Source organism: Callithrix jacchus, chromosome 10, assembly GCF_049354715.1.
Source record: "Callithrix jacchus isolate 240 chromosome 10, calJac240_pri, whole genome shotgun sequence".
Lineage (NCBI taxonomy): Eukaryota > Metazoa > Chordata > Mammalia > Primates > Cebidae > Callithrix > Callithrix jacchus.
The window spans coordinates 130189314-130259522 of NC_133511.1; the positions used below are offsets into that span (position 1 = coordinate 130189314).

Genomic DNA, 70209 nt, shown 5'->3' on the forward strand with positions numbered 1-70209 from the left:
TGCTGGCTCTCGCCCACGGTGGCCGCTTTCCTTGTGTGCCTGTGGTTTTCTGCTGTGAGCTCATGTTTGCCTGCTGTGGGCGGGAAGCTCAGGCCCTGCCGCTCTGGGTCCTATCCATTCAGGATCACTTTAAGTAACTTGCTCAGCTCGTGGTTTTCTGGACCACAAAATCCATGCCAATGTGTGCCTCCCACCTGGGTAACGGTGGGCCTGAAGTTGTCGCTTCTCAGGGGAGATGGTTTTATCACCCATCTCAGCCTTGAGAACATGTTTCCCTGCTGTCTCCTTCTCCGAGCTCCCACCACACCCACTGCGCAGAACAGAGACTCGTCTTCGGCGTCGCACGCTCCCCCGTAGCTCCTAAAACCAAAGCCTCTGAGTGTGTGTGCACCCTGCGCTACACTCCCGTAACTCGGGACTCGGCAAAAGCAGTGAATGGGTCAAATTCCATGCAACATGGTGGATGAATCCCAGGAACACAGCCCAGGGTCACGAGGGGGCGTAGCCTACGACAGCGCTTTATGAGGTTCGGGAACAGGCAAAACTGATGTTTGACGGGAAAATGCAAGCTCGTGTTACTCTTGGTGGGGAGTGAGTGGCGACTAGAGATGGGTGTTTCTAGGGCGCCAGAATGTTCTATTTCTCCTTCTGAGGGCCAGTTCTAGGAGGGTGCTCGGCTTTTGTGGAGATATATTGAGTTCTACATGGATGCCTACTTTTCTATAGTTTTATTTTAATACAATGTGGCAACAGGAGCAAGTGACCCTCTTCTCTGCGGGGGGCACCTCTATTCTGCAGCCGGTGCTGGCTGAGGAATAGAGGTGCCCCCTGACGAGACTCTTCACTCTGAAATATGACAGAGCGTATTTCTTCTGTCAACTGTGATGGTCCCTCCTCCAAGTGATAAAGCCTGTGTGTCCTCTTTCCCCTTTTGCTCTGACTGCTAGGGAGCTCATATTAAAGGTCGAGGTCTCTGGTTGTCATTTTTCTGGACCTTCTTTGGGTGGTTTCATTGCTGGTGAACTTTCACTCTAACTTAATCCACACTTTTTGGGTGAGCCAGCCGTCACCCGAGAAAATCAGGGTAGTATCAGGCCTTGGTGACAAAGTGACATTGGTTGAGATTCTGGCTCTGTGGCTTTTACTTCTGTAACTGGGATAGAGGATGCAGAGCACCAAACTCAGGGCCCGGCGCATGATACAGACTCCGTGAGTATCAGTGCGATGATTATTTTTGAATCACAATGCGTCCATGGGCACACTGGAAGCACTGGATTCCACTTGAGTGGAGTGGTCAGAAGGGAGAGCTCCTGACCAAGGATGGTCTCCAGGGCCACCTAGCCACCGATGGCCTGGGGCTCAGGGGCTGAGGGCAGACACGGTTAGGAAGACTGCAAGGCAGCCATGCTGGAGCCTCAGGAAAAGGTGACACTGCCCGGTGAAGGTCCTCTGGGGCCCTGCCCTGCACTGCCCCCGCCGCTACGTTTGCTGTCAGAACCATGGGAGGGGGAACTGGGATAAGAGGTTTCTTTCTGGTGACGCTCCTGAGTGTGGCTCCTGAGAGGAGCGTGGTCTGTGGCAAATGTTCCACTGTGGTTACGAGCAGCATTTGCAGTCATACAGAGAGGTTAGAGTCGCACCTGTGCCACCTGCTTCCAGGGCCATGCCAGGTGTGTGCCGGCTCTGCACCTCAGTCATGGCTGCTAGGGAAGGCAAGGAAAATGAGACCTACCTTGTGGGTCCCTGGGGGGGTAGGCTGGCTCCACCCAGGGCCTGAGCTGCAGGCGAGGGGTTCGGAGTCCCTGTCGGTTGCGAGGACCTGGGAGGCAGGAGGTGCTCAGCAAACACACACTCAGTGACTGGCAATGAATGGGCTGACTCTATGGGCAGATTTCACTAGAGCTGCAGGAAAGACACCCAGTGGTAGGCTGCGTTTTCTATTTTGAGATTTGTTCCTTCAGGACCTAGTTTATTCCGTTTTTAGCATGAAGAAACAGTGGCTAGGTGCAGTGGCTCATGCCTGTAATCCCAGCACTTTGGGAGGCCAAGGTGGGTGGATCACAAGGTCAAGAGATCGAGACCATCCTGGCCAACATGGTGAAACCCCGTCTCTACTAAAAATATGAAAATTAGCCAGCTGTGATGGCAGACACATGTAATCCCAGCTATGTGGGAGGCTGAGGCAGGAGAATCGCTTGAACCTGGGAAATGGAGTTTACGGTGAGCTGAGATCACGCCACTGCACTCTAGCCCTGGCGTGATCTCAAAGAAATGAAAAATAAAATGAAGCGATGTTGAATTTTATCAAAAGCCTTTTGTGCATGTATCGGAATGATCATGTGGTTTTTGTCTTTAGTTCTGTTTATGTAATGAATCACATTTATTGATTTGAGTAGGTTGAACCAACCTTGCATGCTAGGGGTAAGGCCTACTTGATTGTGTTAAATAAGCTTTTTGATGTGTGGCTGGATTTATAAATTGTTCTATCATAAAGACAAATCGACACATATGGTTATTACAGCCCTATTCACAATAGCAAAAACAAGGAATCAACCTAAATGCCCATCAGTTGTAGACTGGATAAAGAAAATGTGTTACTTATATGCCACGGAATACTACGCAGCCACAAAGAAGAATGAGATCATGCCATTTGCAGGGACATGCTTGGAGATGGAGGCCATTATCCTTAGCAAACTAACTCAGGAACAGAAAGCCAAATACTGGACATTGTCACAAGTGGGAGTGAAATGATGAGACCACATGGAGGCACAGAAGGGAGCAAACACACGGGGGCCCACCTGCGGGTGGACAGTGAGGGGAAGGAGAGGATCAGGAAAAATAACTAGTGGGTACTTGGTTTCGTTCCTGGGCAATGAAATAATCTGTATAACAAACCCCCGTGACACAAGTTTACCTGTGTAACAAACCTGCACATGCTCCCCCGAACCTAAGATAAAAGTTAAAAAAAGAAAGCTTCAGTGAAAGCGGTGACAGCAAGGCTCATGGGTGGGAAATACGTTTATTTAAAGGGTCTCAGGTCCTGCCGGACCTTAACTGAGAGAGAAACCTCGAGAGTGGCCACCTCCCAGGGAGGAAGGTTTGGAGCCTTTTGGGGTTGGGGGCAGATCTCCACTGCCTCCCGGACCTGCAGCTTCTCTAGAGAAGGAGGACAGGGGATATCATGGACAGGGAGGGCCCTGTCCCAGCAAGGCCTGGCAAGGGGCTTGTCGGAGGAGATTGCAGGGCTCTGGGAACTGGGAAGGTGCTGAGCACCAGAAGAGCTCTCATGAAGAATGACTGGAAAGGGAGTCAGGACAGGCCAAGACCCCGAAGTCATCACCTGCCCCCACAGCCGGAACTGCAGCCCCCGCAGCTGGAGCCACAGCAGCCCATGGTTCTGGTGGGTTACAGTGGAGCAGGTAGAGCAGCAGGTGAGAGGGAGGAGCCGGTGTGCAGCCCCCTGAGCCTGGACCCTTTTTATCCCTGCCCAGGGTCAGGAGTGATGCTGGACACACAGTCATTTCCTGGTTCCTGTTTGTGCCACTTCCTTAGGGAAACTGTTTGCTTAATCTTAAAATAAGCTCAGCAGTGTCGTAGGTTTGCACTTTTTCTTTAGTTTGTGATTTTCCTCACATGTCCTCTGAAAAATGGCAAGGCCCCTGTCCTTCTATGTCAGTGAGGGTAACGGACACGGGGACTTTGCTTGGCCGCCGCGCTCGTCTTGGCTACCGGCATTCATTTCCCGAGGCTGCTGTTAAAAAATGGCCACAAAGTTGGACCTTAAAATGCAGACATTGGTGCCTCACAGTTCAGGCCGACAGAAGTTCAAGATCAAGTTCTTTGCTGGCCACGCGCTCTGAAGGTTTTAGGGGAGGATTCTTCCTGCGTCTTCTGGCTTCTGGGGGCATCACTCGTCTCTGCCTCTGTCCTCAAGAGGGCTTCTCCATTGCCTATCTGTGTCTCACCTCCTCCCTTCCTTTCTCTTACAGGGACACCAGACACTGGATCAGGACCCACCCTCATCCAGGACGACCTCATCTTAAGTAACCTGATGACATCTGCAAAGACTCTGTTTCCAAATAAGGTCACATTCAGAGTTTCCCGCTGGAGGAGAGGACTGAGGGGGTCCTATTCAACCCACTCCTATGCTTATGCTGATGCCAATTGATGCTGCCTTGACTCCGCAAATCCCAGGGAACGTTTACAGAAGGCACAGAGAAAACATGCATGGAGACACCCTAGGGCAGGTGAGCCAATCCTGGGCCATCACCCATGGGCAGAACACGATGGAACCCAGGATCTCATAAGACCCAGGATCAGGAAAGGACTCAGGATCAGGGAAGGCTCAGGAAAGGACTGAAAAACAGGGCAGGACTCAGGATAAAGACAGGACCCAGGATCAAAACAAGACCCAGGATTAAAATAGTACTCAGTATCAGGGCAGGACCCAGGATCAGGGTAGGACTCAGGATCAGGGCAGAACCCAGGATCTGGGCAGGACTCGGGATCAGGGCAAGTCTCAGGATCAGGGCAGGACCCAGGATCAGGATAGGACTCGGGATCAGGGCAGAACCCAGGATCTGGGTAGGACTCGGGATCAGGGCAAGTCTCAGGATCAGGGCAGAACCTGGGATCAAGATAAGACCCAGGATCAGAAGAGGACTCAAGATCAGAATAGGACTCAGGATCAGGGCAGGATCAGGACAGGACCCAGGATCAAGATAGGACTCAGAGTCAGGACAGGACCCAGGATCAAGATAGGACTCAGAGTCAGGACAGGACTCAGGATCAGGGCAGGACTCAGGATCAACACAGGACTCAGGATTCGGAAAGATCTCGGAATGAGGACAGGACCCAGGATCAGGACAAGTCTCAGGATTAGGACAGAACTCAGGATTAGGACAGAATTCAGGACCAAGGAAAGTCTCAAGATACCTGGGATCCTGGCTTCTTGGTTGGAAAATGGGGGCCTGAGTGCAGACCCAGGGATAGTGGCCAAAGAGTCATTTCCCTGGGGCCTGGCTGACTCCAGGCTCAGTGGTTTAGGGCACAGAGACTGTCAGTCAGCACCCTACAAGGCACCGAGGCCGCACTCCAATGGGTGGGCAGAGTTGGAGAAACAAGGGCAGCGCTGCTCAGAAGCTCAGGAACCCCCTCTCTGAGACCTTTGGGCTTCGCTGACAGAGGAGGACACAGGGATGGAAACTCTGAGAAAGCCACAGCTGTGGGAGGGTCCCGGTGCCCTACCCCGCACATAGGATGATGGCCACCCCAGGCGGCTGGTAGAAGGAGCTGAGGGAATGCAGGTGGAATCCTAGCAGAAGCCAGGGAGCCAGGGGACCCAAGGATGTGTCCTTGGAGGTTGGTCTCCTGGGCAGGGCAGAGCACCAGCCTGGAGGTATTTCGCACACCCCCGGGACACTTGGCAACCATGGCGGTGTGGGCTTGGGATGGGCTCCCAAATTTTCAGCGCCCAAAGCAATGAGACAACCCAGGCCGAGCATGGCTAAGGAATTTAAGACCATCACGCTGAGGCCCTTCTCATTTGCATGGCCCCTGCATCTACAACCCTCACAGCCGTCCCCTGGGCCCAGATGTCCTCGGGAATGAGGACCATCACGCTGAGGCCCTTCTCATTTGCATGGCCCCTGTGCCCAGATGTCCTCGGGAATGAGAGCACTCTTGTGAAACACGTGGTTTTGTTTGGAGGAGCATTTTCAGTTCTGCAACGGGGGGGTGCACGGCCTTGCTCTGCTGGCCATTGTCCTGCTTCAGCTCTGGGTCTGAACGTGGCTCTAGGTGGCTCCGGGGTCACTGCATCCACACCCAGGGACACTCACCTGGGCCGCCTCCAAATCCTGCCCAGCCGTGGGGCCAAATCCAAGTGCCGGGAGGACAACTGCCTGGGGCCACACCCACCCGCCACCCCGCCAGTCGTGTGGCATCTGGCGGTCCACAGCCTCCCTGGCCCTCAGTATCTTCATCTATACAATGGGAGGAGTGGTGACCACTTTGCAGAGCTGCTGGAGACCAGAGGCCATGAAAATGAAGTTGCCGGCCGCCGCGGACTCTCTGCTGGCCCACGGTCTGTTTTGCTCTGCGGCTCTCACTCTCCCCCTTTAGTCCCTGAATGCAGTGCCCCCTCTTCTCTGGCCAGTGGGGCCCAAGGCTGCAGGGAGCCGGGCTGGAAGACAGCAGTGGGTGGGGACGCCGCTGCGGGCCGCAGAAACGCAGCTCAGCAGTCCTTGAGCGCCCCCTGGGGGCCGCGAGCTCCAGCCGGCGGCCGAGGGAGGGCGGGGAGGCGCCTGCTGGGCTCTGCAGGGGTCAGAGGCAGGGCCTTGGGGGTTCTGAGCATTGGACTTTCCAGGAGGGCACCGGCTGGCACAGAGGAGGCGTCGCCCTCGGGGTGTGGCTCAGAGCAGCCCTGGTGCCACGACCACACCCAACCCCTGGCCCAAAGTGAGCCCAGGGCATGGGGAGACCTTCCCTTCTGTCCCTTTTCCCTGCCTGTTGAACCTCACAGAGCAGGAACATGGTAGGGGGTGTGACAAGGGTAGGGTCCTGGGGTCGGCTCACCTGCTCCTTGCCCGTGCCAGCTGGCCTGGGCCTCCCTCTGTCTCTGCCACATCTCTGGCCTGTACCCCCCACAGACTCCACGCTCAGCACTGGCCCTGGTGCCCAGGCTCTGGGTGGTGGCAGCCCCTCAATCAGGCCCATGGGGGTGGGGCAGCTCCTGCCTCTGCTGTCTCTGGGTGGCCTCCTTGTCCCTGTCCCCACAGTGGCAGCTCTGCTTTTCTCTGCACCGGAGTCCCTGTCCCCATCCACCAGAGGGTTCCTGTGTCCGGGGAAGGGTATCTGTCCCTTGTCATGACCTTCTGCAAGTTACTACATGTGTGCTCCGAGCCTCCCTTCCTCTCCTGTACAATTGCAATGGGAACAACAGGGCCGTCCCCATTTCTGGGGGACACTAGACTGCAGGCCCCGCGTCCTGGGCTGGCCCAGATGCGCCATCTGGTGGCCGGCGAGTGGGAAGCAAAGGCTTCTCCCAAAAACACTCCCCTGGCCCTGGGGTCCGCAGGGGTCGGCCTGGCTCTCCAGGGGCCGGTCCTAGCTGGTCCAGTGCCCAGGGACAGAGCCCCAAAGCAACTTGTGCATTCCTTCCAATCACAATGACTCTGGTACCTTTGAAAAACAAAAATTAAAAAAAATTAAATAACACATCCTTCAGGTTCTGTTTCTGTGGACTCTTTCCGGGACTCAGGGCGGGTGCCCAGCCTGCCCGTGCACACGGTTGGAGCAACGCAGCCAGACGCCAGGCTGGGCTCAGCCGGCTCTCTAGGGAAGGTGCCTGCAGCCAGCCCTGGTTTCTGGTTTATAAAGCTCGGCTTCTATGTCCCGGCATGCGCTGATGCTGTTTCAAATAACCCCCACCCTTCCCTCTCTGGTAGCAGATAGTAAGTAGCTCTGACCCTCTGCGGACAGGACGTGGGCTCACACCTCCAAGCCATCTCCTTCCTGCTCCTCAGCCCTGGAGGGGGAAGGGGGCACGTGGGAAAGTTGAAGGCTGCCAGCTCAGGGCTGGCACAGCCAGGGGCACCCAAGGGAAGAGGGGGAGGAGGGACATTCGAGAGCCGGGCTCCTGGGACCTGAGGGTCTGTGGCTTCCTGGGGAGCTGTGCCTGGCCAAAATCTCAACCTGCACCATCGCTCTAGCCCCTGCCCCTCCCCAGGGTGAGGGGCGGCCTACGGCTTTCCACCTGCCCACGGGGCCTTGGCTGCCTGGGGCCCAGAAGCTTTGACCGGTGGCTCCGCTTAGTTCCAAGAGGAATTTCCCTCTGCCTCCACCTGAACATGCAGGTGCACCCCAAATCTGCTTCCACGCCCCAGCTTCCAGCAGCTTAGGGTCAAGGGCCGGAATCAGACAGTTTTCAAGGTGCTTAATGACTTCTGAGGCAGGGCCCTTAACAGGCCGAGAGGCAGCATCCACGGATGGGAAGGCGATGTTTCCAAATGGAGTGAACTGCCTGAGCCTCTGGGCCTCAGCTTCCACTTCCTAGCAAGCGGAATGGAATAAGCATTCCCTTTTCTCCTGGGCCGCTGGGAGACTCTGCCATTGTGAAGGCAAAATGCCTGGCACCAAGTGGGTCTTCTGTGACTGTGGCTCTTGCCGTAGGCTCACAGCTGTGGCCGCGGCTTCCTGGGCCCCTGTCCCTCTGCGAAGGTCTCTGTCACCCTCCACCGGGCTCTCAGACAGCATCTTCTGTCTGGGTCTGGGTCTGGCCACACCATCCCGGAGCTCTCCTTCAAAGCACCCCAGCTGGGTGCAGAAGTGAACCCGCAGAAACCCCCATCCACCCCCGACATGAAGCCACCCCGGGAGCTGGCAGGTTCCAGACTCCTCCGTGAGGTCCGTCCCAGGCGTGGAGCTGGCAGGTAGCTGGAGGGTATCAAGCCCTCTGGATCCCACCTACACAGGGGTTCCCCGGAAATGCCCATCCCTCCCACTCCATATCCCACCCGACCTCCTGAGGCCGTGGCTGCAGGGCCTCTGGGGGCTGAGACCCTAGCAGTGACATGGACCATGGGCCTGGCCTCAGCAACAGCGTCCCTCTTGTTCCCCGCAGCATGGCTCTGCTGTTCGTCTCCTCTTTGCAGCCACCATTTATGTAGCGCCAACTGTGTACAGAGGGGTGGCAGAGGGGAAGAAGAAGAGGCAGTGGTCCTGCCCCGGGGGTGCGGGGCCAGCTGCGCGGGCTGCACAGCGTGAGGAGGGGTCCGAGGCTGGCCTGGGGGCCTGCGCATGTGCTCGGGGGACGTGCCTGGCCAGGGACATGGAACTGGGCCAGAGCTGACTTTGCTCTGGGAACGGGAAGACTGTGTGACTTGGCTCGTTCCTTTCATCTATTCACATTGAAGAATAATCCTTCAATCCAGCCCTTATCTAATCAGCAGAAGAGCCACGGAGACAACCCAACTGCTCTCTCATCCTTCCCACATCCCGTAATCCCGGAGCAGCCCAGAGTCTCAGGGGAAGGGCTGGGATCAGAGCTGAGGGTCCTGCAGGGTGCGGCCCAGGGCAGAGCCCTTGCCGGGAAGGAGCCGTGTCCAGGGAGGGAAAGGCGACAAGGACAGAGCACAGCCGGGCCCCGAGGAGCCAGGAGTCCTCCAGGGGGTCGGGGAGTCGAGGTGGGCAACACGAAGCTGGCTTCAGAGCAGCCTCGAGGCCCAGGCATCCTCAGCAGCGGCCAGGAAAATTCAACCAGGCCCCGCTCAGAGCTGCTGCGGGAGTGGGGGCTCCACAAACCTGAGCCCCAAAAATGTTTCTCCAGGATCCCCTGCCAGCCCACAGCCTGAACACAGACCCTGGGATGCTTCACAGGCCCACCCACTCCCACAGCCCTGTCACACTCCCCACTGCCCTGTCACACTCCCCACTGCCCTGTCACACTCCCCACGGCCCTGTCACAATCCCCACGGCCCTGTCACCCTCCCACAGCCCTGTCACACTCCTCCTCATGGCACTGTCACACTCCCCATGGCCCTGTCACAATCCCCACGGCCCTGTCACACTCCCCACGGCCCCTGTCACACTCCCCACGGCCCTGTCACACTCCCCACGGCCCTGTCATAATCCCCACGGCCCCTGTCACACTCCCCACAGCCCTGTCACAATCCCCACGGCCCCTGTCACACTCCCCACGGTCCTGTCACACTCCCCACGGCCCTGTCACAATCCCCACGGCCCCTGTCACACTCCCCACGGTCCTGTCACAATCCCCACGGCCCCTGTCACACTCCCCACGGCCCTGTCACAATCCCCACGGCCCTGTCACCCTCCCACAGCCCTGTCACACTCCTCCTCATGGCACTGTCACACTCTCCATGGCCCTGTCACAGTCCCCACGGCCCTGTCACCCTCCCCACGGTCCTGTCACAATCCCCACGGCCCTGTCACACTCCCCACGGCCCTGTCACAATCCCCACGGCCCTGTCACCTTCCCCACGGTCCTGTCACACTCCCCACGGCCCTGTCACCCTCCCCACGGCCCTGTCACACTCCCCACGGTCCTGTCACAATCCCCATGGCCCTGTCACACTCCCCACGGTCCTGTCACACTCCCCACGACCCCTGTCACACTCCCCATGGCCCTGTCACCCTCCCCACAGCCCACGGCCTCTAGCTGCACTTGGAAGCTGAGGAACCCACTGTTTCCCCTAAGGAATGTTGCTCCGGCCAGGGCTCACCCCTCTAGGTCAGGGCTCAGGGACTCCCGGGTCAGAGACCAGGGACCTTGTCACTCACAGCGTGAACAGCACCATCCTTTGCCCCCTAGTCCCACCGCAGGGGTGGGGGGACCTCATCACGGCGGGCCCAGGTGACACCACACAGCCAGCAATTATTCACCCGGCAGCAAACACTGTGGCCGGCGACAAACATTGCAGCCCTCGGCAAACAAGAAGCAGGCGGCAAACTGTGCGGTCAGCAGAGACCCTTCCCCTCCCCGGGGACCAGGCAGGGCAGGGCCGGCACCCCGGGTGGCCTGCACCCACTGGGCTGCCTGTGACCAGCCACAGAACCCACTTAGCATTGACACCCACAGCCGGGACGGGCAGCGTGCTGGGCCCCTGGCTACCCACCTCTCCCGACACCACCCAAGGCTGCCAGGCCGCAACTTGAAGGCAGCTGCCCCAGGAAATCCCCAGCCTCGCCCACACCTGGCCCCAGGCTGGCCCTGCCTGTCAAGGGGTTGTGGGACCTTGCAAGTCTGCAGGCGGCAGCGGTGGGCACACACCAGGTGTGTGGTGTCACCTGGGCACACTCCTCCTCACAGCCCTGTCACACCCTCGGTTGGGGGTCCGAGGTTCACTCCTGCTCGCCGGCATGGCCAGCAACAGCTGGCAGGGGACAGAGAGGGGGTGGGGAGTCCCACCTGGCTGTGTCTGTCTCACCCCATGGACTCCAGGCTCCAACTGACCTCACCATTCCGTGGTTTGGGTTTCATTCTTAAAACCTTCCTCTAAAGAAAGACCTTTGCTTCCTGGATGCACCGGGCTGGGTTTTTCCAGCATTCGTGGGCACCCGGCCTGGCACGTGCTGCTTGGCCAAGGGACTTCCCAGGCCACTCTCTGTGAGCCGGGCAGGATGGGCAAACTCACTCTCCGAGACAGCCAGGAGGTTTCCTCTTCCAAGCATAAGAAGGAGCTGGAGGGCTCGAGCGGCCAGGAAGAGAACATTCAGAATCCCACCCTTTCCCTCCTCAGCAGGGACCCCAGGCTCTGCTGTCCTGCCCCCACCCACACTTCAGAGAAGAAAGGACACCTGCCTTCCCCTGCGACTTCACACCCCAAAGCACAGGGAGCAGGGGAGACACTCAGCATGAGTCCTTTCATAATGAAAGGAAAACAAACTTTTAATATAGCAGGAAACACATTAATGGCCACATAGATCCAAGCTGGGAAAACACCTGTTCAGCGTAATGACAGAGCAGGGGCTCAGCAACAGCAGAACACGTTCCAACTGAGGATGCGCTAAACCTCACAGAATGCGGCCAAATACACTGAGGAGCACAGGTGTGAACAGTGGTCAACGGTCCAAGTAAAGGACACGCAAGGGACTTAGAAGATAGGGGCCCTTTCCCTGGCACAGCGGCAGTGCCGCAGAAACCGCCGCACGGTCAGGCTTTGCTGGACGAGTGCCGGGCAGTGCGGGTTGGAGGGAGGGAGGGGTCAGCCTGTCCAGGAGCAGCCCAGCAAAGTGCCCGAGAGCCATAAACTGCGCCTGTGCCTCGCAACCGCGGCCCACGGGTGCAGCTTAGCCACAGAGGCGCTGGCAGAGGGGAGGCTGAGAGCCGCGCGGGAGGAAGATTCCTCAGAGCAAGCACAAGGCGCAGCCTAAACGCGGTTCATGCCATGAAAATCCTTGACTCGAAGCGTCCCTGGTCCTGAGGAATCTGCGGGTCAGCTGCCCTGGCTGCACCAGGAATGTGCTGTAAGGGACAGCGTCGCTGCCCACGTGGGAACACAGGGTGGTGAGAAACAAAAGCAGAGCAGGTGGCCCTGGGGCTCCGGTCCCCTGCAGGCCATGGCTCATCTCTGCACAATGAATATGGCTTATTTTTGTTTTAAAAAGTCTACTGATGTTTTAGGGGGAGCACAGACAGAGCAGAAAACCCTGAACACCAACGCCTTCCACAAGGCAGACATTTCATTTCTGTCCCCTTTCTGGAAGGGCCGCACACAGAGTCTGTGAGCCTACGGTGGAGGTCCCCCATGTCACCGGGAGTCCACGGCCCTCAGTGTCTGCGCTCCCTGAGACTAAGGTGAGGAATCATGCCTTATGGTTGACGAGGGCTGCTGGGGCACCTGCCATCTCATCTGCATTCTGGAAGGCACAGAGGAAAACACAGCCTGCTGTAACCAGCTCAGTGTGCTCCTTCCAGAAACAGGTGAGCACGAAATGCCACCGTTCCACTCCTAGGTCTACCCCCAAAAGAAATCAGAGCAGGGACTCAAATGCTGGCACACCGTGGCTATGGTCTGGACGTAGTGGGTCCGTTCCCACCAAAACTTGTTGAAACGTGCCCCCCAGTGTGGTGGTGTTGGCGGATGGGGCCTGGGGGGAGGGAGGCGTGTGGGCGTGGGAGTGACTCCCTCCTGAGTGCCTGGTGCCGGGAGTCAGTCTCCCCTGTGATAGGGATGAGTTCCCATGAGAATGGGTTTGTTCCCATGAGTGGGGCTGGTTCCAAAGCCAAGACATCCCTGAGCTTTGCCCCCCTTCCCGCGTCTGCTGCCCCTCTGACCTCCTCCAGCAGAAGCCGGGGCCATGCCATTGAACTTCTCAGCCTGCGGAGCCGTGAGCTTTATGAATCACTCCGTCTCGAGGGTCTTTTGTGGACACGCGAAGTGGACTCAGACCCCCATGCTCACAGCAGGGCAGACACAATAGCCCGAGGTGGACAGGGCCCAGCAGTGAGGGGCGTGCAGCGGGGCAGACACACACAGCGGGGTCTCCCCGAGCCTGCACAGGGAGTGCCGCTCTGACGCGTGCCCCAGCGCCAGCAGCCCTCACAGGCACATGCGGGTGAAGCCACGGTCACGCAGGACAAAGGCCGTGACGACGCCGCAGATGGAGGCCCCTAGAGGAGTCAGATTGGAGAGAAAGGCGGCAGAATGGTGTCAGCAGGGCCGTGAGCGGGGCAGATGGGAGTGAGTGATGAGTCGGGACAGAGCTCCAGGTTTGCCTGATGAACCAGTGCTGGAGCTGCACGATGGGGGCAGCGGCACAGCAACGTGAATCTTCTCAGTGCCACGAGCTGGGCCCTCAGCATGGCTCAGACGGGAAACCTCAGGCACCGTATTCTACCCCAGGGAGGAGGGAAGGAGAAACGGAGGGAAGGCGGGAGGACGGAAGGAAGGAAGGAAGGAAGGAAGGAAGGAAGGAAGGAAGGAAGGAAGGAAGGAGGGAGGGAGGGAGGGAGGGAGGGAGGGAGGGAGGGAGGGAGGGAAGGGAGGAAGGGAGGAAGGGAGGAAGGGAGGAAGGGAGGAAGGGAGGAAGGAAGGAAGGAAGGAAGGAAGGAAGGAAGGAAGGAAGGAAGGAAGGAAAGAGGGAAGGAAGGAGGGAAGGAAGGAGGGAAGGAAGGAGGGAAGGAGGGAGGGAGGGAGGGAGGGAAGGAAGGAAGGAGGGAGGGAGGGAGGGAAGGAAGGAAGGAAGGAAGGAAGGAAGGAAGGAAGGAAGGAAGGAAGGAGGGAGGGAGGGAGGGAGGGAGGGAGGGAGGGAGGGAGGGAAGGAAGGAAGGAGGGAAGGAAGGAAGGAGGGAGGTAAGGAAGGAGGGAAGGAAGCAAGTCCAGCCTGCTAGGCTGACTGACAGCGTGCCCCCAGTCCTCCAGTTCTGCCCACGGCAGGCATGTGTCCTTGGCTAGCTGGAAGTGAGTCTGGAAGTGACTCTTTCGGGGCAACCTCCTTCGTCCTGTGATTCGGGACGGGGTGAAAGTCAGGACAGGGTGGTGGCTGTTGGTGTCTCTGGTTGGGGTTCCTCATGGGGGCTGGGGAGGGGACAGCAGATGGTGTGTGGAGGGCGAAGGCCTCATTCTCCGGAGGGGAGCGATGGGCTGGGAAGCCATTCTGTGTCTTTGCTGCTGGGCTGAGGAGCTGGATGGCATCCTGGGGGCCATGGGAGCTGCTGGGGAGTTCGGTCCTGGAGGGAAGAGGCTGAATGTGCGTGTCTGGAGTCACCGTGGAGGGCACAGCTAGAGGGAGCAGCAGGTGTCCAGGGAGAAGACGCGAGGGCCGGGATGAGAGGGCATCACGGCTGAACTTAGAGGCGTCTAATGTACGGGGCTGCTTGATGGGCCGCTCTCAGGTGGGATTTGGGGGCTGTGACAGGGGTCGGTGCCCGTATGACTACGGGGCCTGTGGCCTGGATGCCCAGGCAGGTGACGATGAGATTCAGAAAGCAGATCTCATGGGGCTCCCGGCAGCTGAGTCTCAGGCCAGCTCTGCAGTGAGTGTGGTGCCCAGGCCTGGAACACTCTGGCACCGTCTGGACGCCATGCTGGGTGAGCCCTGGAGCAATGGGTTTGAAACAGAGGTCAGAGGTCACTGCCATGTGGAGGAGGCTCCTGGAGAGTGGGTGACAGAGGCCCAGGTGTCAGGCTTGGTGGGAGGCTTTGCAGGGCTGAGCGGAGGGGGAGGAAGGGCAGGGAGTGTGGCTGCCCTTCCAGAGGGCGGAGGGGGAGGCTGGGACTGGACGAAGCTGCTTGCAGGAGACACCCGAGGAACCTGGGAGGGCTGCGGGCGCTCCTGGGAGCAGGAGGAGTGGGGCCTGTCCTGGGCAGACCAGGCTCTCAGGCCTGTGTGGCCCCAGCTCCCTGAGCCCAGAGGGAGGCCAGGGCGGGAAGGCCCGGACCAGAGAGGATGCAGCCCCCAGGTCAGAACCTCCCAAGGAGGCAGAAGGCCAGGCAGCTGAGGATGGGACCGTTCTCTGCATCTGCAGGGAGGACGGAGGAGGCCATGGCAGCAAAGGGACAGGGCGGAGGGGAGGCCGGCCCAGGGAGGAGTTGGTGGCCATGGACGCCCGTTCCGTGTCCTGGAGGAGGACGCCCTGAGCTCTGTCAGCCTGGGAAGCCTGGTCAGCACCTGGAGGCTGAGGGTGGGCCCGGGAGGTCTGGGAAGGACGTCAGTGTCTCCACAGAGAGCAGCAGGGTCTCAGCCCATGGCAGCTACAGCCCCCGTGGCTGGGGCCGCAGCCTCCGGAGCCGACACAGCAGCTCAAGGTTCTGGGGGGTGGAAGGCGGCGGCTGTCAGAGGGGCAATGCAGAGGGTTGCTGGGGTGAAGCCCACGTGCCAGGAGCAGCTGTCCCTGCAGTGGCTCTGCCCTCCTGGACGCCCTGTCTGTGGCCCCCACGCCTCCCCTTCTTCCCTGGCACAGGACTGGGCCTTGCCTTGCCACTGGCACCTGGCTACTTGGGGCCCTGTGGGCCTCTCGGTGTGGGGACGATCACAGCTTCCCGTGCCCACGCCCAGCCTCTGCTTCCAGAACACACTAGAGGGTCCCAACGTCCTGATGGGTCCACTGTGTCCTCCATGGCTTTCAGGGATGGAGAAGGCTCCCCGTCCTCCGCTGGAGCCCTGCAGCAGAGCCGACTGCCCGTGTGCTCCCACCCCCATCCCAGGGGCCCCAGACCCTCCCCATCTCCACGGCCACCCCGGGCCCGGCTGCCCACCCAGGGGCCAGGCCGTGAGCTGGTGTCCTCAGATGGGGCCGTCTGGGGTTGGCCTGGCTCCCTCCATGTCACAGATATTCCCACAGAGACCCCAGCGAGACCTGCAGAACATTACGGCAAAGTGAAGGAGAGCCAGAGGAAGAGGCAGCTGGGCGGTCCTGTAAACAGTCTGATTTCCAATGTAAACCAGATTCAGGCCCACGACATCAGGTAAACATCTGCATCTGAGCCCCCGGCCCCCACCGCCCGGGAGGCCCCGGGGTCCACATGGCCGACTCTGGGACCCGTCACAGTGACCGCCGAGACATTTCGTAATTGGGCAAAATTGATCCTTGCATTCCTTCCCTAAATCCCAAATCTCTGCAATTTTACTTCTTCTCAAAAATGAAAACATTTGGCAATTAGCTGATCCAAGTGAAAAAGGTGGAGAATGTTCTCTCAACTGGAAAATGCCAATTAAGGAAGCGGCCCTGACTTCCCACCGCCCCGGCTAAGCTGGGAGCTTATCTTCCCCGGGAGGAATCTGCTGGGATAAGGGGCTTGGGAAACACGGAGGGCAGGGCTGCCTCCGCAGCTTCCTCTGAGAGCAGATTAGCCGTGGCCTTGTGCCAGCAGGGCCTGGGTGCCACACGGGGTGGGGGGTGGGGGGCGGCAGAGCTGTGGGCCCAGCTGTGGCACTGGGATTTGGGGTGGTGGGACCCAGCGAGGCACCCGCATGTGGGCGGCACCGAGGATGGTGACGTAGGCAGTGGGTGCCCGTGTCTGTCCCCGGCTCCCTGGGCTCCCCGCCCTGCTCCTCCAGCCCTGGACCTCAGGGCCCATTTGTGGTGCCAGGGGGCTCTTGGCCAGTTTGCCCGCAGGGCCGTACCGTGGGTCTTTAGAGCTCCTGTCCCTTCCCCCGCCCTTGTCCAGGTCAGCGTCTCCAGCTGTGGGAATCTGAGGTGGCCCCATCCTCTGGACACTGTGTGTCTGGCGGGTGCTGCTTGCTGGGGCTCAGCCCTCACTGGTGAGAATCTGCAGACACCATGGAACCCCTTTTCAGGCTCCGTGGCTGTCATCCCCACTAGAGACTTGATTGCAGGGGCCACACCAGGCCTGCCTAGTGCACCCCTCGCTCCTGGCGGGTGGGGGGACCAGGGCCTCTGTGTACCCCAGAAGCTGGGAATCGGACACTGTTTAGTGGCTGAATAAAAGGCATAACGATAGTGGCGGTTACACAAGATACTGATATGAAATCCACATTTTGTACTGGAGGAAATTCAGTGTGAATTGAATTCACATTCAATGTTTATTTCTCACTTCTCCCAACTCAGTCTCCTCTCACGTGCATGACCCCGCAGGGCTGTCACGAGGCATGCTGGGCACAGGCAGGTCAGAGAGAAGTGATGGCTTCCTCTGTGCCCCCTCACCTCCCTCCTTCCCTTCTCCCCCTCACTCTGGAGCATGCCGGCTGATTGTGGAGACGTCTCCCAGGCAGGATGTGTCAACAGGGAATGTGCTGGGGACAGCGGGAGTTCACAGCCACCCCCGCAGGCGCCTTCCTGGAGCACGTCCGCAGGCCATGCGCAGCTGTATCCCCCACGAAGGCAGAGACCAGTTCCTTCCACAGGGCCTGGGTGGCCCAAGGAGCTGCACCATTTATGACCCGGTCCTTTGCAGAACACAAGGGACAGAGCTAGGTCCTCGTGCGGAAATGTTCTCTTGTCAGAATAGAAAGTTGTGAGTCCCTGGGCTGGAGCTCTGCAAAGCAAAGATGGAGCCTCAGAGGCTGCACCTTCCAAGGAGCTGGAATGCCACCTCAGGACCCTTCAGCTTCCAGAAACTCTAGTGAATTTGTGTGTATAGGACACCGCCTTACCATGAGCTGGCATTTGGGGCCACCACGGTGAACGAGGAGGAGTCCCAGCCTCCGCCGGTGTCCTGACCAAGGGTGTCCTGGACATGGTGAAGGGTCTGTGGTGCTGTGGTTGGACGCAGTCCCCAGGGTGGGACTGCCGATGTGCCCCTGGGGGCGACGCACACTCAGAGCCCCGGGCCTCTCCTAGTGCTGGGTCTTTGCTTCCAAAGGGAGGTGACTTGAACCTGCAGGCATCTGCTGTGCCTCTGCTTCTTTTTTCAATGCAGTGACTTACGGTGCAGACTCAGAGACACATGTCTATGCAGACGGATGGGTCTGTGAACGTGACCGAGGCGCGTTTTTTTTGGATGGCAATGCAGTTGGACCAGAAATAGGGGAGTGCTGGCCGGGCACGGTGGCTCATGCCTGTAATCCCAGCACTTTGGGAGACTGATTCGGGCAGATCACTTGAGGTCAGGAGTTCAAGACCAGCCTGGGCAACATGGCGAAACTCCATCTCTACTGAAAACACAAACATCAGTGGGGCAAGGAGGCATGCACCTGTAATCCCAGCTACTCGGGAGGCTGACGTGGGAGGATCACGTGAGCCCAGGCGGCAGAGGCCGCAGTGAGCAGACATGGCACCACTGCACTCCAGCCTGGGCAACAGAGCAAGACTCCTTGCTCTGTTAAATAAATAAATAAGAAAGAAAGAAAAAAGAGGAAATAGCAGTGCTGTGGTCACTCTGGAAAAACAGGAGGGACCCCACCCAAAATGTGGTTCCTCCATCACGCCTGATGACAGCCCCATACAGCAGGAGGAGGTGGAAGGGTCTGGTATTTACTTAGCTCAGCTTTCACCAGGTACAGGGTGGCTCCAGGAAGGGAGCCGGCTGGGGTGTCAGCCTCACCTGGGCAGGAGCTGCAGGGCTTCAGCCTCTCACTGGCACCAAAGGCACCCACCCTGCTGTGGGGCACACGGGAAGACGGATGGGTGAGGCGTCAAAGAGGTGAGCCATGAAACATCAGAAAAAAGGAATCAGCCTCTTTATTGCAGGAAGCAGGGGGGATTTGAGGCGGGCTTTGTAGAGTGAAGGGGTTCACCAGGTTGTCAGTGTGGGCTGGGCTTCCCCGTGCAGAGCACAGCAATGTCCCTGCTGCCCCTGAGACAATGTTTTCCTGGATCTCCAACGCTGAGATATCAAAATAACCGTGTTCATAGTTTTAGGATAAAACAGTAATTTTTAGGAAGGCAGAGCACCTGCCTGCCTGCGGTTCCTGGTAAGACGTCGTTCCGTTGCTCCAGGTCAGGCATGGATTATTAAGTCTCAGGGGTCTGGGGGACCAGCAGCCACAGAGGTGGAGCCACAGAGGTGGGGAACAGGCTGCAGCCTCCTCTGCCACCCGGGCTCTGCCCTTCGGTGATGTCAGCAATTCCCCAGATGCTGATTCCCATCCTCTCCATGAAATCCCTGCTGGCACACGCTGCCCGGGAGGCACCTCCACAATCGGCCTGCCTGCTCTGAAGTGCGGTCACAGGGGAAGGAGGGAGTGAGGGCGCAAGGAGGAAGCCATCCCTTCTCTGTGAGCTGCGTGTGCCCAGCACGCCTCGTGACAGCCCTGCGAGTAGTGTGCACAAGAGGAGACCGAGGCAGGGGCCGTGTGAAGCTTACCCAGGTCACGCGACTGAAGCCCAGAGCCAGGGTCTGGCGCCCTGAGAGTCCTTGGTGCATTGAGCACTGTGGTGTACATCAGCAAAGAGGGAGACGTTGTCATCTTCCTTCAGAGCCAGTAACACGTTCTTCTGCCAGCAAGGAAAGAACACTGGGTCGCGCCCCTCCACGCAGGCAGGGCCCCTCGGCCGTGCTGATCCTGAGCCCAGCCCTGTTCCGACGCCGGGGCCTCTCGTTGGAAGGCCTCGTCCTGTACAGCTCCCCCGCCACTCGGGGAGGATGCTGAACTCCCTACCTGTCCTTCTGGCCTCAGAGCAGCTGCATCTGCCTGGTCTCTCACCCCAGCCAAGCACAGTGGAGGTGTCAGCAAAGCCCCAGAGAGAAAGCCCCACAGACACAGAGCTCCCTTCTCCGAGGCCCCCTTTCCCTGAGATCACAATAGTGGAGTCGGGGTCTCCAGAGAAACAGAACTGGGGGTGGGGGGGTACGTAGAGTGAGAAGGAGATTTATCATAAGGAGGGGACTCATGGGGTAATGGAGGCGGGGAGTCCAGCAGTCACAGTGCAGGCAGTGCGGGTTGGCTGCTGCAGACCCGGGGGAGACTGTGGCGGGGTGAAGTCCCAGGCTGTCTGCTGGAGTCTCTCGATCGCTTGGGAAGGCCGGCTTTCTGTTGTATTCAGGACTTTTACTGATGGGAGGAGGCCACCCGCAATACAGAAGGCAACAGGCTTTACCTAAAGTTCATCCATTTAAAAGTTAATCTCAGTCCGGGCACAGTGGCTCACGCCTGTAATCCCAGCACTTTGGGAGGCTGAGGCAGTGGATCACCTGAGGTCAGGCGTTTGAGAGCAGCCTGGCCAACATGGTGAAACCCTGTTTCTACTAAAAATTAGCTGGGCGTGGTGGCACACACCTGTCATCCCAGCTACTCGGGAGACTGAGGCGTGAGAATTGCTTGAACCCCGGGAGGCCGAGGCGGAGGCTGCAGTGAGCCGAGATCATGCCACTGCACTCCGGCCTGGGCAACAGAGCCAGACTCCATCTCAAAAACAAATAAACAAAAAAAAAAAATTAATCTCATCTAAAACTAAAAACACTTCTGAAAGTGACATAAAATTAATCATCACAAGAGAGGTGACATTCATTTTCTGATATTCAAAATAGGATCTTTTGACAAGACAGTCAGCTGGAAACTAGGCCAACAAAGAGAAATAGAGAAGCGGGGAGCGGGGGGACTTGCATAACTCCTTTACCCTCTCTAGGAGCAAAGCTGGGGGAGGCAGCCCATGGCCGCCGTGAGCACTCACGGCGAGTCTCTGTAGGGCCAAATGCTTTTGTCCCTCTTGCTAGATACCTGGGTGTAGAGCTGCTAGTGTGGAAAGCATGGGTGTAACCATGTGAGAAACCACCAGACGCGTTTCCAAAGCCATTTACGATCCCCTCCGGCAGCAGAAGAGGGCTGCGGTGCTCCTGCCGCCCCCCACTTTGCATTTTGTTCCTCGGACCTCCCTGTCTCCCTCGACGCCAGGGCCCCCTGTGACAGGCCTTCGGTCCTCCAACGTTTTTCTCTTTTTCAAAATTCTTTTGGTCATTCTAGGTCCTTTTCATTCCCATATATATATATATATATATATTTTTTTTTTTTGGGGGGGGGACGGAGTTTCGCTCTTGTTACCCAAGCTGGAGTGCAATGGCGCGATCTCAGCTCACTGCAACCTCCGCCTCCTGGGTTCGGGCAATTCTCCTGCCTCAGCCTCCTGAGTAGCTGGGATTACAGGCACGCGCCACCATGCCCAGCTAATTTTTGTATTTTCAGTAGAGTCGGGGTTTCACCATGTTGACCAGGATGGTCTCGATCTCTTGACCTCGTGATCCACCCGCCTCGGCCTCATTCCCCTATATTTTTTATGATCATCATGGGAATTTCTGTGAAGAGAAAGCACTTCTGGGATTGTGACTGCAATCCATCGATCTGTTTGGGAGGACGGGGCGTCCCATCAACACCAAGGGTTTGGCCCGTGACCTTGGTGGGCTCCTGCCCTGATTTCATCCACTGGCACTTTCCCTCAGCTGTGCCTTAGCGTATCTGTGCATCTTCCGCTAGATTTATTCCTAAGGATGTGTGTTTTCTCTGTCATTTTAAATGGCATTTTAGTTCAATTTTTGCTATAATGCAAACACGTAATGGATTTCTAGTGGCTTTAGGGAGGTAACATTCATATATCCTACACCTCAGCCAGTTAAAGTGTGCGATTCTGTGGCATTTGGTATATTCACAGAGTTGTGCGGCCGCCCCCACACCCTGACCATCATCACAATGTCATTCTAGACCATTTTTATCACCCCCAAAAAACCACACCCAACCGCGTCACGCCCTCCTCCTCCCGCTGAGCTCCTCCGCCGGGCTCGGCCATCGCTGAGTCCCCTTCCCTCTCTGCGGCTTCGCCTCTGCCACGTACATATCAAATTCTGCTTTGTTTGCGAGTCTGCATCTGGCCTCTTTCACTTAGTGCCAGGTTTCAAGGTCCGTGCGTCTCATGGCGACCAGAACCTCCCTTCTCTCTATGACCGAGAAACACCCCATCGTGAGGCTGGTCCACGTCTTGTGAACCCATTTATTGGTGCAGGGACCCTTGTGCTGCCCCCAGCACCTGGCTGTTGTGGACATGTGCGTACATGCTCTTGTGTGGACACGTTTTCAATCTCCTTGGGTGGAGCAGAATTGCCAAATCACAGGCCGAGTCTGTGTTAAACATTCTGAGGAGCTGCCAAACTGTTCCCCAAGGTGATTAAATCATTTGCGTTCCCACCAACAACCTAGGAGTGTTCTGGCTCCTCCACGTCCCCACCGGCTGGGATGACGTGTCTCAGGGACGCGGTTCCAGAGGCGGCGTGCAGCAGCGCCTCGCTGCCAGTGTGATTTGAGCTCCCTCCTGAGCAGCGACAGGCCACACCTTCCCATGCGCTCATTCCCCATTCTTGTATCTTCCTTGGACACACGTCTGCCATTTTTTTGATGAGGTTAATTATCTCTTTATTACTGATTTGTATGTTGAGCTTAGAGCCCACAGTTCTGCTTATGTCACTTATTCGCTCTAGCAGCTTTCTGGAAGATTCTGTCAGGTTTTTTTACAGGGGTGGCCTGACCCTGTCCCACTTCTTTCTCTGCAGTCTACTGTTTGCTGTTTGTTTGTTTTGCCTTTTTTTGATATTTTTCCTTTCTGTGCCTCATTGCACCGGCAAGAATAGAGGAGCTTCGAGTCGGCACCAGCGCTGCTTCCTTCTCTTGGGGGAAAGTGTGCCACCTTCTGCTACGAAGCCCGACGTCTGTCCCCCTTAAAACAGTCCCTTGTATTCTCAGTTGGCTGAGTTTTTATTACAAACGCATAACGGCTGTCAGATTTTTTCCGTCTCTATTGAGGTAATCTACAGCTTTTCTTTTCAGCTTGTGAATATGGCAAAATGCACTGATTTTTCCAACAGTCCCTTGGCCTTGCGTTCCTGGGGCGAACTCCACGTTGTCATGGTGTGTTATCATTTTACATATTTACTGTATCCAGTTTGCTAAATGTTTGCCTCTGTTCACGAGGGGCATCGGCCTGCAGTTCTCCTGCGGTATCTTTGTTTGGTTTCGGTATCGGGATAAGCCTCGTAGAACGTGTTAGGAAATGTTCTCTGCTCTTCGGTTTCCTGGAAAACATTGTACAGAGTCAGGATTCTTCGTTTGTTGACTGCTGGGTGAAATTTGCCAGTGAAGCAATTTGACCTGTCACTTCCTTTGTCGGAAGGTTTCTAATCACTGGTTTAACTTTCTTAACAAAGATGGGCCTATTTTGTTTATCTGTTTTTAAGTGACTTTAATAATTGGTGTGTTTCAAAAAACATATCCATGAAAACATCTAAGTCATCAGATTCATTGACATAAATGTCCCACATAGTCCCTTTTAAACTTTTTAAATTTCTACAGAATCTTTCTCTACTCACTTTGCTCGTGCACGCCGCCTCTCTCTAGTGATTAGACAGGGTAAAAGATTAATCAATTTTATGGGTTTTCCGAAACCACGTGCATAGAGCAGCCAGGGGCAGCACGGCCTCTGCACACAGTGGTGTGCTCAGCAACCGGGCAGGCAGCTGCCACCATACACGGTGTCACCGGGACAGGGAGGAACCAGGCTGCCAGGAAACCCACCACCTGAGTTCTGGAGCAGTTGTCCCAGGGAGGAGCTTTCCACTTTCGGTTGTCCTGAAAGAGTCTGCTCCTGGGTTAGGAAGTGAGGGCCGGGAAAAAGACCTCAGTGGGGAGGAAGGAGAGACGTTCTCCCTGTGTCAGCCCCAAGGCACCAGCCTGGACCCCCCCGCGGGGTGCTGCTCAGAGCCCACCAGGCACTGAGGAGGACTCACAGGAGGGCGAGGGGAGCACCCACTGATCTCTCACACACACACGCACACCAAATGCATGCACATGCACGCACGGACATACACACATACACACGCACTCACACGCACTGACACACGCACGCATGCACACACACACACACATGCACGCACACGCACGCACACTCGTGCACACACACACACACACACACACGCATTCTCCTCCTGAGACTTTTGCATCATGGATACACACAGGCATGTCCTTGTTTGTGCCACTAAAATCTCCAGAGTCCCCCAAAGTGAAAACCACAGACAGCTCACAAAATGCCCTTAAACAACCAGCTCCTCCGAGACAGAAAACTCTCATAGTACTGGGGGGGCCAGTGTTTCCAGATTGGATTCGTCCCCAAGCAGGTTCCAGAAATACCAACGCACTGAGTTTCAGCCAGGGCAGCCCTCACACCTGGCCTGGTCCCCCAGGGGGCAGCTGGCACTCTCCGGATGGAGCAGTCTTCCGGGTGGCCCTGCAGCCTCTGCACGGAGCTTGTCCTGGGACAGCACAGGTATTGACCTGGCAGCTCCTCAAATAAGCAGCCCTGGGAAGGGAACGTGGCCATGAAAATAATAATAAACTAAAGAAACAAAACAGAAACATTTAGCAGCAGGACGTTTGGACCCTGAGACAACACGTTATCAGAAGAACAAATACCTTAAATGGGCCAACTGAAAGACACAAGGATACGGGTGGAATGAAACGTCCACAGATCCATGATGTAAGCCAACTGTACATGGACTTAAAGGCGGCCACGGAGTGGTCCCAACAGTGAGCCGCACACAGCTTTCTGACTGTCGAATGGTCAACATAAAGAAATATGTTTTCCAGCCACAGGGCAAAAAAGAGAGAGAGAGAGGAGAAATGAAGTCACAAAAGGGACAGCACAAATATTGTGTGTTTGGAAACCAAATAGACTATCACCATAAATTTTGGGCCACACAGATAATCGTAAGTGAAAATACAAAATGACTAAAATTAATGTTAATGAAAACAGCGCACATCGGGAGGACCGGGGCAGAGGGAAGCAGCCCTTACTGGGAGATGTGCGGCACCGAAAACATCTATCACGAATCATGAAGCCGCTGGAATGTCTCTGTAAATATTTTGCCTGTTTCTGGCTGACTTGCTTTTGTCATTAATTCTCGAGGGCTTTTATCAGTGATATGATTTGCAAACACGTCCTCCCCGTCTGTGGTTTATCGTCCCATTTTTTTCATTAGTGTCTTTTGAAGCACACATTTGGAAAAAAATGTGAAGTTCACCCTGTCAGTGTTTTATTTTTCTGGATCTGTGTTCGGTGTCACGGCTAAGAAACTGCACCTGGCCCACAGCTTCCGCCACTTTCTCCCGTGTTTTCTAGAAGCTGTAGTTTCAGTTTTTCATCGAGTCCTCTTTGTGTTGGTTTTCATGGTGGGCCATGAGGTAGGGCCCCAAACTTGTTCTTTCTCGTGTGGCTGTCCAGATGTCCCAGCACCGTTTGTGGAAAACATTCTCTGTCCCCCATCGAGTTCTGTTTATGCCTTTGTCAAAAATCAATTGACAATGTACGTACCGGGTTTTCCTGCTCTGGACTTCTGATCTGTTTCATTGATCTGTGTCCCTACTGAAGCCAGTATGAGGCTGCCTTGGGTATGGAATTTTGTTCTTTTAGAAAATTGTTTTGTCTGTACCAGGTCCGTTAAGTTACTTTTGTCATTCAGTTTTTGGTTTGGTTTTCTACTCTGGATGTTTGATCAGCTATATGATTTGCCAGTATGTTCTCCCAATCTGTGGCTTTTCCTTCATTTTCATTTGTAAATATTAGGATCAGTTTTTCAAAATGTGCACAGATGCCTGCCGGATTTCGACAGGGATTATATTGGATTTAGCAGTGGCCGTGGTTACGTGACTGCACCTCTGGCCATGAGCAGGGATGGGCTCCCGAGCTGTTTTCTTTCATTCCTCTCAGCAGGATTTGGGGGTTTTAGCATAACGCTGACACTTCTTCCATTACACATGTGCTTATGTATTTTATTCTATTATTAATTAAAATTTTCTTCATTTCATTTTCAGATTGTCTGTTGCTCGTGTGTAGAAATGCAGTGGATGTGTGTGTTGATACTGTACTCCACACCTCTGCTGGGCTGCTCGTGTGTAGAAATGCAGTGGATGTGTGTGTGTGCTGTACTGTACTCCACACCTCTGCTGGGCTGCTCGTGTGTAGAAATGCAGTGGATGTGTGTGTGTTGATACTGTACTCCACACCTCTGCTGGGCTGCTCGTGTGTAGAAATGCAGTGGATGTGTGTGTTGATACTGTACTCCACACCTCTGCTGGGCTGCTCGTGTGTAGAAATGCAGTGGATGTGTGTGTGTGCTGTACTGTACTCCACACCTCTGCTGGGCTGCTCGTGTGCAGAAATGCAGTGGATGTGTGTGTGCTGTACTGTACTCCACACCTCTGCTGGGCTGCTCGTGTGTAGAAATGCAGTGGATGTGTGTGTGTGCTGTACTGTACTCCACACCTCTGCTGGGCTGCTCGTGTGTAGAAATGCAGTGGATGTGTGTGTGTTGATACTGTACTCCACACCTCTGCTGGGCTGCTCGTGTGTAGAAATGCAGTGGATGTGTGTGTGTGCTGTACTGTACTCCACACCTCTGCTGGGCTGCTCGTGTGCAGAAATGCAGTGGATGTGTGTGTGCTGTACTGTACTCCACACCTCTGCTGGGCTGCTCGTGTGCAGAAATGCAGTGGATGTGTGTGTGTTGATACTGTACTCCACACCTCTGCTGGGCTGCTCTTGTGTAGAAATGCAGTGGGTGTGTGTGTGCTGTACTGTACTCCACACCTCTGCTGGGCTCCTCGTGTGTAGAAATGCAGTGGATGTGTGTGTGTGCTGTACTGTACTCCACACCTCTGCTGGGCTGCTCGTGTGTAGAAATGCAGTGGATGTGTGTGTGCTGTACTGTACTCCACACCTCTGCTGGGCTGCTCGTGTGCAGAAATGCAGTGGATGTGTGTGCGTTGATACTGTACTCCACACCTCTGCTGGGCTGCTCGTGTGCAGAAATGCAGTGGATGTGTGTGTGTTGATACTGTACTCCACACCTCTGCTGGGCTGCTCTTGTGTAGAAATGCAGTGGGTGTGTGTGTGCTGTACTGTACTCCACACCTCTGCTGGGCTCCTCGTGTGTAGAAATGCAGTGGATGTGTGTGTGTGCTGTACTGTACTCCACACCTCTGCTGGGCTGCTCGTGTGTAGAAATGCAGTGGATGTGTGTGTGTTGATACTGTACTCCACACCTCTGCTGGGCTGCTCGTGTGTAGAAATGCAGTGGATGTGTGTGTGTTGATACTGTACTCCACACCTCTGCTGGACTGCTCGTGTGTAGAAATGCAGTGGATGTGTGTGTGTTGATACTGTACTCCACACCTCTGCTGGGCTGCTCGTGTGTAGAAATGCAGTGGATGTGTGTGTGTTGATACTGTACTCCACACCTCTGCTGGACTGCTCATGTGTAGAAATGCAGTGGATGTGTGTGTGTTGATACTGTACTCCACACCTCTGCTGGGCTGCTCGTGTGTAGAAATGCAGTGGATGTGTGTGTGTTGATACTGTACTCCACGCCTTCGCTGGGTTTTTTCATTAGTTCTTTCCAAAATTCTCAAATCTGTGATTTCTTTCTCTTTCACTAACTTTGGAAGAGTCTCAGCCATCATCCCTTTAGGTCATTTTTCTTCCATGCTTTCTGTTTTCCTCTGAGGACCGTAAGTGCACATTCACTAGAGTGTTGAAGTGTTTTAAAGGTCTCGCATGGTTGATTCACTTCTCTCTCTCCCCTTCCTCCTCTTTGTGTTCATTTGGGGTGATTTCTACTCTCCTGTCTCCCGGTTCACGGATTCTTTCCTTACTTCTGCCCGGTGTGTTAATAAGCCTATCGTAAGAATGTTGATATTGTGAGGGGTGGAGAGGCTGTTTCCACTTGACTCTTGTTGTTTCTGAGACAGGGCCATGCTCTGTCGCCCAGGCTGGAGTGCAGTGGTTCAATCACGGCTCTCTGCAGCCTCTAACTCGGGGCTGAAGAGATTCTCCTGCCTCAGCCTCCACAATAGCGGGAGCTATAGGTGTATGCCACCAACCCCAGCTAATGTTTTTACTTCTTTGTAGACACAGGGTCTCAGTATGTTTCCCAGGCAGCTCTGCAACTCCTGGTTTCAAGTGATCCTCCCACCTTGGCCTCCCAAAGTGCTGAGATTACAGGTGTGAGCCACTGTGCCCGGCCTTCATTTGACTTTTTAACAACAGTTTTTGAGCCACCACCAGGTGCAGTGGCTCAAGTTTTCTCTAAAATTCTCATCAAAATGTATAGGAAGGTGTAGTCATAAAATTTTGGGGGGATGTCTTTATAATTTTTTTTTAAATCTTAAAAGCAAAACACAAAGGAAGAAGAGTGAGTGGTGATTTCCCAGACAGCTATCAGAACAGACTGTAAAGCTACGGTGATTAAAACAGCACTGCCTTGCTCTTAGATTAGATAAATAGAAGGAGGAAGTGGATCCAGGGCCTGGCAGCCTCCTTGGCGTAACTCGGGATCCAGTGGACGGGGTGTCCCAGCCAGCGAGCAGAGGCAAGGCCTTCTGCAGAGGCAAGGCCTTCTGCAGAGGACATCACGATAGAACCACACCCCTGCAGAGGGCATCGTGATAGAGCCACACGCCTGCAGGTGATGTCGCGATAGAACCACGCCCCTGCAGAGGGCGTCGCGATAGAACCACACACCTGCAGGTGGTGTCGCGATAGAATCACACACCTGCAGCAAGGCAGTCCCGTCTCAGCTGGGACACAGAGCAAATCTAAGAGGAATCAAAATCCTAACGGAAAACAAAAGTACAAAATTCCTGGAAGGACACGTGGGGAATGCAGTTCTGATGCTTGGGGGCCTTGAAAACATGGCACGAGTGTCCGAGAGATTTCGCTATTTCAAAAGGAAACACTTCGTTATTGAAAAATCACAGTACAAATGACATAGCACAGATTCAGAGAACACGTTTCTTACAAATATGACAATAAAATCATTAATATCTCTAATGTCCAAATTGCTCATACAAAGTAATAGCAGCTCAGTAGAAAAATGGACTCAAGGCCTGAATATTAATTCACACACTTTTATGGAATGAGGAGCGAAGCTGTAGGGAAGAGTTTTCAGGGTCATCTACACAGTTCTTCTCAATAAATATATTAATGTCATAAAGTATGTTGATTGTGTTTCTATTTTAATTTACTTTTTCCTAAATTGATCTAGATAGATTTTTTAATCAAAATTACCAGGAATATAATTTGATATATATTTATCAAAATACCAAATATCAAAACTACTTTCTATTAGAGAAATTGATTCTAACATGTAAGAAAGGGGCAAAGGAACTAGAATAACTAAGTGAAAAAAGAAGCCTCTCAGTTTTATTCGTTTATTTATTTATTAGATGGAGTCTTGCTCTGTCACCAGGCTGGAGTGCAGTGGCGCCACCTCAGCTCACTGCAACCTCCACCTCCCTGGTTCAAGCAATTCTCCTGCCTCAGCCTCCCAAGTAGTTGGGACTACAGGCGTGCACCACCACACCTGGCTAATTTTTGTATTTTTAGTAGAGACGGGTTTCACCATGTTGGCCAGGCTGGTCTCAAACTCCTGACCTCGGGATCTGCCTGCCTCAGCCTCCCAAAGTGCTGGGATTACAGGTGTGACCCCCGGTACCCAGCCTCGCAATTTTAAGAGTTACTCAAAAGCAAGAGTAATCAAGAGTGTCACTGTGGGCGTGGGTACAGCAGTTCATACCCGTAATCCAGCACTTTGGGGGCCTGAGGAGGGAAGATCTCTTGAGGCTAGAGTTCTAGACCAGCCTGGGCAACACAGGGAGATCGCATCTCTAAAATTTAAAGAATAAATAAATTAAAATTTTAAAAATAGAAAATGAAGAAAAAGAATATCACCCCAGGGAAGAGATGGAGCGCAGGTAAAGAGGCATGCAGGCCCCCAGGGTCACCATCACTTGACCTCCCACAAGGGACCAAGATCAGTCAATGCCGGAAGAGACAATTTTTCAACAAGCCATGCTGGAGCAGACTCATGGGTTCAAAAACGGGCCTGGACCTACACGTTACATGAAAATTAACTCCAACTGGGGCCGCACTTGAGCAGCGGCTCACGCCTGTAATCCCAGCACTTTGGGAGGCTGAGGCCGGTAGATCATTTGAGGTCAGGAGTTCAAAACCAGCCTGGCCAACAGGGTGAAACTCTGTTTCTACTAAAAATACAAAAATTAGCCAGGGAAGGTGATATGCACCTGTAATCTCAGCTACTTGGGAGGCTGAGGCAGGGGAATCACTTGAACCCAGGAGGCAGGGGTTGCGGTGAGCTACCGAGATGGTGCCACTGCAGAATGCAACCTGGGTGACAGAAAGACTCCATCTCAAAAAAAAAAAAGAGAATTAACTCAAATTGGATAAAAAAAAAAAATAACTCTTTTGGAGTAGGAGAAAATGTCCAGGACCTGGGGCTTGGCACAGATTTCTTAGACACAGCATCAAAAGCATGATTCACATATTTTTTTAAATCAATGAATTGGAGCTTATTGAAATTAGAAAGTTTTATGCTGTGAAAGAGCCTGCTCTGATGGGTGGAAAGATAAGCCGTGGACAGGGAGAAAATAACCGCAAAGCACATGTCTGACCAAGGACTTGTATCTGGAATATAAGAACTCTCAAAAGTTGACGGAAAAGAGTCAGAGGGGCCAATGAAATGAGGCACGAAGCCGTGAACAGAAGAACCCTGGAGAGGACGAGGAGATGGCGGATGAGGGCAGGAAGCAGCCTTGATGTGCGTGGCCCCGGGGAGCACACGCTGGGACTGTGACCCACAGCTCTCCATACCTGTTAGAACAGCTGACGCAAAATGTACTGACAAGACCCGACGCTGGCAGAGATTCTGAGAAACGGTCCTGCCTTCACTGCGTGTGGGATGTCAAATGCGCATCCATCACGGAAAAGAGTTTGAGAGTTTCTTCAAAAAACAAAACGTCCTCGGGCCACTTGACCCGGCCTCGGTTCTCCCGGGCGTCTGTCCCGGAGAAAGAAACACTCACGTCCGCACAAACACCTACACATCATTGTGGATAGAGGACCTGTTTGTCATAGTCAAAAACTGGGAAGGACTGAGACGTCCTTCGGTAGGTGAATCGCTGAACAAGATGTCCTGTCCTACCAAGGGTTCTGCTTATCAGTAAGAGGGACAAACTGCTGATACAGGAAATAGCTAAGATGGTCTCGAGGGCAGGTTCCTTAGAGAAGAGCTCGTCTGAGAGGGCCCCACACATTCTATTTACATAGCACTTGCAAATGACAAATTTATAGCGGTGGGAAACGGGCCAGAGGATGTGAGGAGGAAGGAATGGGGACGTGGGGACCAAGTCTCTGGGATGCGGCAGTCCAGAGACGGCCATGCTGCTGGGACAGCTCTGTGTCCTGTTCCTGGCCGTGCGGACGCGGATTCCCACACCCTCTGACATGGCATAAACCCAGATGCACCCGCCGTAGCAAGGTCGGCTTCCTGGCTGAGACACGCACTCCGGCTAAGGGAGGTGAAGCCACTGGGAAAACGGGTGGAAGCGTTTGTGGGACTCTCTGTACAAGTTTTGAGACTTCCTGTGAGTCTGTAACGATTTCAAAAACAGAATCTTTAAAATAAATCACGAGGCTGATAAACAGAACATGCATTGTATGCTGCCTTTGTATAAGATAAAAAAGACGTGCGCATCCCGTGATTTCTGCAAACAGCCACCACAGGAAAAAGACAGAACTCACAGCCTCGGTGAGCGGAGGACAGAAAGTTTGAACTTCTGTTGTTACTTAAAGATTTTACATTTAAAAATTTATTCGATAAATGAATGTGTAGGAGTGGAGACCAGGCAAGAGCCCCCTGGCACCACAAATGGGCCCTGAGGTCCAGGGCTGGAGGAGCAGGGCGGGGAGCCCGGGGAGCCGGGGACAGACACGAGCACCCACTGCCTACGTCACCATCCTCGGTGCCGCCCACATGCGGGTGTCTCGCTGGGTCCCACCACCCCAAATCCCAGTGCCACAGCTGGGCCCACAGCTCTGCCGCCCCCCACCCCCCACCCCGTGTGGCACCCAGGCCCTGCTGGCGAAAGGCCACGGCTAATCTGCTCTCAGAGGAAGCTGCGGAGGCAGCCCTGCCCTCCGTGTTTCCCAAGCCCCTTATCCCAGCAGATTCCTCCCGGGGAAGATAAGCTCCCAGCTTAGCCGGGGCGGTGGGAAGTCAGGGCCGCTTCCTTAATTGGCATTTTCCAGTTGAGAGAACATTCTCCACCTTTTTCACTTGGATCAGCTAATTGCCAAATGTTTTCATTTTTGAGAAGAAGTAAAATTGCAGAGATTTGGGATTTAGGGAAGGAATGCAAGGATCAATTTTGCCCAATTACGAAATGTCTCGGCGGTCACTGTGACGGGTCCCAGAGTCGGCCATGTGGACCCCGGGGCCTCCCGGGCGGTGGGGGCCGGGGGCTCAGATGCAGATGTTTACCTGATGTCGTGGGCCTGAATCTGGTTTACATTGGAAATCAGACTGTTTACAGGACCGCCCAGCTGCCTCTTCCTCTGGCTCTCCTTCACTTTGCCGTAATGTTCTGCAGGTCTCGCTGGGGTCTCTGTGGGAATATCTGTGACATGGAGGGAGCCAGGCCAACCCCAGACGGCCCCATCTGAGGACACCAGCTCACGGCCTGGCCCCCGGGTGGGCAGCCGGGCCCGGGGTGGCCGTGGAGATGGGGAGGGTCTGGGGCCCCTGGGATGGGGGTGGGAGCACACGGGCAGTCGGCTCGGCTGCAGGGCTCCAGCGGAGGACGGGGAGCCTTCTCCATCCCTGAAAGCCATGGAGGACACAGTGGACCCATCAGGATGTTGGGACCCTCTAGTGTGTTCTGGAAGCAGAGGCTGGGCGTGGGCACGGGAAGCTGTGATCGCCCCCACACCGAGAGGCCCACAGGGCCCCAAGTAGCCAGGTGCCAGTGGCAAGGCAAGGCCCAGTCCTGTGCCAGGGAAGAAGGGGAGGCGGGGGGGCCACAGACGGGGCGTCCAGAAGGGCAGAGCCACTGCAGGGACAGCTGCTCCTGGCACGTGGGCTTCACCCCAGCAACCCTCTGCATTGCCCCTCTGACAGCCGCCACCTTCCACCCCCCAGAACCTTGAGCTGCTGTGTCGGCTCCGGAGGCTGCGGCCCCAGCCACGGGGGCTGTAGCTGCCATGGGCTGAGACCCTGCTGCTCTCCGTGGAGACACTGACGTCCTTCCCAGACCTCCCGGGCCCACCCTCAGCCTCCAGGTGCTGACCAGGCTTCCCAGGCTGACAGAGCTCAGGGCGTCCTCCTCCAGGACACGGAACGGGCGTCCATGGCCACCAACTCCTCCCCGGGCCAGCCTCCCCTCGGCCCTGTCCCTTTGCTGCCATGGCCTCCTCCGTCCTCCCTGCAGATGCAGACAACGGTCCCATCCTCAGCTGCCTGGCCTTCTGCCTCCTTGGGAGGTTCTGACCTGGGGGCTGCATCCTCTCTGGTCCGGGCCTTCCCGCCCTGGCCTCCCTCTGGGCTCAGGGAGCTGGGACCACACAGGCCTGAGAGCCTGGTCTGCCCAGGACAGGCCCCACTCCTCCTGCTCCCAGGAGTGCCCGCAGCCCTCCCAGGTTCCTCGGGTGTCTCCTGCAAGCAGCTTCGCCCAGTCCCAGCCTCCCCCTCCGCCCTCTGGAAGGGCAGCCACACTCCCTGCCCTTCCTCCCCCTCCGCTCAGCCCTGCAAAGCCTCCCACCAAGCCTGACACCTGGGGCTCTGTCACCCACTCTCCAGGAGCCTCCTCCACATGGCAGTGACCTCTGACCTCTGTTTCAAACCCATTGCTCCAGGGCTCACCCAGCATGGCGTCCAGACGGTGCCAGAGTGTTCCAGGCCTGGGCACCACACTCACTGCAGAGCTGGCCTGAGACTCAGCTGCCGGGAGCCCCATGAGATCTGCTTTCTGAATCTCATCGTCACCTGCCTGGGCATCCAGGCCACAGGCCCCGTGGTCATACAGGCACCGACCCCTGTCACAGCCCCCAAATCCCACCTGAGAGCGGCCCATCAAGCAGCCCCGTACATTAGATGCCTCTAAGTGTGAGCCGTGATGCCCTCTCATCCCGGCCCTCGCGTCTTCTCCCTGGACACCTGCTGCTCCCTCTAGCTGTGCCCTCCACGGTGACTCCAGACACGCACATTCAGCCTCTTCCCTCCAGGACCGAACTCCCCAGCAGCTCCCATGGCCCCCAGGATGCCATCCAGCTCCTCAGCCCAGCAGCAAAGACACAGAATGGCTTCCCAGCCCATCGCTCCCCTCCGGAGAATGAGGCCTTCGCCCTCCGCACACCATCTGCTGTCCCCTCCCCAGCCCCCATGAGGAACCCCGACCAGAGACACCAACAGCCACCATCCTGTCCTGACTTTCACCCCGTCCCGAATCACAGGACGAAGGAGGTTGCCCCAAAAGAGTCACTTCCAGACTCACTTCCAGCTAGCCAAGGACACATGCCTGCCGTGGGCAGCACTGGAGGACTGGGGGCACGCTGTCAGTCAGCCTAGCAGGCTGGACTTGCTTCCTTCCCTCCCTCCTTCCTTCTTTCCCTCCTTCCTTCCTTCCGTCCTTCCTTCCTTCCCTCCCTCCCTCCCTCCCTCCCTCCTTCCCTCCTTCCCTCCCTCCCTCCTTCCTTCCTTCCTTCCTTCCCCCCTTCCCTCCTTCCCTCCTTCCTTCCCTCCCTCCCTCCCTCCCTCCCTCCCTCCCTCCCTCCTTCCTTCCTTCCTTCCTTCCTTCCTTCCTTCCTTCCTTCCTTCCTTCCTTCCTTCATTCCTTCCGTCCTCCCTCCTTCCCTCCGTTTCTCCTTCCCTCCTCCCTGGGGTAGAATATGGTGCCTGAGGTTTCCCGTCTGAGCCATGCTGAGGGCCCAGCTCGTGGCACTGAGAAGACTCACGTTGCTGTGCCGCTTCCCCCATCGTGCAGCTCCAGCACTGGATCATCAGGCAAACCTGGAGCTCTGTCCCGACTCATCACTCACTCCCATCTGCCCCGCTCACGGCCCTGCTGACACCATTCTGCCGCCTTTCTCTCCAATCTGACTCCTCTAGGGGCCTCCATCTGCGGCGTCGTCACGGCCTTTGTCCTGCGTGACCGTGGCTTCACCCGCATGTGCCTGTGAGGGCTGCTGGCGCTGGGGCACGCGTCAGAGCGGCACTCCCTGTGCAGGCTCGGGGAGACCCCGCTGTGTGTGTCTGCCCCGCTGCACGCCCCTCACTGCTGGGCCCTGTCCACCTCGGGCTACTGTGTCTGCCCTGCTGTGAGCATGGGGGTCTGAGTCCACTTCGCGTGTCCACAAGAGACCCCCTGAGACGGAGTGATTCGTAAAGCTCACGGCTCCGCAGGCTGAGAAGTTCAATGGCATGGCCCCGGCTTCTGCTGGAGGAGGTCAGAGGGGCAGCAGACGCGGGAAGGGGGGCAAAGCTCAGGGATGTCTTGGCTTTGGAACCAGCCCCACTCATGGGAACAAACCCATTCTCATGGGAACTCATCCCTATCACAGGGGAGACTGACTCCCGGCACCAGGCACTCAGGAGGGAGTCACTCCCACGCCCACACGCCTCCCTCCCCCCAGGCCCCATCCGCCAACACCACCACACTGGGGGGCACGTTTCAACAAGTTTTGGTGGGAACGGACCCACTACGTCCAGACCATAGCCACGGTGTGCCAGCATTTGAGTCCCTGCTCTGATTTCTTTTGGGGGTAGACCTAGGAGTGGAACAGTGGCATTTTGTGCTCACCTGTTTCTGGAAGGAGCACACTGAGCTGGTTACAGCAGGCTGTGTTTTCCTCTGTGCCTTCCAGAATGCAGATGAGATGGCAGGTGCCCCAGCAGCCCTCGTCAACCATAAGGCATGATTCCTCACCTTCGTCTCAGGGAGCGCAGACACTGAGGGCCGTGGACTCCCGGTGACATGGGGGACCTCCACCGTAGGCTCACAGACTCTGTGTGCGGCCCTTCCAGAAAGGGGACAGAAATGAAATGTCTGCCTTGTGGAAGGCGTTGGTGTTCAGGGTTTTCTGCTCTGTCTGTGCTCCCCAAAAACATCAGTAGACTTTTTAAAACAAAAATAACCCATGTTCATTGTGCAGAGATGAGCCATGGCCTGCAGGGGACCGGAGCCCCAGGGCCACCTGCTCTGCTTTTGTTTCTCACCGCCCTGTGTTCCCACGTGGGCAGCGACGCTGTCCCTTACAGCACATTCCTGGTGCAGCCAGGGCAGCTGACCCGCAGATTCCTCAGGACCAGGGACGCTTCGAGTCAAGGATTTTCATGGCATGAACCGCGTGGAGGCTGCGCCTTGTGCTTGCTCTGAGGAATCTTCCTCCCGCGCGGCTCTCAGCCTCCCCTCTGCCAGCGCCTCTGTGGCTAAGCTGCACCCGTGGGCCGCGGTTGCGAGGCACAGGCGCAGTTTATGGCTCTCGGGCACTTTGCTGGGCTGCTCCTGGACAGGCTGACCCCTCCCTCCCTCCAACCCGCACTGCCCGGCACTCGTCCAGCAAAGCCTGACCGTGCGGCGGTTTCTGCGGCACTGCCGCTGTGCCAGGGAAAGGGCCCCTATCTTCTATGTCCCTTGCGTGTCCTTTACTTGGACCGTTGACCACTGTTCACACCTGTGCTCCTCAGTGTATTTGGCCGCATTCTGTGAGGTTTAGCGCATCCTCAGTTGGAACGTGTTCTGCTGTTGCTGAGCCCCTGCTCTGTCATTACGCTTAACAGGTGTTTTCCCAGCTTGGATCTATGTGGCCATTAATGTGTTTCCTGCTATATTAAAAGTTTGTTTTCCTTTCATTATGAAAGGACTCATGCTGAGTGTCTCCCCTGCTCCCTGTGCTTTGGGGTGTGAAGTCGCAGGGGAAGGCAGGTGTCCTTTCTTCTCTGAAGTGTGGGTGGGGGCAGGACAGCAGAGCCTGGGGTCCCTGCTGAGGAGGGAAAGGGTAGGATTCTGAATGTTCTCTTCCTGGCCTCATGAGCACCCCAGCTCCTTCTTGGAGGAGGAAAGCTCCTCACTGTCCTGGAGAGTGAGTTTTCCCATGGAGCCTGTCCTGCCCAGCTCACAGAGAGTGGTCTGGAAGCCCCTCAGCCAAGCAGCACATGCCAGGCCAGATGCCCACAACTGTTGGGAAAAGCGAGGCTGGCGCCTCCTCTTTAGGGGAAGGTTTTAAGAATGAAAATCAACATGCAGAATGGTGAGGTCACTTGGAGCCTGGATTCTATGGGGTGAGACACCCACAGCCAGGTGGGACTCCCCACCCTTCCCTGTCCCCTGCCAGCTGTTGCTGGCCACGCCAGGGAATAGGGGTGAACCTCAGACCCCCAGCCCGGTGCCCACCCCTGCCGCCTGCAGGCCTTCAAGGTCCCATAACCTCTTGGCAGGCAGGGCCGGCCTGGGGCCAGGTGTGGGCGAGGCTGGGGATTTCCTGGGGCAGCTGCCTTCAAGTTGCGGCCTGGCAGCCTTGGGTGGTGTCAGGAGAGGCGGGGAGCCAGGGGCCCAGCACCCTGCCCGTCCCGGCTGTGGGTGTCAATGCTGAATGGGTTCTGTGGCTTTGTCACCAGGCAGCCCAGTGGGTGCAGGCCACCCGGGGTGCCGGCCCTGCCCTGCCTGGTCCCCGGGGAGGGGAAGGGTCTCTGCTGACCGCACAGTTTGCCGCCTGTTTCTTGTTTGCCGAGGGCCGCAGTGTTTGCTGCCGGGTGAATAATTGCTGGCTGTGTGGAGTCACCTGGGCCGGCTGTGACGAGGTCCCCCCACCCCTGTGGAGGGACTCGGGGGCAAAGGATTGTGCTGGTCCTGATGGAGCAAGGCTCTCTGGGGGGAAACAGCAGCTTCCTCAGCTTCCAGGCGCAGCCGGAGGCCTGAGCAGTGAGGCGCGTTTGCTGCTGCTCATGAAGGGACAGTGATAAGCTGGCATGTCAGCTTCCAAGCAGGCTAGGGTCTCCCTCCTGACACGTCTTGGTGGTCCCCAAGCCCCTGAAGGCACCGTTCTGTCCTCATTTTCGCTCTGGGCCCTCGGCCACACGCGCAGCTCACCCAGTCCATCTCAATGCCCTTCCCCCTCTCTGCCGCTGCCCCCACCCTCCCGGCTGTCCCCCGTGTGGACTCTGCAGCTTCTCCTTGTCCACCAGCTGAGGCTCCCAGAAGCCTTCTCTCTTCTCCTCCTCGGCCTCCTCCTCTCCCTCCCTTCGCCCTCTCCTCACCTCCACTGTCCCACCATCTGCCACTTTCTTTACACAGTATCTGTGGACCAGAAATTCTAAACACGGCCCAAAGCCCCTCCCTGGGCCCCAACAGCATGGCCTCATCACGGGCCGTGTCCTGGACACCTCCTGGCGTGTCACAGGCATCTGATCTTGGGATTCCACCCAAGGCCTTTCCCCTGGTGAGAAGCAGAGCGTCACATTAGGGACCGGCTTTCCTCAGCCGTGCCCCCCCAGTCCGTGACGGGCCCTCTTTCTTTCCCGCGGAGACGTGCCTCTCAGTCGGGGCTGACTTCCCCACCCCAGCGTTTGCCACCATGACTGTGGCCTGTACTCAGCTGTGTTTCTGCAGCCCGGCCGGTCACGTGCATTCTTTCCTGCCCGGGGCAACCCCTCATCCCACAGCAGAGACAGTGGGCACCGAGAACGCGGCCCGCCTCCCACCATCTCCTGCGTGGGCACCTCAGTGGCCAATAACAGCCAAGAGACCCTGCTGAGCCTGGGATTGGTGGGTAGAATATGGGCTCCCCATGGGACATCGAGAACACACACCGGGGAGGGGGACAGCCCGCTCGGGGCCGCGACTTCCCAGCCAGAATTACGGTGCCCTCCATCCTCTTAGCATTTCTCACAAATAAAGAGTTAATTCCGTCTGCGGGTTGGCGGCCTGTGGATCTGGACCTCCTTTGTCTCAGCGCTTCTGACTATTCCACACTTAGCCACCGTGTCACGGGAACGTTAAGTGTGGCCACCGGGTTTCGTGGGTTTTTCTGTCCCTGCTGCCGGTCCTCCGTGAACAGTGTCCTCATCTGATGGGAAGGGGCTGCGGAAGCCACTCAGACGGGTGCCGTCCGCAGACAACGTGGCCTTCCTCCCTGACTGCGCTGCCCAGGGGCGCCTCACGGACCACGCGCCACCTCTCCGTTTTGCGAAGCGTCCGTCTCTTCTTAATTTTCTATTTCTTTAATTTATGTTTTTATCTTTACCAAATTCTGTCTTTTAAAAATGTGTTCTCAGACATTTGGGTTTTCATTTTTCTGGACATTATTTTTGCCTCAAAGAAAGGCCCACAGTAGGCGTGCATCCTTCTCGATCTTCTTTATTTCATTTTCCCCAATGGATTACTTCCTTTAATTATAAAAGGAATACCCAGCCGCGCACGGAGGTCGAGGCAGGTGAATCACGAGGTTAGGAGTTCGAGACCAGCCTGGCCAACAAGGTGAAATCCCGTCTTTACTAAAGACACACAAAATTAGCCGGGCGTGGTGGTGCACACCTCTAATCCCAGCTACTTGGGAGGCTGAGGCAGGAGAAGCACTTGAATCCAGGAGGTAGAGATTGCAGTGAGCTGAGATCATGGCATTGCACTCCAGCCTGCGTGACAGGGTAAGACTCCATTTCAAAAAAAAAAAAAAAATACCCGACCACCATTCATATTGTGCAAACAATAGAAGGGTACAAAAATTAAAAGTGGAAAACGTCCCCAGCCCCTTCTGGTCCCGGTGTGCTGTCGGTGTGAACACTTTTTCGTGTCCGTCCCACCTGCTGTCGTATGTGCAGATTCCTTTCTTGTTTCTAACATGGGGATGTTTAACCTCAATGTGTCTATGTGCCTCAGTTTCCCATGAGACTCCACAGTGGCACTGGACCATCGTGAGTTCAGCCACCACCCCGGGGATGGAGTCTCAGTATTTCACGTTGCGTGTTTGGCATTGTGTGGTTTCTGTGACGCCGAAGGCCGCGTCAATGTCCTTGTTCATGCACCTTGAGGTGACAGGAGACCAGCCGGAATCGAGGTGGCGTAGCCGTGGGGCATTTACATTCTGAATTTAAAGGATGAAGACAGAATACTCGTAGAAATATGGGCGGGCGCCGCGGCTCACACCCAGCACTTTGGGAAGCTGAGGTGGGTGGACCACTTGAGGTCAGGAGTTCGAGACCAGCCTGGCCAACATGATGAAACCCCATCTCTACTAAAAATACAAAAATTAGCTGGGCTTGGTGGCAGGCACCTGTAATCCCAGCTACATGGGAGGCTGAGGCAGGAGAATCTCTTGAACCCGGGAGGTGGAGGCTGCAGTGAGCCCAGATGGCACCACTGCACTCCAGCCTGGGCAACACAGCAAAAGTACATCTCGAAAGAAAAGAAATACAGGCAAATAATATACGCAGGAGATGTATATGTGATGGCTGATGGCATGCAGAACGGTTAGGAGCCGCCATACACACATGAAGAAAAAAACCAGGGCAGTTCCTCCAGGGCTGGTGGGGGCAGGGAAGGGCGCCACCAGTCTCAGCTGCTGGGGAGACCCATCCCTCCCACAGACAGTGTTTTCAGCAGGACCTTAGCACTGGGATCCCTGCTGCCCTGGGCCTCCCTCACACTCGGGCAGACCGGGGCTCTCAAATGGCTGCGGAACATTCAAACCCGTCTGATTTGCTTTTTTGTTTTGAGATGGAGTCTTGCTCTGTTGCCCAGGCTGGAGTGCAGTGGTGCAACCTTGCGTAAGTGATTCTCCTGCCTCAGCCTCCTGCATAGCTGGGACTACGAGCATGGGCCACCATGCCTGGCTATTTTTTTTTTTTTTTGTATCTTTAGTGGAGATGGGGTTTCACCATGTTGGCCAGGCTGGTCTCAAACTCCGGACCTCAGGTGATCTGCCCGCCCCAGCCTCCCAAAGTGCTGGGATGACAGGCGGGAGCCACTGCTCCCAGCCCTATTGAAACATTTCTCAAGGTTCTCAGGCATTTGTCAGCAGTGAGCCCAGAACGCAGCAGCACCCACCTCACCACCAGGACACCCTACTCAGGCAGGCTGCAATTTTTTTTCTTTTTTTTTTTTTTTAACAGAAGGAGTCTCGCTGCTCTGTCACCCAGGCTGGAGTGCAGTGGCACGATCTTGGCTCACTGCAAACTCTACCTCCTAGGTTCAAGCGATTCTCCTGGCTCAGCCTCCCGAGTAGCTGGGACTACAGACACCTATCACCACACCTGCACCTGGCTAATTTTGTATTTTTGGTAGACATGAGGTATCACCATCTTGGCCAGGCTGGTCTCGAACTCCTGACCTCAGGTGATCCACCCGCCTCAGCCTCCCAAAGTGCTGGGATTACAGGTGTGAGCCACGGTGCCTGGCCAAGCTGCAATTTTCCTATGTGGCTTGTGTTACTCTGTGGTCCTCCTGCCATTGCTAGAACCAGAATAGATGATGGGGGTGATGGGGACCCCCTTCGTTCTCATTTTAATGACAGTGGCTGGCACTTCACACTTTAAGGCTGTGTCCGCACAGGCTCCTGAGGACATGAGCGAACTCTTCTGTGCGAGCAATTTCTTCCCGTCTCTGTTTGGCGTCGGCTTTGTCCTGAGTGGCTTCTGAGTTTCCACGAGCGCTTCTTGGGCACCTGTAGAGAAGGTTTGCTATTTTATCTGGTCTTCTGGCAACTTCTTTGGGGGAAAATCACGTCACGTGTGAGTCTGTGTGGCATGCAGGAGTTTTCTTCCACCACTGAAGGCAAAGAGGCCTGGTCCCCCGTCCCCCAGTGGCAGAAGGCAGGCGAGCACAGCAGCCAGCCCCACCTTGACCGTCAGTTCCTGCTCAGCATCTCATATGTGCAGGAGCCGGGACTCTGGACAGGGCTGCTGCCAGGACACCATCCGAGCGGGTGTCAGGCATCTTCCCTGCCTTCCCCAGACAGCTGGGTCTCACTGTGCCTAAACCATCCAGGGCCTGTGGACGCTGACCCATGGGGAGAAGGACACTGTGCTCCCCTCTGCCCGCCGCCAGTCAAGGTGGCAGTGTGTGGACATATGACTGAGTGGATTTCCATGTAAACCGCTGAGGGCTGACCCCATGTGGACTCCATAGCCAGCCTGCAGCTGTCCCCTCGGGCACTGGACAAAATGTCCAGACAAACGTCCTCGGCGACTGCAAACCTCCGTGTTGGCTGCAAAGACCCGGAGCAAGGAGCAGCCAGGTGGGTCCTGTCAGTTCATCCTGAGAGGCACATGAGAAGGGACACCTGATCCAGACTCCCAGGAGCCACCCTGCACCAGGAACTGAGGGTCCAGGGGCTTCCGACCCACCCGTCACACCCCCAGGTCTCACAGCACAGTCGGCCCTCGCCTGGGGTCACCTCGGAACTGCGGCCGCCGCCGCTCAGGGCAGTTGGCTGGCTGGAGCAAACTGCAGCGGTGCCTGGCTGAGATCGAGGCAGTGTTTGTCCCTATCCAAACAGACGGAACGTTAGGATGAGGCTGTCAGGGACCCTGCCTGGGGGAGCCGACCCCTTCTGGCGCTGCCTCGGGCTGCACTGCCTTGCCCGGCGCCCTGCTGGTCCAGCACTGGGAGCCTTTGCACCCATCAGCCCTGGAAAGACACGCATCGGGCAGCTGGGATAGAGCCGGTAGCGTCCCAGAGGGTGCCGCCCCGGGCATGTCCTGGCAGTCCTCTACACAGATGCCCACGCCACTCAGAGAGGGGGGCCATGACTGCCGCCCTGCTTGGGGAAAGAGGGACCCCAGCAACACCTCATTCTGTGGTTGGGACGCATTTCCCAGGAGACCCAAGCGGCTGTCTGACCTCGGGGAGGCCCAGGCAAGGGCGGCTCTCCCATGGACCCCGCCTGCGGTGCCAGCGATGGCCCCGTAGGGCCCTGTGCTCTAGATGGCCTGGCAGCTCAGCTTCCACAGGGAGCTTCAGGAAGCCCCGGAGATGGGCCCAGGGCCCTGGAGCCCAGCCAGGCCTTCTCCATCAAGGAACTTCTTCCATCGGCTGCAAACAATCTCTATTTTCTCCTAAACTTTGGGAAATCAGCTCCTGAGTACGTGACACCAGCTGGCAGGAGGCTCGCCCCACGGGTGCAGCAGACCCAAAGGGCCTCGGGCTCCAGGGGGCTCCTGACGCAGGAGGAAGAACGTGACAAGGAAGCAGGCCTGCGCTCCCCAAGACACAAGGGGATGGGAACGGGAACAGAGGCGCACGCAGGCCACGGCCCCCACCCCCTGCCTGTCTGCGGACAGCTGCATCCGCCCGGATAGCCCAGGCCCCGTGGCCACAGGGAGCCCTGAAATCACAAGGCTGCAATCTTCATTGGTGTTTCCTCAGAAACAACCCCGAGCCAAAGGCTGGAGGGCAAAGCTCACAGGGAGGGGGGATTCGGGGAAGTGCGGGGAGGAGGGAGGAGGAAGCCGAGGAGGCCTCTGCGGGGGCTGCTGCGGGGAACCCTCTGCGAGGCCACAGGGGCTGTCCTCAGTTCTTTCTCCTTCCTTAGTACAGACTGTCCCTAGAAGGGCGTTAGCTTCCCTGCCCTCCAGCTTTCCCTGCGGGCTGGACCCCGGGCCGGTGTCTGCAGGTGACTTCTGGGTGGGTGAGGTTGTGCGCACAGGCCCAGCTGTGTCACCACAGTCACTGTGCATCCATCACAAGCTGAGCCGGTGTGAAGCCCTCAGAGTCCCCTCAAGTAGCGGCTCAGGGGCTGAGCTCCAACCGCCACACTGGCGGCCATTTCTGAGTCTTTCATTCCCATTATACAGATGAGAGAGGCAGGGTGAGGGGGAAGAGAAAGAGGGAAAGAAAGGGAGGGGGGGAAAGAGAGAGAGCAGGAGTCAGGGAGAAGGGAGAGAGAGCAAGAGAGACGGGGCAGAGAAACAAAGGCAGAGACAGAGACGGAGACAGAGACAGAGACAGAGATAGAGAGAGACAGAGATGATGAAGACAGAGACAGAGAAAGAGACAGAGACAGAGATGAAGACAGAGACAGAGACAGAGAAAGAGATGAGACAGAGACAGAGAAAGAGACAGAGACAGAGATGAAGACAGAGACAGAGACAGAGAAAGAGATGAGACAGAGACAGAGATGAAGACAGAGACAGAGACAGAGATGAAGACAGAGACAGAGACAGAGAAAGAGATGAGACAGAGACATAGATGAAGACAGAGACAGAGACAGAGAAAGAGACAGAGACAGAGACAGACACAGAGAAAGAGACAGAGACAGAGACGAACATAGAGACAGAGACAGAGATGAGACAGAGACAGAGACAAGACAGAGACAGAGACAGAGATGAGACAGAGACAGAGACGAGACAGAGACAGGGAGCGTGGGTGATGAGTCGGGAGCAGCCTCTGGGCGAGAATCCCTGCAGCCGGCAGGGTCGGAAGGGCTGAAAGCCTGCTTGTTTGGGGCTATTTTTAAAAACAATTGAATTTATAAAAATCTCAGTTTGGTGCCTGTAGGCTCTTGAACTAATGCACTCAGCCTGCAGGGAAGAAAGAAGGGACTCGGGGGCCAGCCCCAGAGGCCGCCTCTGGCTTTTTCAGGTGATGACCACTCACCCGTGCCCTGGCCACTCAGGGGAGCCGGGCCACACCGGGTGAAAGCAGGGGCCGCCGGAAGAGACAGGCGGCCTCCTTAGAGGCTGAAATCACCCCCAGGCCCGTTTGGGCTCCAGGGGCCTCTGGGCCCACAGGCACGTGTGGGTGCTGCGGCGTGAGCCGGGCAGGGAGTGGACAGCAGGCCCACGCCGCTGGGGGTGGCAGAGAATCGTTTCCTTTATTTGATTCTCACGCACTGACTTCTTTGCTTCCATCAGGGAAGCCCCAAGCCCTGAGCTTGCCCCATTCTCTGAGCAGAGGCAGACCCGGCAGCCAAGCCCGTGTTGTCCGGAGGCCCCGTGTCCCCAGCTCCGGCTCCCAGGCCTCAGGATGAACACAGAGCAAGGAGCCCGGCAGGGAAGGGCTGTCCGAGCCACCAGGGCACCCAGTGTGGGTCCAGATGCCTCCACTGTGCCCTTCAGGGGCAGGCGGGGACACCGGGCCCAGAGAATCAGAACAGGCCAGGCTCACCTGCTTCCATGCCTAGGGCATGCAGGCTGGTGTCTGGGAGGTCCAGGTCCGGCGGTGGCCAACCCCCCGGGTCCCAGCATTGAAGGGAAGGGTCAGGCATGGGGCACCCTGACTCCCATGGTCTGCGCGTGTGCCTCCTGGGGCAGGGAGGTCCTGGAAAAAGGGGATGGGCACGGGGCACCCGGACCCCCTCGGTATTTGCGTGTGCCTCAGGGGGCAGGGAGGTCCTGGAAGGAGGGGACGGGCACGGGGCACCTGGACCCCCTCGGTATTTGCGTGTGCCTCAGGGGGCAGGGGGCCCTGGAGGGCAGTTTCAGAGACCAGCCTGTGGGTCCTTCGCACTGAATGCCAGGGTTGAACTCACAGGAAGAAAGCTGGGTCTTCCCCGGGCTCCCTGCTTTAAAGGGCAGCCCCAGGCACCTGCCAAAGGAGAGCTTTATCCCTCCGGGGAAAACCAGGCTGCACCCCGGAAAGCACGCCGCCCCTCCGGCTCCCTCCACCCGGCTGACCCTCCAGGGCGTCCAGGCAGCCCAGGGCCTCGGGGTCCCCCGCGGAGCCGCGTTCCTTTCGCTATGCAACAGTGCCACCTGGCGGCCAGCGCCCGCAACTGCAGCCTTGGAAGGGCGCGCGTGGAAATGTTGATTTTTAAGAAAATAAATCGCTGAGCCAAAATAAAGGTGCCCGCATCGAATTCGACAGTGAAGAGTGACGCTCCTGACCCCGCGCTTTGGAAAGCAACTCAGGGGCGCCGACGCCAACAGAAACGTGGCCAGCGCGGTTCCTGAGTGGGAAAGGCTAACCCCACCCAGGCCCACGGCTGGGCCGAGTGGCACGTGGCGGCCATGCGGGAACGTTCACGGAACAGGAGCCGTTTGTCCCTGGTTTTTCCTTTAGAGCCTGTGTGCATACAATTGCTAAAACGGCCCACAGAGTGCACGCGCGTGGCGGTGATGGTCCAAGGTTCGGTTAAAGTGGCAAAAATGGGCCTGGCGCGGTGGCTCACGCCTGTAATCCCAGCACTTTGGGAGGCCGAGGCGGGTGGATCACGAGGTCAAAGGATCGAGACCATCCTGGTCAACATGGTGAAACCCCATCTCTACTAAAAAAAAAAATACAAAAAATTAGCTGGGCGTGGTGGCGCGTGCCTGTAATCCCAGCTACTCAGGAGGCTGAGGCAGGAGAATTGCCTGAACCCAGGAGGCGGAGGTTGCGGTGAGCCGAGATCGAGCCATTGCACTCCAGCCTGGGTAACAGGAACGAAACTCCGTCTCAAAAAAATAATAAATAAATAAAAAGAAAAATAAAATAAAGTGGCAAAAATGACAGAGGAGGTCCTCATCTCCCGGTCCAGGCCGGGACGTGGTTCCCGGGGCAGGCGGGGGATTCTGAAGGTTTTCTGTCACTTCACGCTGGGTGTCAGTTCTTTCTCGATGGCCAAAGTCAGTCTCTGCTGCCAGGGCAAGGAGGAGGAGGAGGAGGAGGGTGACGCTGGCCTGGGCATGAGTGGCAAAACCAGTGACCGTGCATTCATGGGGGTCAGCTAGAGGGGACAGGGTGTGCTGTCCCACACCTGGGGGAGCCTACGCCCCATGGTGGCTTCGGAGAGGTGCTCAGGGGGGTGACGCTTTAGTGTAGATGTGTCCCATTCAAAATCCACTCCATGACATGTAACAGGCCGGGCCTTAGGGAGGGGACGGGGCCGTGGGGAAGTCTCCTCTCTTGTGAATGGGGCTAAGCCTCCTCCGAAAGAGGCTCCAGGAAGCCTTCAGCAACGTGCCAGCTTCTGGCTCCCAAATGTCTCTTTCCACAGAGTGCTCAAAGAGGACATCATTCAGCCGAGATCTTTGCCATTTTGTAACAAGGCCGGTCTTTCCTCTAGTGTCCAATAAGACAGTCCTCACTTCTGGTCAATGGGCGGCTCACGCCTGTAATCCCAGCACCCTGGGAGGCCGAGGTGGGAGGATCACTTGAGCCCAGGATTCGAGGCCAGCCTGGGCAACATGACAAAACCTCAAAAGACAGAGGGGGGGGGAGGGAGGGAGGGAGGGGGGAGAGAGAGAGAGAGGGAGAGAGAGAGGGAGAAAGAGAGGGAGAGAGAGAGAGGGATAGCGAGAGAGAGAAGGAGAAGAGAAGCAGAGGCAGACAGAGACAGAGGGGGATGATGAACAGGGAGCAGCAGCCAGGTGAGGTGGCACGGCGTGGTGGGACAGGCCTGCAGTCCCAGCTGTTCAGGAGGCTGAGGTGGGAGGATCATTTGAGCCCAGGAGGTCGAGGCTGCAGTGAGCTGCGATCCAGCCACTGCACTCCAGCCGGGGTGACAGAGCCAGACCCTGTATCAAAAAAAAAAAAAAAACAGCCTTCACTCTCCGTATTTCTACCAACTTTCTGCTCACTACCCTAGGGTCCTGCCGATGATTGAAAATTCAAAATTGTGCTTATCAATACATCCCAGCCCCATGCCCTCCCCGCCTCTGTGGATGGAGAATTCTTTGGTTACCACAGGGAGCCTGAACCTGCTGGGAGTCCTTGGACCCAGCTCCTGCTCCTCGTCATGACTCTCCCCGTGCTGAGTCACAGAAGGGTGTTGGAGAGAGTCACCTCTCCCGTCCCTGATCCGGCTGAGGAGGGCATGCAGGATGAGACCCCTTTCCTGGGGACAGGAGATGGTGGGCGTCAGCGGCAGGCGGAGGGACTGCCTCTGCCTTCCCGAGGTGCTAAGAGCCAGAGTCGCTGCTGCCCGGATCCTCCTACGGCCACAGCTGTAAACTGAGGCGGCTGCTATTTCCCCTCCTACAAATATCCCCCAGCCAGGGCTGTGTCCGCAGTGAGAGCCTGCAGGCCATCCAACCACACTCGGCTTCTCACGCGCCTGAGGCTCCCTGGGCAGCTGGAAAGCCAAAAGCAGCCCAATTTCAACGCAGCGAAGGCACCCATCCCTTCTGGGGACTGCTCAGGTCTCGGACAGGCCACTGCGGGTGGCTGCGCCCTCTGGCGGGCGAGGAGCTGCCTTCAGAGGCACTGCCCATTTCTGCACGGGCCAGGGCTGGAAAGTCGAGCTGTATCCTTTTGAAAGGTAGCCGCAATCTCAAGCTAAAAGATGATCATTTGGGACGCTTTTACATTCAAACGTCTTAAGTGTCGCTTCGTCTCCCACTGAAATGCGTGCAGGTCTGCCGAGAGGCGCTGCAGACAGCCAAGGGCAGTGACCTCCTCCTGGCCACGTCCCCACGCCAGGGTCCCGTAGCCCTCTCTACAAAACACCGAAGGCCTCGGGTGGACGCAGCCTCTTGGTGTGCGCAGCAGCAGGAGTCTTCCCTCTTTTCCTTCCTGCTTTCTTTTCCTTTTAGTCACGGGCATGTATCGCTTCATCATTTAAAACATTCTAGGTGCAAGAATTCAAAGTCACCATGTGTCAAAGGCATGAAGCAAAGCTAGAAGTCGCAACCTTTTTCTCCTGGAGTCCCCTGAATAAAGTCAGCCTCACCGTCAAAAGGAGAGGAGGGGAGGGGAGGGGAGGGGAGGGGAGGGGAGGGGAGGGGAGGGGAGGGGAGGGGAGGGGAGGAGGGGAGAGGAGAGGAGAGAAGAGAAAGAAGGGGAGGGGAGGGAGGGGAGGGGAGAGGAGAGGAGAGAAGAGAAAGAAGGGGAGGGGAGGGAGGGGAGGAGAGGAGAGGAGAGGGGAGGGGAGGGGAGGGGAGGGGAGGGGAGAGGAGAGGAGAGAAGAGGAGAGGAGAGGGAGAAAGAAGGGAAGGGGAGGGCAGAGGAGGGGAGGGGAGGGGACGGGAGGGGAGGGGAGGGGAGGGGAGGGGAGGAGAAAGAGAGAAGAGAAGAGAAGAGAAGAGAAGAGAAGAGAAGAGAAGAGAAGAGAAGAGAAGAGGAGAAGAGAAGAGAAGAAAAGAGAAGAGAAGAGGGGCCGGGCACGGTGGCTCACGCCTGTAATCCCAGCACTTTGGAAGAACAAGGCGGGCGGATCATAAGCTCAGGCATTAGGGACCAGCCTGGTCAACATGGCGAAACCCCCGTCTCTACTAAAAATAGAAAAATTAGCCGGGCATGGTGGTGCGCGCCTGTAGTCCCAGCTACTCAGGAGGCTGAGGCAGGAGAATCGCTTGAACCCAGGAGGCGGTGAGCCGACATTGCGCCGTTGCACTCCAGCCTGAGTGACAGAGCAAGACTCCGTCTCAAAAAAAAAGCAAAGACCCTTCCTGAAGCCGCAGATGAGCTGGTCACACCCAGAAGAGGCGCTGTGGAGTGGCTGGGCCTCAGGATGACCAGGATTGTAAATGCTTCTGCTTAAGATGAAAACTTTTAAGACGCAAAGTTAAAATATAACATCAGATAAAGTTAAAAGTCTCTTTAGCAAAAGCATTTTGGCCCCTTACACTCCGCGCCGACGGTGCCCAGACGCATCCGGGGCTGACGCCTCTCAGCTCCTCCAGCAGCCGGCGGCTCAGGGGCCAAGGTGCGCGGAGCGACGCATTTCCAGAAGGAGCATGAGTGTTCAGAACGGCTCATCTGGAAATCCATGGCCCACCTTTGAGAAAGCGAGAAGAAATTATGATTTTTTTTGAGACAGTCCGGCTCTGTCACCCAGGCCGCAGTGCAGTGGTGTCATCCTGGCTCACCGCAGCCTCCACCTTCCAGGTTTAAGGGAATCTCCTGCCTCAGCCTCCCAAATTGCTGGGATTACAGGCACGCACCACCACGCCCAGCTGAGTTTTGTATTTCTAGCAGAGGCAGGGTTTCACCATGTTAGTCAGGCTGGTCTCGAAAATGACAAAGCCATTCTTCACCTCACGGTCCAGGCTGGGACGTGGTGCCCAGGGCAGGCAGGTGGGGGATTCAGGCTGGGACGTGGTGCCCAGGGCAGGCAGGTGGGGGATTCAGGCTGGGACGTGGTGCCCAGGGCAGGCAGGGGGGGATTCAGGCTGGGACGTGGTGCCCAGGGCAGGCGGGGGATTCAGGCTGGGATGTGGTGCCCAGGGCAGGCAGGCGGGGGATTCAGGCTGGGACGTGGTGCCCAGGGCAGGCAGGTGGGGGATTCAGGCTGGGACGTGGTGCCCAGGGCGGGGGGGGGAGTCAGGCTGGGACGTGGTGCCCAGGGCAGGCGGGGGATTCAGGCTGGGACGTGGTGCCCAGGGCAGGCGGGGGATTCAGGCTGGGACGTGGTGCCCAGGGCAGGCAGGGGGGGGATTCAGGCTGGGATGTGGTGCCCAGGGCAGGCGGGGGAGTCAGGCTGGGACGTGGTGCCCAGGGCAGGCAGGTGGGGGATTCAGGCTGGGACTGGGTGCCCAGGGCAGGCAGGCAGGGGATTCAGGCTGGGACGTGGTGCCCAGGGCAGGCGGGGGATTCAGGCTGGGATGTGGTGCCCAGGGCAGGCGGGGGATTCAGGCTGGGACGTGGTGCCCAGGGCAGGCAGGCAGGGGATTCAGGCTGGGACGTGGTGCCCAGGGCAGGCGGGGGATTCAGGCTGGATCTGGGTGCGCAGGGCAGGCGGGGGATTCAGGCTGGGACTGGGTGCCCAGGGCAGGCAGGCGGGGGATTCAGGCTGGGACTGGGTGCTGAGGGCAGGCGGGGGATTCAGGCTGGGACGTGGTGCCCAGGGCAGGCAGGTGGGGGAGTCAGGCTGGGACGTGGTGCCCAGGGCAGGGGGGGATTCAGGCTGGGACGTGGTGCCCAGGGCAGGGGGGGGATTCTGAATTCTCTGTCACTTCTCGCTGGGCATTGGTTTTTTCTTGATGACCACAGTGGGTCTCTGCTGCCAGGGCGAGGAGGAGGAGGGTCACGCTGGCCTGGGTGTCTGTTCTTGGTGACTGGCAGGGTTTCCAAGGCCTCCTCCTCCCACCTCGATTTCATTCGGTTCAGACCTGCGACTTCACGAACACCTTTCAAAGGCAGCCGAGACAAGCAGTGGGGTGGTCTGGGGGGTGGGGGTGGTGTGGGTGGGGTGGTGTGGGGTCGTGTGGGGTCATGTGGGGTGCGGTGGGGTGAGGTCGTGTGGGGTGAGGGGGTGGGGTGGGGTCGTGTAGGGTGGTGTGGGGTCGTGTAGGGTGGTGTGGGGTCATGTAGGGTGGTGTGGGGTCGTGTGGGTTGGTCTCAGGTGGAGGTGGTGTGAGTTGGGGTGGGGTCATGTGGGGTGGTCTAGGGTGAGGTGAGGTGAGGTGGGGTGAGGCGGGGTGGAGTGGGGTGGGGTGGTCTAGGATGAGGTGGGGTGGGGTGGGGTGGGGTGGGGTGGTCTAGGGTGAGGTGAGGTGGGGTGAGGTGGGGCGGGGCAGGGTGAGGTGGGGTGGTCTAGGGTGAGGTGGGGTGGGGTGGGGTGGTCTAGGATGAGGTGGGGTGGGGTGGGGTGGGGCGGGGTGGGGTGGTCTAGGGTGAGGTGAGGTGGGGTGAGGTGGGGTGGGGTGGGGTGGTCTAGGATGAGGTGGGGTGGGGTGGGGCGGGGTGGCATGGTCTAGGGTGAGGTGAGGTGAGGTGGGGTGAGGCGGGGTGGAGTGGGGTGGGGTGGTCTAGGATGAGGTGGGGTGGGGTGGGGCGGGGTGGGGTGGTCTAGGGTGAGGTGAGGTGGGGTGAGGTGGGGCGGGGCAGGGTGAGGTGGGGTGGTCTAGGGTGAGGTGGGGTGGGGTGGGGTGGTCTAGGATGAGGTGGGGTGGGGTGGGGTGGGGTGGGGTGGGGTGGTCTAGGGTGAGGTGAGGTGGGGTGAGGTGGGGTGGGGTGGGGTGGTCTAGGATGAGGTGGGGTGGGGTGGGGTGGGGCGGGGTGGGGTGGTCTAGGGTGAGGTGAGGTGGGGTGAGGTGGGGTGGGGCAGGGTGGGGTGGGGTGGTCTAGGATGAGGTGGGGTGGGGTGGGGTGGGGCGGGGTGGGGTGGTCTAGGGTGAGGTGAGGTGGGGTGAGGTGGGGCAGGGCAGGGTGAGGTGGGGTGGTCTAGGGTGAGGTGGGGTGGGGTGGTCTAGGGTGAGGTGAGGTGGAGTGAGGTGGGGCGGGCAGGGTGAGGTGGGGTGGTCTAGGGTGAGGTGGGGTGGGGTGGTCTAGGGTGAGGTGAGGTGGGGTGAGGTGGGGCAGGGCAGGGTGAGGTGGGGTGGTCTAGGGTGAGGTGGTCTAGGGTGGGGTGGGTTGGGGTGGGGTGGGGTGGGGTGGGGTCGTCTCAGGTGGAGGTGGTGTGGGTTGTTCTACGCGCCCTCATCTCATCTGAAAACAGCCTCAGAGAAGATCGCTGTGTGTCCAGGATAAGATGAGACAGAACAAGGCCCTTTCATAATTCCGTGTAAACACAGACACATCAAGATCGCGGTGCCAGCTGTGAAATCCCAAACCTCCCCTTCTCTCTGCACATGGGATCTGGGCCTTCCCTGGGGTCAGACTTTTCCAGCTGGTCATGGGGGGCCCAGCTTTCTGACAGCCTCCAACCTGGGGAGACCCCCAACCACCCAGCCTCAGCCCAGTTCTACAGAAGGTCTTCCTGACCCTCCTCCTGTGGCCCCAGGGCCCCCCTGGTGCGTGCGGCCCCCCCTGCCATGAGTTGTAGCCCAACCTTCCAACCTCAGTGGCTGCTGGGGCCCTGGCTAGACAGAGAGGCCGGGGTTAAGAGCCTGAGGGTGTTCAGGAGCGGCCACGATGGCCCTGGACGGGGAGGGTCTTCCCCGATTCCCTGGACAGCAGCAGGAATCACTGTGGCCATTTCTCATGTGTCTGGGGCTCCCTAACAAGTGACCAACTCCCCAGGAAAAGGCGGTGGCTCCAGGCCTCAATCACATCCATTAAAGGAAAGTTTCAAGAAAGATAAACGTTATTTGCCGTAAGCAGAGGGCCAAGGAGCTGAGAAATAGCTCTGGTTAAGGAGACATGTGAGGCCCAAGCGGCAGGTCCAGAGAGAGACACACAGGTGGGTGAAGGTCCGTGAAGCCCCTTCCCTGAAACTCCCGCTCCTGGGGGAGGATGGAAGCGGCCCCAGAGCTCCTCGGGATGCCAGGGCTTCCCTGGGCACTGCAGGGGGAGCCAGGGCTGGGGGGGCACCGTGTGAGATGAAAGCCACCCGCCCCTGACACAGGACCGAGGACAGCACCCGGGCACTTGCAGATGGTCCTTCTGAGACGTTTCTCCCGACGCCGTCTTCCCCCCGCAGCCCTCCTCTGCTTTCCGAGTTCCAGACACACCGAGCCAGAGCCTGTGTGAGGCTCAAGCCCTTTGCCCTTGCCCTGCTCCTGGCTCCAGAGCAAAATGCAAAACCCAGCGTGCCCCACGTCCGGTTCACGCACCTCTGCTGTGTGTGGGTGTTTCTAAGGGCCACGCTTGACTTTCATCCTAAAGCCAGTGACGGCCACTCAGTCTTCCGAGGCTGGGACACCAGGGCTGTCACCTGCACCCCCGGTGGGAGTCTGCCTTGTGTCACCTTCTGGCTCCAGGAGCTCCCCCACCCACAGCGCACCCTGGTGGCCCTGCTGAGTCAAGCCGGCTTCCTGCCTTCCCAGACGGGCTCTCACCTGGAACCCGGCAGGGAAAGGCGACACTCTAAGCCCGTCTGCCCAGCGCTGCTCGGGATTCCTGGGCGCCCTGCATGCATTTGGCAAATATTTACCGTGTTTACACTATGTGCCAGTCATGGTCAGTGAACCAGAGAATAGAATAATGATCAAAACCAGGGACACCTCTCCTCCAGGCTCCAACCTTCTGGTGAAGGATGGGGACAGGGAAGTGGCATCTGTCAGGTGGCACGTCCCATGAAGGAACGCAAACAAGGAGACGGAAAGAGGGAGCTGCTGGTTTACCAGGCGCTGGAGAACATAAACGTCTGTGTTTAGGGACAAGGGAAAACGGTCGCCACTGTCCAGGTGCGTGGGGCTCACGCGGGGGCCGGGACCTCGCTGGCGCAAACCCAAGAAGCCAAAAGCGTACTGGGGTACAAGCTACACTTCACGAAACTCCTGTTCATTCTTCTTCCATTTATAACAGTTTGGACACTCAGAAAACCTGCGTTTAGTGCATCTCAAATCCAGGCAGCAAAAGCTCCTGCCTCTGGCGCGCGATGCCCGAGGTGATGGATGGCGACAGCTCCGCGTCTGCCAGGAATTGACATCTCTCCCTCTCCGGCTCAGAAAGGAGCCCTTGGCGGAGGCAGAGGGGGAACCGTTTGCTTCAAACAAGGCCTGGGGCTCGAGGGGGAGGCCTAGCTGGAGGAGATGGGGGGTTTGCAGGGGTGGGGTGACCAGGGCCCCCTCCTCAAGGTAGCCCTTGGCTCAGGCCCCCGAAGCTCTCCCGGTGGAGGCTGAAATCCTGACTATAAAAGCATCGTCTTAGAGAGGAAGCGCCTTCCGCTCCTGGGGGTGCTGAACAGAGATGCGATTTCCCTTTACCTATGAACACCCACATTTGCAGAAAAACGTAACTCTGGGTGTGTCCGTGGTGACACTCTGTGACGCGTGCTCCAGCTGCCGCTGTTCTGTTGTGACTGCCAGGCACTGACGGTTTGTTAAAACCTTTTCAGCAACATGGAGAAAGCAGATGCTCTCCTCCCTCCTGTCTGTCCTGACTGTGGACAGTGTTGTGTTTGTGTGTCCTCCCTCCTGTCTGTCCTGACTGTGGACAGTGTTGTGTTTGTGTGTCCTCCCTCCTGTCTGTCCTGACTGTGGACAGTGTTGTGTTTGTGTGTTTGCTTTTTTGTTGTTGTTGCTTTTCTTGAGACGCCTGTGCTGGAGTCCAGAGCTCACTACAACCTCCACCTCCCAGGTTCAAGCGATTCTCCTGCCTCAGTCTCCCGAGTAGCTGGGATTACAGGTGCCCCTCATCACGCCCTGGTAATTTGTGTATATTTAGTAGAGATGGCGTTTCAGCATGTCGGTTAGGCTGGTCTCGAACTCCTGACCCCAATTGATCCACCCCTCAGCCTCTCGAGCTGCTGGGATTGCAGGCGTGAGACACCGTGCCCAGCCTCATGGATGCCCGGTATCATTTACCACATGACGCACCTGTGCATTCTCGGTGTCCACCCTTCGTTGCCACGATGCATCATTGTGCCAATCTGATGCCAGGTCTGATTTGCCGTCTCTTGATTGCTTGTGAGCAGCGTGTGGTGAAGCCCAGCCCAGGTTCAGGGGTGAGAACATGACAGGGTCAGGTGAGCGGCTGGGCACTGGGGGAGAGGACACAGACGCAGAAATGGTGGGTCTCTTGGTCCAAAGGCAGCAAAACATCGCACCGAAAGCTTACCCCTTTCGGAAGTATTTTATCACCTACGCAGTGAATCGGGGCAGTCGTGGTGCCAAGTATCAGCATCAACTTACAAACTGCAAAATCGTAACAGGTTTTGACAGCCAGGCGAAGTGGCTCACGCCTGTAATCCCAGCACTTTGGGAGGCCGAGGTGGGCGGATCACAAGGTCGGGAGTTCAAGACCAGCCTGACCAACATGGTGAAACTCCGTCTCTACTAAAAATGCAAAAATTAGCCGGGTATGGAGGCTCGTGCCTGCGACCCCAGGTGCTTGGGAGGCTGAGGCAGGAGAGTTGCTTGAACCTGGGAGGCAGAGGTTGCAGTGAGCCGAGATCGCGCCATCCAGCCTGGGTGACAGAGCGAGACTCCACCTCAAAATAATAATAACTTTTGGATTCGTGATTTTTGTATAGTATAGTAAATAGTAATATTTTAGTCATGGCATAGTTTTACGACTTTTCTAATTCGCTTTTCTGCAAGTTCATGTATTAGATCGTCAAAACGTAAAATCTAGAAATTTCATTTTCGCCCAAGTGCACACTGCCCCTGGAGCAGCAGTCGTGGGCACACTCCCTGTCCCACTAGATCCGCCCACAAACTCACGCTGAAAGATACAGTGGTTGAGAATTTCCAGATAGTGGCAGCAAGGCATGGAGCCTTCCACGTGTGGGGCCCTGCGTGTCTGCGGGAGGAAGCTTCGTGCCCATGAAGCAGCCACAGGGCTGAGGCCGGAAAACACAGTCTGGAGACAGAGCGTACGACCCATTCACATTTCAGCTGTGACAGGACGTGTCCTTTCCATGGGGGACACACCAAGGAAATGACTTTCTAAGCTGACTTCATTCTCCTCATTTACATACAGCGTGCCCCAAACAGAGGGCATTTAAACCCACAGAAACTCTGTGACAGGACTCTTGAGCCCATGCCTGGCCACTCCCACACCATGGAGTGCTCTTGGGTCTCAGTGTGACAGGACCAGGACCCTTGAGCCCACGCCTGGCCACTCCCACGCCGTGGAGTGCTCTTGGGTCTCAGTGTGACAGGACCCTTGAGCCCACACCTGGCCGCTCCCACGCCGTGGAGTGCTCTTGGGTCTCAGTGAATCCTGCTTTTGCTTTCCTTGCTTGGTTTCTGCATTTTGTCCACAGCCCCCTTTGGAGCCTCCACAGGAGCCACAGCCCCCCTTAGAGCCCCCACAGGAGCCACAGCTGGAGCACGAACAGGCTGGCACACAGCAGCACACGGGCTTGCAGCAGCAGATGGGCACACAGCAGCTGGAGCCACAGCCCCCACAGCCCCCACAGCCGGAGCCACAGCCGGAGCCACAGCCCCCACAGCCTCCGGAGCAGCCACAGCAGCCCATGTTTCCGGTGGGTTGAGGGTGGAGCAGGTGGAGAAGCAGGTGGAGGAGCAGGTGAGAGGGAAAGGCAATGTGGAGCTCCCTGAGCCTGGGCCTTTTATATCCCTGTCCAGGGTCAGGTGTGAGGCTGGGTGCACAGTCACTTCTGGTTCCTGCTTGTGACACTGGTCCTCATGTTCCCTTCTGCCTCGTATTTTATAAGTAACTCCTGTCCCAGGTCTGTGACGGAGGCTGCTGCTCAGTAAACACCAGCAGGTGTCCCGCGGCGAGTTCCCCTTTCCAGGTGATGACGAGGAAGCAATGATTGGGCAGGGGCTTCTCACACACCTTGGTCCTGGCTTGCTCCCGGGCAGGGTCCGCCGCGGGAGCCACGTGTCTCGCTTGGGACACTCCTGGGCCCTGCACCTCCACGATCCGCAGCAGCTCCTGGCTTGGGGGCTGTTCCAAAGCTCCCAGGACATGGGGCTTCAGCCCTCAGATCAGCAGCGTCCTTTTCAGTGTAAGTCTTGGTTGGAAGGTGTGGGGGGCTGACAGAGAGGGATTTTCAGTGCTTAGCCTGGAACTTGCTGCGTGCTTCCCATGGAAAGTGTGCTCCTGGGGTGACCGGGGTCTCTTCCAGGCCTTTCAGACCGCCGGGCGGCAGAGCTGGCACACAAAGTGCGGGATGCCCGCTGGAACTTGGATCTCAAACAATGGGAGGCTGCCAAATCCAAGCCTTCCGTGGGGCAGACACTGCTGTGCTGGGTCAGGACCCGTCTCCCGCAGCTGTTCCTCCTGCAGCCACACGGCGTCGCTGTGGAGCAGGTGTCCCACCGCGTGGCCGGCCCAGGGGCTCCTGGACGGTGGCACAGACCGATGGCAGAGGCCCCTCCAGAGTCAGGGAGCGGAGGAGGATGCGCTGCCCGGTGCCCACCTGCTCGGGGCCCGGGCTCAGCCTGGGAAGCAGCACCAGCATTGGGCGCAGGCCCATTAGAGAGCAGGGAACCAGATGGCCATTTGCCTGAGTGACAGAGATACCTGTGAGTGCCCTGAGCCCAGCCAGACGCCTCAGGCCATGGTGTAGACACCCGGTGAGTCTTCCCTCCGTGCTGGGGCAGGGGACTGCAGGGAGGAGGAAAACTCATCAGGAGAGAGCCAGAGGCAGCAACCTCCAGCCCCGGAACAGAGGCGACAGACATGTCTGCTCCCGGGATGTCAGGATGTGATGTACTTGTGTCCCGCCTCTGAAGTGGTTCAGAACACCCATGCCGACTCTGAGTGACGTCCCTGTACCTTCCCTCGGGGACAAGAGGACTCTCTCTTTTACTTACTCCGGGGAGACCTTCGCTTTCATGGACCTTCGTTATTTGTGGCCCATGGATGGCCCTCGGGCTCGCTGGTGGGTTGGGCACAGGGTCCTCAGAGGGCCTCCAACACGCTCTCATGAAATATCAACACAACAGTGGCCTCCACCCTGTCCCACGGGGCACCCCGTGAATCAGCAGCTTCTAAGCAAACGCCCCTGGAATGTGTGTTACATAACGTGCATATGCTCCCGTCTAGTCAGGTGTAATTTTAATTTTAGTTAATTTTAATGTTTTCACCTTTTCAGCTTAAAACAGACATAAACATATTGTAATATTTTCTCCCGAGCCCACATTAGGAACGACCTCCGAAGACCCATTCTTCACTTCGGGTTTATAGGTTCCTCCGTGAAACTTTGCAGGGTCTACACACATGCACAAAACACACAACTTTACATAAAACTGTCCAGTATCCAGACGGGACCTGGTGTCCACCTGTATCTGTAGATTCCAGATCAAGAACCCAACAGAAGCGGGGGCACCAGGTAAGCGAGCGCTGGACGGATTTCTCCTCCTAAAACGGGGTAGTCTGGCCCCACAGATTTTCACTCCTCCACCACCTGAAGCCACACTCAGGTGAGAGGAAGGCTCAGGGGCAGTTTTTCCTGAGACGGTGAAGGGCTGACTGGTGCCACGTGGCAGGGAAGGGTCCAGCAGAAGGAATTGCAGCGGAAGCGACGAGGAGAAGGTCAGAAGCACAGCGTGTCCTTCGGACAGCACGGATGGCATGGGGCTCGGAGGCTAGGACGTGAAGGGTAGGGCAATACCTGCCTTTCTCTCTCTCTCTCTCTCTCTCTCTCCACTACTCCTTCTGGGTGAAGCCAGATGCGGTGCCAGCAGCAGCTCTGTGGAGAGGCCCGCAGGTGAGAAGCTGAGGCCTCCCACCCACAAACCAAGGTATGTACCATCCTGGAAGTGGGTCCAACACTGGCTGAGCCTTCAGGGAATGCAGCCCCAGACCCCCTGCCAGAACCACCCAGGGACATTTGGAACTTGACAGAGAAGAATGAAAAGGGCCGTGTGTCGTGGCTCACATCTGCAACCCCAGCGTTTTGGGAGGTTGGGGTGGGAGGCTCACCTGAGCTCAGGAGTTCGAAACCAGTCTGGGTAACATAGTGAGACTTCATCGCTCCCAAAACCACAAAAATTAGTTGTGCATGGTAGTGCACACCTGTAGTCCCAGCTGCTGGGAGGCCGAGGTGGGAGGATGGCTGGAGCCCAGGAGGTCGAGGCTGCAGGGAACTATGATTGCACCACTGCACTCAGCCTGGGTGTCAGAACATGACTGTCTCAAAAAAAAAAGTTAAGGCCAGCAAAACAAAAGAAAAATATAACTTCAGTTTATCATTAATGAATACACCCAATTTATAAATCAACTATTAGAAGAATCCAATACGATTATTAAAACATGTAGGTGGATCATGACGTCAGGAGTTCAAGACCAGCCTAACCAGCATGTTGAAATCCTGTCTCTACTAAAAATACAAAAATTAGCTGGGCATGGTGGCGCACACCTGTAGTCTCAGCTATTCACGAAGCTGAGGAAGGAGAATCGCTTGAACCCAGGAGGCAGAGGTGGCAGTGAGCCAAGATCACCCCACTGCACTCCAGCCTGGGAGACAGAGCGAGACTCCATCTCAAAAAAAAAGAGGCAAGTCATAAGTAGGGTTTATTCCAAGAATGTTAAGATGGCTCACGGTCAGGAAATGCATCATAGTAACTCATTACAGAAGCGCCTTGAGGGAGAGAAGAAGTCACACATCCATCTCAGCAGATGCAGCGTTAGCCATGCCGTCCCTGACCCTGAGCTGAGGCACAGAGTGTCTTCTGTAACCTGATAAATTCCCGAAGGGAGTATGGGGTTCTCCTGAAGGTAAGTGTGGTATTTGAAGAGGACATGCTGGGTCGGGTGCTGGTGACCGGCTGTGGGTCAAGGAGGAAGCGAATCTGGAGCACTGATGGCGCTCAGGTCTGAGGGGAGCGCCCGCCCCTGTGTGGGGCCCAGGGAAGATGGTGGCTGATCTCAGACAGTGTTAAAATGTTCAGTCACCACTGGGGAAGAGTAGAAGTAAAAACATCAGTGCCGACCAGTAGGAAAAGAAAGAAACGTCGCCAAGTCCACAAAAGCAGGAAAAGAGGATTTTAAAGGCCCATGAAAAGGAAAATGTAAGAAAAAAAAGAAAGGCATGGAAACAGTGGCGCTCACGAGATTTAGAGACACGGTGCTGACCCACACGCGTGGGGGGAGGCCAGGATCGCTGCCCACCGGGGAGGCAAGCCGCCCAGTGACGCCAGCGCAGTGCCGTCCTCAGGAGCGCCCGAGGCCAGCGACCCCCAGCCTCTCTTGGTGCCCGCGACTGGTTTTGTAGAAGACAATTTTCCCACAGACCCGGGAGGCGGGGGCCGGCTGGCATCAGGATGAAACGGTTTCATCTCAGGTCATTAGGCCTTAGTTAGATTCTCGTAAGGAGCCTGCAGCCCAGATCCCTGGCAGGCACAGTTCACAACAGGATTCTCCCTCCATAGAGAATCTCATGCCGGGCGGCTCCTGGCCGCGCTCACCTCCTGCTCTGCGGCCTGGTTCCCAGCTGGGCGTGACTGCAGCCTGGGGGTTGGGACCCCTGTCCTAGGACGTCGGGTCCATCCATGGCTCTAACCCCCACCCACCTGGAGGCTGTGGAAAGGGCCCGAGGAGGTGCAGAGCAGAGATGTCATGAGCACAACTTTTCTCTCTGGGAAAGCAGGTGGGCTCGGCTGTGAGCAGACGTCGGTCAAGGCCGGTCTCCCTTCTCTTGGCTTCAGCGCTTCCTGCGTCACTCGATTGTGTGGGGTCCGTGTGATTTTCTCCCGGGCCGCAGGGCACCGTAGTCTTCGATTTCTGCCGTTGCCGAGGCTGTCTGCCTGCTGTCCTCTCCCTGACGTACATTTTGTCACCACACCCTTGGGCCACGTTCGGCTTTTGTCTACTTCGTAGAGAAATTGTTCCCCTGTCTTTGCGTTTATGGCCTCTCTGAGGAGCACCCGGGACCAGCTGGGTCGGAGCAGCCTCCTCAGCCCAGACGGTGGTGGCAACGTTGCGCCAGCCTGTGGGGGTCGGTGACCAAACCGCTGGGGGCTGAGGCTTTCGAATTCTGCGTTCACTTCTTCCTGGGGCATGTCATGCTCTGCGCTGAAGATTTGGATCTTCCTTCGGATCACGGCGCATCTCTTTGGCTTTTGGATCTGTTTTCCTCCTCATTTGTTAGAGGCTCCAGCACTCACACCGATGCGGGGTCTCTCCTGTCCCCGTCCGCCACCCTCTCTCTGGCTGATCCCACGGCTTCGGGCTTAGCAACACCGTGAGCATCTGAACCCTTTCTCAGACGGCAGCGATCCGAGTCCCAGCCACCTCCGTTCTGCCCTCACTCTTCCTGATCACCAACTCCACCTGTAATGACTTCTGGGGCTCATTTATTTCCTGAGGCCTCCACTCTTCCTTTTAAAACTTACTCGATAGGCCGGGCGTGGTGGCTCAAGCCTGCCATCCCAGCACTTTGGGAGGGCAAGGCGGGTGGATCACTTGAGGTCAGGAGTTTGAGACAAGCCTGGCCAACGTGGTGAAAACCAATCCGTACAAAAATGCAAAAATGAGTGGCCATGGTGGCGCACGCCTGTGGTCCCAGCTACCTGGGAGGCTGAGGCAGGAGAATCACTTGAACCTGGGAGGCGGAGGTTGCAGTGAGCCAAGGTCACACCATTGCACTCCAGCCTGGGCAACAGAGTAAGATTCCATCTCAAAAAATAAAAATAAGTAAAATAAAACTTACTCCATAATTGTATCATCTCATCTGAGAGAGAATTTGCTGCTGTGTTTGTAACTATTTGCTGCAAAACTCAACTGTTTGCAGGGTGGCGAGTTCGCTCAGAAAGGTTTGTCTCTGGCCCGCCGCAGTGGCTCATTCATGCCTGTCATCCCAGCACTTTGGGAGGCTGAGGCGGGTGGATCACCTGAGGTCGGGAGTTCGAGACCAGACTGACCAACATGGAGAAACCCCGTCTCTACTAAAAACACAAGATTAGCTGGGTGTGGTGGTGGGTGCCTGTAATCCCAGCTACTCGGGAGCGGGAGAGAGGAGAGTGACTTGAACGTAGGCGGTGGAGGTTGCAGTGAGCCGAGGTCAGACCATTGCACTCCAGCCTGGGCAACAACGGGGAAACGCCATCTCAAAAAAAAAAGAGAGAGAGAGAGAGAAGGGTTTGTCTCCCTCCTTTCCCTCCCTCTCTTCTCTTTCCTGAGGTTTGTTTCATAGCTGTTACAGAATCTCAGGTCACGTCTCTCGGGTTTGGTCAATCCTGCCTAGATCTTCCACCTATGTTGAAACAAAATGGGGCACTCCTGGTCCCCTTCCCCAGCACCTGAGCGCGGAGCTGCTGAGCTCTGGCGAGCACCCGGGCTGTGTGCTGCTCTGCGTGCGTCTGGTGCGGCCTCTGGCAGGGCTGGTGGGGGGACAGTTTTATTAGGAGGCCTGGGTTCTGCTCTCACGATCGGTCTTATGAGATGTCCCCACCCGAGCCTCTCCACGCCCAGCTGGGGGGAGTGGTCTGTTGCCACGTGGAACTGCGTCCTCTGACCCCATTAGCCCCGGGAACCACGGAGCCTATGCCCCTCTCACCTTTTCCAGATAAGACAAGGCCTTTTACCCAAAGCTTGAAGGACATTGTTTTTTATTGAGACGGAGTTTCGCTCTTGTTACCCAGGCTGGAGTGCAATGGTGCGACCTCGGCTCACCGCAACCTCCGCCTCCCGGGTTCAGGCAATTCTCCCGCCTCAGCCTCCCGAGTAGCTGGGATTACAGGCACGTGCCACCATGCCCAGCTAATTTTTTGTATTTTTAGTAGAGACGGGGTTTCACCATGTTGACCAGGATGGTCTCGATCTCTTGACCTCGTGATCCACCCGCCTCAGCCTCCCAAAGTGCTGGGATGACAGGCGTGAGCCACCGCGCCCGGCGGGGACATTCATTTTTTTATACCATCTAATAATGTTGGCGAGGCAGCAACGACTGAGGCAAAGTGAGAGTCGCTTTAAAAACGTCAGAAGTTAAACTCCAGGACACACCTGTGGAAGACAAAGCAGACTGAACACAAGGGATTTGTTCTCTCAATAACGAGAAGTCAAAGAGAAATGTAATTCATGTTGGAGTAAAAGAATCACCCTCACGAAGAGATTAACAACAGAACGATAATCGAGATCCCCCATCCACCATGAAATTCAAGAGGATTGTGTTTTTGAGACGAGTCTGTCTCTGTCACCCAGTCTGGAGTGCAGTGGCGCGATCTCAGCTCACCGCAACCTCCGCCTCCTGGATTCAAACAATTCTCCTGCCTCAGCTTCTTGAGTAGCTGGGATTACAGGCACCTGCTGCCACGCCTGGCTAATTTTTGTATTTTTAGAAGAGACACCGTTTCACCACGTTGGTCAGGCTGGCCTCCAACTCCCAACCTCAGGTGACCCGCCGGCCTTGGCCTCCCAAAGTGCTGGGATTTACAGACGTGAGCCGCCGCCTCTAGCCTCATGAGGATTTTTAAAATAAATGATACTCCCCACGTGGAGCTGGGATTGCGATAGCACCCAATGACCTGAAGCCGCTGCACCCGGGTGTAAGACCGAGCCCGGCTGCAACACGTTTTTCTTCCATTAGCCTCTTCAATTACACGGATGAAAGCATCGTTTTTTAAAAATTTGCTTTACACAGAAATCACAGTTTCAAAGAAAAATATAATGCCATAGATGGGGAGAAAAAAATGAGAAGAAAGCAGCCAAAATGATCTTTGTAGAAACCCATCCCCCCGGCCACGTGAGGAAAACGGGGGGCAGGTGACCAGGTTCAGCACAGGTCCAGTGCCAATGAGGAAGTGGGTACATTTAGAAACGGAAGAAGGTGGACGTTCGGCACGATGGCAGGTCCACGAGAACCCGAAGTCCAGCAAACAAATCATCACATGAGCGGGACGTGCTGGGGATGGTGGAGCGACCGAGGTCTCAGAGCAGCTCTACCCGGGGATATAAGGGGTCCAGGCTCCAGGGGCTCCACACCTGCACCTCCCTCTCACCTGCTCCTCTACCAGCTCCACCCTCAACCCACCAGAAACATGGGCTGCTGTGGCTGCTCCGGAGGCTGTGGCTCCAGCTGTGAGGGGTGTGGCTCCAGCTGTGGAGGCTGCAACTCTGGCTGTGGGGGCTGTGGCTCCAGCTGCTGTGTGCCCGTCTGCTGCTGCAGGCCTGTGTGCTGCTGTGTGCCAGCCTGTTCCTGCTCCAGCTGCGGCTCCTGTGGGGGCTCCAAAGGGGGCTGTGGCTCCTGTGGCAGCTGCAAGGGAGGCTGTGGCTCCTGTGGGGGCTCCAAGGGGGGCTGTGGCTCTTGTGGCAGCTGCAAGGGAGGCTGTGGCTCCTCTCAGTGCAGTTGCTGTAAGCCCTGCTGCTGCTCCTCTGGCTGTGAGTCATCCTGCTGTCAGTCCAGCTGCTGCAAGCCCTGCTGCTCCCAGTCCAGCTGCTGTAAGCCCTACTGCTGCTCCTCAGGCTGTGGGTCATCCTGCTGTCAGTCCAGCTGCTGCAAGCCCTGCTGTTCCCAGTCCAGCTGCTGTAAGCCCTGCTGTTCCCAGTCCAGCTGCTGTAAGCTCTACTGCTGCTCCTCAGGCTGTGGGTCATCCTGCTGTCAGTCCAGCTGCTGCAAGCCCTGCTGTTCCCAGTCCAGCTGCTGTAAGCCCTGCTGCTGCTCCTCAGGCTGTGGGTCATCCTGCTGTCAGTCCAGCTGCTGCAAGCCCTGCTGTTCCCAGTCCAGCTGCTGTAAGCCCTGCTGTTCCCAGTCCAGCTGCTGTAAGCCCTGCTGCTGCTGTTCCTCTGGCTGTGGGTCATCCTGCTGTCAGTCCAGCTGCTGCAAGCCCTGCTGTTCCCAGTCCAGCTGCTGTAAGCCCTGCTGCTGTTCCTCTGGCTGTGGGTCATCCTGCTGTCAGTCCAGCTGCTGTAAGCCCTGCTGCTGCTGTTCCTCTGGCTGTGGGTCATCCTGCTGTCAGTCCAGCTGCTGCAAGCCCTGCTGCTCCCAGTCCAGCTGCTGTGTCCCCGTGTGCTGCCAGTGCAAGATCTGAGGCTCTGGACTCTGGCCTCATGGGAGTCCTGCTGATCCCGTCTTCCGAAGCTGTGGCCTGTCCTTCATCATTGAGCCCCAAACCACTGCTCAGGGTCCATTCCCCGTTGCAGAATGAAGCCCTATCTCCTTTTCCTAAGGAGAGTCCACCCTAGTTAACGTCCATCCTCTCTCCTAACCAATTCTCTTCTCAAGTCGACTGCGACTGCGGCTGAGTCACCCCTCCCCTGTGAGCCTCAGCTTTGCTCGTCTACTTGGAGGCTGAGCTCCTGAACCCACGTGCACTGGTGTCTTTTCCAGCTAGGAGCAGCTGGGCATGCGCGTTCCACCTGGAACAAGGTGGGCGTCTAAGAGGCTTCCTTGGGTGGCTTTGCACGTCCCACACTCTGCTTTCTCTTAAACGGAATGTTGCAAGCTAATAAAAGTCTCATGCGGACAAACTGAAACGCACGTCTTCCTGATTCCTCTGTTGTTCTGCGTCATTACTGTGTCTGTGGCTGTTGTCTTCTCGTTGTTGTATTTCGGATGCATGGCTCTGATGGTCCTGTCGGTGGAGGTGCTGGCGTGAGACTGGCTGTCTCCCTGCCTCTCGTCTCCTTCCCGGCTGAGCCCTGTTTTCTCAGAAGTCCTCGGGTGTTTCCAGCTGTTGGTCTGAGACACAGGACTGCTCCTCGGGCCGGGGCCACAGAAGCAGAAGAGGCAGCTGAAAAATCCAGGGATTTCAGACCTGCCTCTGTTCCCTGGTCCCCGGCCCTGCCATCTTCCTTTGGGGAGTTTTTGTTACCAACTTACTCTGATCGTCTTTGTTATTAAACAGCCCTGTTACCTCCGTAAATAGACATCTTTCTAAACTCTTCTCACTGCGATTGCTTTTTTCCAGCTGCCATCGAGGGAAATCCCTAAGTCTTAGTCAATATGGCCAGAGACACTGAGCATGAAGACAGAGCCGCTATGATTCTGCGTTTGAGGACTGTGCACCCAGCCTCTTGCTGCAAGAAACTCCCACAGGCCCGCTGGTCTGAGGAACGAGGCTCCACTCGCACATCTCCACTCAGAGCCCTTCACTTGTTTCTTCCACTCTGCTTGGGAAATTGCCAAGAAAGAGAAAGCACAATGGCTGTTTTCCAAACTCGGGGCCTTAGGGAACACCCTTCTGAAGTCTCCCCTGTCACCACACCACCCCAACGACATTCTTCCAAAATTCTTAAAAGGCAATATTGGCTGGGTGCAGCGGCTCAGGCCTATAATTCCAGCACTTTGGGAGGCCAAGGCAGGTGGATCATTTGAGGTTAGGAGTTCAAGACTCACCTGGCCAACGTGATGAAACCCTGTCTCTATTAAAAATACAAAAATTAGCTGAGTGTGGTGGCACGTGTTTGTAATCCCAGCTACTTGGGAGGCTGAGGCAGGAGAAAGGTTTGAGCCTGGGAGGCGGAGGTTGCAGTGAGCCAGGATTACACCACTGCACTCCATCTTGGGCAACAGAGCAAAACTCCATCTCAAAAAAAGAGGCAATATTAATAGAGTTGAATTACTTCAAGTTATCTGGAAACACAGCACTTCATTGGTGGGATACATCCTAAGCATAGAGAGAACACAAAAATGAAAATCCTAAGCTGTTTCTAGCAGTCACAGTGGCGGTGGTGTGGCGTCGTTATCCTGCTGTGAATGTTGGATGGAAAAAGCTAATACGTAATTAGGTTGGTGTCAAAACTAGAATTTTTGGTGTGGAAGCGATGAGGTTAAATAAAAACCTTGTCATCCTGAATTTGAACTAGACACATCGTTAGGAAATCACGATTTATTTTCTCCAAATAAAAGTAGTTTCCTCCTCTATTGGAAGACTTAGAAATAATGAGCCATCCCGTAGCAGTGAGCACTCCTAGCAGCAAGGACATTGTCTTCAAGTGCCATTTATCGTGTCTACATGGAACCTGGCCTCGCTGGTGAAATGGGCTGGAAGTGAACAAGATAATCTAGAACATCTTCTTATCCCAGAGAGCAGAGATGACAACTAGGACTAATGCAGTCACATCCAAAGAAATAAAGAGTCGGCTGGGCACTCTTGAGGGTAGGAGTTCGAGGCCCCCCTGGCCCCACAGGTGGCTGATGCCTGCAATCCGAGCACTGTGGGAGGCCGAGGCAGGTGGATCACCTGAGGTCAGGAGTTTGAGATCAGCTACTTGGGAGGCTGAGGCAGGAGAATCGCTTGACCCTGGGAGGCAGAGGTTGCATTGTGCCAAGATGGTGCCATCGCACTCCAGCCTGAGCAGCAAGAGCAAAACTCTGTCTCAAAGTAATAAAAAAGCTAGAGTCCGGAGAAACTCTCAGTAGACGGACGTGGGACAGTCTCACCCAATTTCTTAAATGAACTGATGCACATCAATATGTTTAAACGAGTGAGGAATTTTACACAAATAATAATACACACACTGCAAAATGTGAAACTCAGCTGCCTTTAGAGGATCTAGGAACCAATTCATTATTGTGAACATGAGTGAATAAAGGAAGAGAATCAGGCACTTATTCTATCTCTGATAGACAAACTCTATCTTATGGTCACCAAAAACTCAGAGGAAGTATTCCAGTTTATAAATAAAGAAGAAATCACAGAACTAGTAACTCACGGCCGGGCGCAGTGGCTCACGCCTGTAATCCCAGCACTTTGGGAGGCCGAGGCGGGTGGATCATGAGCTCAAGAGATTGACACCATCCTGGTCAACATGGTGAAACCCCGTCTCTACTAAAAATACAAAAATTAGCTGGGCATGGCAGCACGTGCCTGTAATCCCAGCTACTCGGGAGGGTGAGGCAGGGGAATTGCCTGAACCCAGGAGGCGGAGGTTGCAGTGAGCTGAGATCACGCCGTTGCACTCCAGCCTGGGTAACAAGAGCGAAACTCCGTCTCAAAAAAAAAAAAAAAAAAAAGAACTAGAAACTCACCATTTTGTAACCCCTAATGAAATCATGGGTTTATCAAATGTATTGCATCTAGCCAAAGCAGTGTGTGAAGGGAAATTTATAGGTTAAACGCATACGTTGGAGTGAAAAAGGAAAGCTTACGCTCTTTCAGCCAAAAACCTATCTCTGCGCCTGGCAGTGTTTCCACACAGCACAGAATGGGGTGGTGACTAGGAGACTTATAGGCATCCTGGTTCTCCTCTCCTCTGGGAACAGGTCGGGTGGCAGGTGTGGGGTGGCCCCTCCAGGAGCCCCCTCTAAGTTAGGTGTGGCTGTGTGACTTCCCCGAGCCGGGGGACGCGGTCTGAAGCACCTGCTGCAGTTTTCTGCATGCCCGGTCTCTTCTCCCACCATGACCTCTGACGTTCCAGGCAGTGGCTGCGGCTCCCGACTGAGTCTCAGAGTGACGAAGCCCAGAGCAGAGTCACCAGCTGACGTGCAGTGGCCTGCGGTGTGAACAAGAAGTGAGCTGCATCGTGTGAAGTCGCTGACACGTGGGGTGGTGGCCTGTTTGGGCAGCATAATTGGTCTCTCCTGGTTGACCCAGAAACCTAGGAACAGAAGCACAGCTTTGTGGCCTTGGTTTATGGGTCGGGGGTGGGTGAAACGAAAGTTATCAGCGGCGAGAGAGGTAGTTATTATGTATTTGGTAAGACTGTCCCAGATCCTGTATCCCTGGGGGAAGAGCTGAGAACACAGAATGCCACTCCTGCGTGGGTCGTTGTGGCTGCATTTATCAAAGCATTACAAGAGCAGGGTGAGCCCGAAAGAACCGGCTGGTCTGCCAGCCAGAAGGAAAGGACTAGAAAGCCTGGGGAGCTAGAGCTCTCAGTTCTGCCTGGTAAATGATAATACTTAAAAGACCTTTGAGCAGCAAAGGGCAGTTACAGCCCAAGTGAAAGGAACCCTCCCTCTTTAAGGGTACACTTTGATGAGGTTTCATGAGGGTGGACCACACTGCAGGCAGGCAGCCTGGCCACTGGGGTGGGAGGGGCTGCTGTGGGGTCAGTGGGTCCCAAAGAGGACGCCAGAAACTTCTCCCCATGTGGCTCACTTGGCTTTCTCTGCGTGGCCTGTGGTTCCTGTGGGTAGATTTGTGTCTTGCTGTGTGATTTAGAGGTTTCTCCAAGGGAAGAGAGGACGGTCTTTGGCCCAGGTAGGACCCAGTGACCTGCAGATCAAAGAGGGTCTCCCTGTCACAGTAATGGGCACCAGAGAAAGGCCTGCTGCTCGACATCCACTGGAAATAGGCCAATGGAACCAAGGCTGTCTGTGCTTGTGGTGTGGGGAAGAGAAGAGAAAGCAAAAGAAAAAAACCTTCCTTAAAAGTGCACAGATGTCACATGATTGCTAGCAAGATTTAACACACAGTTGTAACTCCACACGCATTCAACAAAGACAAAATCAAGTGTTGGATATTTTATGGGTAGTTTTTTGATAAAATCATAGGACTGCCTGATGCAGCATCCTTCATTCCACAGTTGGCCGTTATAGAATGACGCCGAAGGGAGTCACTTTGCAAAAACAACTGAGCTCCTTTTCATCCTTCTCTGAGGTCAGCTCATCCCCTTGGGAAGCCCCTGTCTTGTCTCCTTGGCCAGCTTCTCTTTCAGGGTGAACTGCCTGGTCTCCACTGCGATGGTCTTGCCTGGCCCCCGGCAGATGTCCTCCAAGGTCACTTCCATCGACATCACAGAATCCTACATTTTTGTTTTTTTGCAAGCATTGCAGTTTTACTTAAAATTCGCATTGTAAATATGACTGGGGAGTATTTCTTTAAGGGAGCTGGTTCTGCAAAGACACAGAAGGGATTTGGGAGAGGGTGTGTGGGAAAAAGTTATATCCTTAAGTGAATGAGCTGCCTGAGTGGAGAACACTTTTGGAAGCGGTCAGCTTGCGCTGGGCACGGTGGCTCACTCCTGGAATCCCAGCACTTTGGGAGGCCAAGGAAGAAGGAGCTGTTGAGCTCAGGAGTTCAAGACCAGCCTGGGTGACACAGCAGGACCCCTTCCCTGCAGAAAAATTAAAAAATCAGCTGGGTATGGTGGTGCACACCTGCAGTCCCAGCTAATGGACACAGTGAGGTGGAAGGATCTCTTGAGCCTGGGAGTTGAGGCTGCAGTAACTTATGATTGTGCCACTACACTCCAGCCTGGGTGACAGAATGAGACCCTGACTCATAAATAAATAAATAAATAAATGGAAAGACATGGTCAGCCGGTTTGCTTGTGATTATTATTATTATTATTTTTTTTTTTTTTTTTTTTTTTTTTTTTTTGAGACGGAGTTTCGCTCTTGCTACCCAGGCTGGAGTGCAATGGCGCGATCTCGGCTCACCGCAATCTCCACCTCCTGGGTTCAGGCAATTCTCCTGC

General features: G+C 56.2%; 1 long non-coding RNA gene and 1 pseudogene across 2 annotated transcripts; both read left to right on the forward strand.

Moving 5' to 3' along the window:
• The first annotated feature begins 15099 nt into the window (after nt 1-15099).
• LOC144578208 (uncharacterized) lies at nt 15100-18274 on the forward strand (annotated as a pseudogene). The gene is made up of 2 exons (XR_013523614.1): nt 15100-15644; nt 15809-18274. The product of XR_013523614.1 is annotated as an uncharacterized LOC144578208 (transcript).
• Nucleotides 18275-32856: 14582 nt separating this feature from the next.
• LOC144578209 (uncharacterized) lies at nt 32857-36604 on the forward strand. The gene is made up of 2 exons (XR_013523615.1): nt 32857-33034; nt 33608-36604. It is a non-coding gene; the product is annotated as an uncharacterized LOC144578209 (long non-coding RNA).
• The last annotated feature ends 33605 nt before the right edge of the window (nt 36605-70209 follow it).